Source organism: Ostrea edulis, chromosome 4, assembly GCF_947568905.1.
Source record: "Ostrea edulis chromosome 4, xbOstEdul1.1, whole genome shotgun sequence".
Taxonomy (NCBI): domain Eukaryota; kingdom Metazoa; phylum Mollusca; class Bivalvia; order Ostreida; family Ostreidae; genus Ostrea; species Ostrea edulis.
Genome location: NC_079167.1, coordinates 72,592,799 through 72,664,887, shown reverse-complemented (window position 1 = coordinate 72,664,887; position 72,089 = coordinate 72,592,799). Strand labels below are relative to the sequence as shown.

Below are 72,089 nucleotides of genomic sequence, written 5' to 3'. Positions count from 1 at the left end.
AAGTTACAAAGTCTTGCCTCAAATTATATGATGAAATTTAAAAAGTGGTGGGGATAGTTTAAAAAAAAAGAATTATTTACCAAAATACTAAATATTCACCAGGCGCGGTAGGTATTTAGCGTTCGCGTCGTAACCGGGAGCTCGTGTGTTCAAGCCCGTAAGACATGAAATATAGTTATAGTGATCGCTCCTTTGCTAAACCATGCAAATGTGCGGCATTTATAATGGGGATCACTAGTCCTTCGGATATGACCTTTAAAACAGAGGTCCCTTGTCAGTTGTTGCGGCAGTACTGGCACAATAAAGAATAGGCCGTCGATGCTACGGCCCTGAGCGCTTAGCATAGGTCTAGCCTATATTTGTGGTACTTCACCTACAGCTGGTGACGTTTAAATTTAAATGTGAGTGAAAAATTATCGATATAAATCAACCAACCAAATGAATATTCACACAAAGATACGGGCAATCTAATTAAAATTAGATGTTAGATCCGTTCGCGTACTCGCTATGCGAGTACGCGAGTTGATCTAACATAGTATAGCGAGTACGCGAACGGATCTAACATCTACGGGTAAATTAATAGAGAAAGTTGTTAAGAATCGGCGTTCTGTTTGGAAAATATATTAACCAAATGAATTTACAACACGTGAATTGGTTCCAACTCTCTACTTCTTGAATCATAAATTATAAAATAGAAGTCTAGGAAAATACGTGTTTAGGGTACGTATATTGACGATATAAAATCCTGCAGATTTAAAGCATTTTGATTAAAAAATCCTTCCGCTACAAATTATAGTCCTTTCCAACCCTTTCAAAATTTGAATTGAAATAAAAAATTTCATCTGAATAGATTTCAGCAGTAATTGAATGTATAATATGTTTCAATCAATGGAATAAGTATTGAACCTGTACCTAGTTAGAGCATCCAGCGCGGTTGTGCTGCGGCAAAGCTGAGGAGCTAACTTCCCTCTTTGCTTACAATTGCTCCATTATAATCTAGTGAAAAATTTACAAAGTCCCCAATGTTAGACAGGATGTGAGTCAATTGTAGTGACAAAGATAATCTACCGTATATATCAGGTTTTTTCCGCATCATGTTTTTTCCGCGAATCAGAACCTAAATCTCTACCCAGAGTTATCGTTCCCTACACTCACTTACACCTCTGTCAACGTCTCAAGGGTTTTACAAGATTTTTGTAAAATGGCACGTATGGTCCAATAAAGTATGGTTTTGACTTCAGTTACAAAAATGAGCAGATGTCAAGTCTTTTTGTGACACAAGGAACATTGATTTGGGTTGAAACGTGGATATTGGGTAGTTCTATTGCACCAGGCCTATACATAGGTACATGAAGAATATATAGTAATGGAAAAAAAATCTACAAATTGTTGCTTGTCCTAAACTTTCAAGATATTTTATAAAATAGTTCTTAGTTTTATTAGCCGTAAAAAAAAAGTTGATTTACATGTGGAATAACATTGCTTATTTTGAGACGTTAATAACACAGGATCGGATGAGGTTAATTAACAAAACCTGAGTTGTTGTTTATTTAATAAAATCAAGAATCGGGGAATCAAGGCCGTTGTTTTCATAGTTATGAATTTCGACTGACAGACTTTGAGATGTGCGGGGTAAATCGGCCGTATAACTTTATCATAAAAGTAAACTTTGTATCAATTTCACGCGGATTTATTTTCCTCGATTCGGAAATCGTCGCGAACAAAGCGGAAATTGGATACACGCGGAAAAAAACTGATATACGGTATATAGAAACGGAAGTTAGAGAGTCCCAGATTAGAATTTTATCCTATCATGGCTTTAATTATTACAGGAATTAATAATACATGTAATTAACTCTTACCACCTCTTTTCTTACAATAAAATGTTTACATATATATGTATGTTCAAGATATTGCATCCTTACGTTTCTCTTGCCAAACATTATGTACTGCTATACCAAAAAAAAAAATGAAGATGTTTTGATGAAACTAATACCCCAGCACGGCAGCAAGGTATTCTGGTACTCAAAGAAAGGTCCTGCCACAATGAATACACATGTGAAATATGAAAGCCCTGTCATAAACCAATAAAAAGTTATGGCCTAGTTTCTTCCAAACTAGGTCAAACTCCAAGTTCAAGGTCATGGGGTCAAGAATTTTGATACCAAGATATATTCATATTATTTGTATCAAAAGAAAGGTCTTGTCACAAGCTTTGTACATGTCAAATATGAAAATTCTATCACCATGAAAGGTGAAGATAACGAACAAAGATCAATCTCATAAATCCCATAAGCATTTACAAAATAGATAGTTGAGCAAACACGGACCCCTGGGCACACCAGAGGTGGGATCAGGTGCCTAGGAGGAGTAAGCATCCCCTGTCGACCGGTCATCCATTTAAAAGTTATAAGCAAGGTTAAAGTTTTGCGGACAAACATACAGGCAGACAGACAGACCAAAAACTATATATGCTCCCGAATCTCCAATTATGGGTGCATAAAAAGAGGATTATCCATATCTTGCTTTGCATGTAAAGATTACTAAATAATCATTCCCCTGCACTTTTCATAAAACATAAACTCACAACTTGCAAACCCACCAGAACTTTTATGTGTTGAGGTCAATCATTTATTTTTTTTTGCAGATGACCCAAATCTCCTTTCCATTACAAAGATGTTTTTATTACAGATGTAACATCATTCAATAATTCATCTTCCACATCATGGTGGATGCAGAAAAAATTCAAAGGGGGGTTTGTAACCCAAGTTGATACCTTTTCCGCCCAAGAAAGGGGGGGGGGGTCGAAGACCAAACATTGGCAGAAATGACCCTTTATTGTTAAAAATGTTAAACCAAAGGGATGAGATGTTACAACTCCCCATAACCCCCTTCATCCTCTACAAACGCAACCGTACATGAATATATTTCAAATATCTTGGAATCATTTTTACTTACAATGGTAAACTTAAGGTTTTCAGCTATAAAACATTTGTTACCCTTTAATTTAAGGGGGAAAAAATCATCTTTGAAAATACATGAGGGTATGAATTGCGACGCAACGCGCCTCATGAAAAATATTTCGGCGTGAAGCGTCGCAGTTCAAAATTAAAGATTTATATTCTACATATATGTCGTTTCATTCCTTTCAGATTTTTCAGTCGTTAAAAATGACGTACTATATTTATCTGTATTCATACGCGCACTATTTACAACTGCAATGCATTCAGGAGGATATGGCTATCATTACAGTTTGTAGAGAACATTAGAAATGTAAATGTGATTTATCAGCAAGATCTCTTTTAAAAGTTTATTCTGCACTCATTGAACCTAGCATTTTATAAGAGATCGGTAAATTTAGCTACACTGTACTGTAGTAACTATAGCCACTACACGGGGTACGCATTTTCTTTTGCAATGCTTCCGACTTCTATATATCCCGTTTAACAAACCAAAGAAGGGATTTTATTATCTAAATGCCACCAATCTGCAGACATCACGCTTAAAGAGGTTCGCATGCACTTGAGATTTGGAGTAATGTCATTTTGGGGGGGGGGAAGTGTATTTTTGATTTCTACATTGAAGGAGAATTAGAAAATTAATTAGAAAAACAGGGGTCGCAACGCTTGTTATTGTACTACAGCGTTCTGAACATGACCTTTTTGCACTTAAAATTTATTGAATTAAACTTGATTTGTGTGTCGGTGTCAAAACAACATAGGCAACACAAATCAGTCATGTCTGCTAACACTACAGATAAAAAAAGAAATAAATAGTGACCTTTTGCATAATTTTCAAGGCCTTTAAGATTTAAAATGAAACTTAAAAGAGTGGGGGTTATAGACCATATTTTTAATTATTGGCGAAAATACTGAATTTTTATACAAAATGTCGAGTAAATTAATTTAGACTTTTTTAATAATCGGTGTTCTGTTCGGAAAAATATGCCAACTAGATTAATAAATTACAACATTTGAACTAGTTCCAAGTCTGAACTACTTGTATCATAAATTATGAAACTGAAACACACGTATAGCAATCTGATTAAAATCAGATCCTCGATCCGCTCCTTTTTCTTCATCTTTTTTTTCTTCTTGTCGCTACACCGTGTAGCGACAAGATGAAGAAAGAGGAGCGGATCGAGGATCTGATTTCAATCAGACTGACACGTATAGGAGACAGAAACTGTAATATCACACAGATTTAGATCTCTTTGATTAATCAATCCATCCGCCACAAAATATAGTCCCTGCGAAATCCTTTCAAAATTTTAATTGATACAATTTTTTTTTCAAATGGATAGGATTCGGTAATAGATGTGTAATATGTTTGCACCAATGGGATCAGTATTGAACCCGTAAATTTATACTTAGTTATAGCATCCTGCGCAGTTGTGCTCAAAAGCTCAGGAGCTAACTTCCTTAAGAAAACCAGCTACCTATACATTTTGAGGTAAATTACCTTTATATTTGGAGTTTCCTTTGAAAATCTTAAGTAGCTGATCACATGGGCGGTTTAATTGTAATACATACTTACGTTTATACATCTGAATATGGCATCATATTCCCATCTTCATTAGCCAAGGGTTTACGATCTGCTCCGCTTCTCAAGATACCCCTTCGCGTTTTCGTGAAACTTTTATGATAAATTTGGAGGTGTAAACAAAACAAGGAAGAATTTAGTTATCTGAATTTGTCATCAATACATTTCGACGGAAGGTGTCTTTAAGAGAGTTGAAATCTCATTATCATGTTACGGAAGCCAGTGAGGGATTTATTTGTTATTACTTTTTCATATTTTATTGAAAATAGATATTAATGGCAAACTAAAAACTCAACTCTATAACAAACGGGATGATTTCAGCTTCTCCATTGTCAACTTCCCATATTCATGTAGCAATATTCCACTATATACCACCTGCATATGGTGTATATAGCTCTCAAATGATTCGATACACAAGAGCTTGTTCTGAGTATTATCATTTTTTTAATTGAGGCAGGTTACTGACAAACAAGTTGATGTTACAGAGGTTTCAACAGTCTCGTTTAAAGTAAGCATTTCGCAAATTCTATGGTCGTTACAACGATCTAGTTTACCAATACAACCTATCATTGGGCCAAATGCTGTCTGACGTGCTTCATACCGATTGTTTGGCCGTTCTTGGCACACTGATTTTGACTACGTTTACCTGATCAAGACATAGGGCTCACGGCGGGTGTGACCGGTCGACAGGGGATGCTTACTCCTCCTAGGCACCTGATCCCACCTCTGGTACATTCAGGGGTTCCTGTTTGACTAACTCTTTATTTTGTATTCCTTATAGGAGTTATGAGATTGATCACTGTTCTTTATCTTCACCTTTCCTTTTTGTTAATGTTTACAAATAAATGTGATATTTTAATGGAGGACGTGTTTGATTACAATTCATTGAAGATATTTGATTTAGTGCTAGTTATCCTGTGGTTTTTTGGTAACTGTATGTATAATACTGGTGGGAAGTACAATAAATGAGAGCGACAAATTGACATACACATACTTAGGTGCCATCATCAGTAAAGACAATGGGACATCAAAAGACATAACATCGAGAATTAGCAAGGCAAGATCAGCTTTTTGTCAGTTGAGACCTTTGTGGAGATCAGGAAAAGTTTCCCTTAAAACTAAAATAAAGATCTATAGCAGTAATGTCAAGTCCATATTACTTTATGGAGCAGAGTGCTGGAAACTTGTTCAGAGCAACCTTAAGAAGCTGTCATCCTTCCATAACACCTGCCTTAGGAGAATCTGCAAAATCTATTGGCCGAAAAAGATTTCTAATAAAGACCTATGGAGTAAAACATCTCAAAAGAGCATCCAATTAGAAATTAAACAACGCAGATGGAGGTGGCTAGGGCACGCCATGAGAATGAACAAAGCATGCCCAGCAAATGTCGTTCTCAGATGGACTCCTGAAGGGAAAAGAAAGAGGGAAAGACCAAAAGAAACCTGGCGAAGAATAATAGATGGAAAGTTGAAAGAGATGGGACTAACCTGGAAAGAAGCAGAAAAGAAGGCAAGGGACAGACAAGTGTGGCGGAAGCTGATTTCAGCCTTATGTGCAGACATGCACGAAGAGAATTAAGTAAGTACAAATTGACATAAACTCAAATCCTTAATTATTTGATTGATTGATTGCGGTTTTACGCCGTTTTGGCAATATTTCAGCCATTTTACTAATCATTTGAAGATATCATCAATTTAATCATTGCGCGCAATAATTGAATTGATGCGCGCATCAAATCAATTATTGCTATCATCAACTGAATTAATGCGCGCATCAATTGAATTGATGAGAGCAACATTTGATTTGATACGCGCATTCATTTAATTGAGGATAGCAATAATTGATTTGATGCGCGCATAATTCAATTATTGCTCTCCTCACTTCGATTGATGCGCTCATCAATGTGGTAGAATTATTGCCCGCCAAATTTAATTTGGAGGTCGGTATAAATTATTTAATGATCTCTTTAATTCAATGGAAGATATCTCTATTTATTTACAATGTTCACATCAATTCTTTTAAAGAGAGCAACAATTCAATTATAGAGGTAACTAATTGTGGATATGTTGAATTGAAAATATTTCTAATTATATAGTTGCTCTCTCTAAAAGAATTATTGCAAGAATCAATTGAATTAATGATGTAATTAATTCAATTGAAGAAGCAATAATTTAATTATTGCGTACATTACTTGAATTAATGCACGCTACACTTCTTTTGAAGAGAGTAATGATTCTATTATTGCGAAAATTATTTGAAATGATTCGCACATTAATTGTATTAATGCTCTCTTCAATCAAATTGTAGCGGGCATCGATTCAATTGTTGATATTATCAATTCATATGAATTCAATTGTAGCGCTCATGAATTCAGCAGAATAATTAATGCTATCATCAATTCAATTAATGTGCGCAATGATATAATTAATTATTGGAAAATATTTAATTGAATTGTTGCGCGCATCAAATGAATTAATGATATCTTCAACAAGGACCATAACTCTTACAATATCTACAGAGAGTTATCTGCTCATTATCACAATGTATATATACATTCACTGGAATCTTTTCTCTCATATCTCTTTTGAAATTGACATTGCTTTCATCCTCGACAATGAATACATGTTTGTTGCAAACTAGAGCAATCCCGTTTATAATTTAGCACCTGTTCGCATAATCATTACAAAACATGATTAAGGTTAACGATGAAAGGTGAAGATAACCAACATTGATCAATCCCATAACTCTTATAAGTAATACAAAATAGATAGTTGGGCAAACACGGACCCCCGGACACACCATAGGTGGGATCCGGTGCCTAGGAGAACAAAGCACCCCCTGTTGACCGGTGAATGAGTATTTCCGTTTTCCAATGTTGTTGAAGCAGCAACTGTCCATGATATCAACAATTCTATGATGTCAAAAAGTCGAGTCTAATTCATCGTGAGGAAAGGTCGTGTAAAGTGTTGAAAAGTCATACGTTTTGATGTTGTTGATTTGAGAAAAGTTTTGCGATTTCAAGTTTACTAAAAGTTTTTTAGAATCCATAATTGATCCTTTAGCACTTAAGTCTAGTTTATATTTTTAAAAAGTACATATAAACAATAAATGTCTTTCTTTGTTATTTTATTAACGAATTTTTTTCTGCAATGATTGCTACCATAATCACCCGATAAAACAAGAAAGAAAACATATTATCGTATACTACTCAGCTTGGATCTGTAAAATATGTGTATTTGATTTCAAACCTTAAATTTTCATGTCAAATTTGAATCAGAATCTATACCCTACATTTATGTCTCTACAACTTGTCGATAAAAATTCTTATCCATATACATATGTACACTAATATCTTGTTGGCAATAATCCTTTGCTATTAACCGTTTTCATCTCACTTCGTCGAGGCAGTTACTAAGATATTTTCATAAGGATAATTCTATTCATTTTTCGATTTTGACAGACTGTATAAAACAACAAGATTTCTCCATCAACAACTTCCCATATTTATGTAGCAATATTCTATTATCACCTGTATATAGTGTTTATATCTCTCAACTGATTCGATACGCAAGGGCTTGTTCTGCGTATGGTCAGTTTTTAAATCGAGGCAGCCTACTGACAAACGCGTTGACCCTGAGACATTTATTTCAAGGACGTTTTGGTGGAAAAAAAATAAGATAACAACCAGTGATCAATCCAATAATTCCTTTTATAAAGAATGCAAAATTAAGGGTAGAACAAACACGGAGCCCTGGACACACCAGACCAGAGGTGGGATAAGGTGACTAGGAGGAGTAAACATCCCCTGTTGACCAGTTATACCCGCCGTGAGCCCTCTATCTTGATCAATTAAACAGAGTAATCCGTAGCCAAAAGCAGTGTGAAAAGAAAACGACCTAAGAATTAACTAGTATCAATCTCCTCGATCCGCTCCTCTACACCTTACACGACATTAGAAAAAGAACAGCGGATAGATCGAGGAGGTGATTCTAATCAGATTGCAATTAGTATGAAACACGTCAGACAGCATTTGACACAACGACAGGTTGTATTGGTAAAATAGATCGTTATATAGCGACCATAGAATTTGCAAAATGCTGACTTTTACCGACACTGTTGAAATTTCTGTAACACCACCTTACTTGTCGTAGCCTGCCTCGATTTAAAACTTGATCATATGCAGACCTTACATATTGTATCAGCTGAGAGACATAAACTCCATTTGCAGGTGATAATGGTGTACTGTCACATAAATATGGGTAGATGACAACGGTGAAGCTGAAGCCATCTTGTAATTGTCATAAAGCTGAGTTATTAGTTTGCCCTTAACATGAAAGATGGAGATAACGAACATTGATCAATCTCATAACTCCTATAAGCAAAACAAAATAGTGTTGGGAAAGCACGGATCCCTGGATATACTAGAGGTGGGATCAGGTGCCTACGGGGAGTAAGCATCCCCTGTTGGCCGTCCACACCCGCCGTGAGCCCTATATCTTGATCAGTTAAACGGAGTTATTCGTAGTCAAAATCAGTATGCCAAGAACGGCTTAACAATCCATCTGAAAAACGTCAGACAGCATTTGACATTGATGATGAATAAAATATTCAAGTGTAGATCAGATGGTGAAATGTTTTTACTATTTTAGTACCACATTTTCAAACACTATTAAATGATAAGATCGTTTTAAATACCATTAAGAGAATTTTTATTTGATTAAATTTTTCCTGTGCTTTCTATTGCATAATGATTTAACGGAGGTAACTAAATTGACATGATGTTACGGAAATGGCCAAGTAGGTTCGATTAGTCATTAATCATTGGGATGATTTCCATAAAATCGGCTTGCCGATGAATAAATTACCCAATCGGAACATCGCTGGTCAAAACTGTCGACGAAAGTTTGATAGAAGGTGAACATGTCCAAATAGTTATTGAGAAAGACGCAGCTGAAGAAACTCGAGTGGACTGCGTCGTTGCTGATGGCACTATGTATTCTGGTAAATGGACAACGAAGAATGCAGGTGAATACACTGGGTACATGACCAGTAATGGAATTCCCGAACAATTGCATCAAAGTGAAAGACAATAACAATGAGGGATAGTTAAAATAGGAACGTCGATATTGGTTCATTGACAAAATTGCATATCAAAAGCATATATAACAGTATCTAATAAATAAATATCTGTTTAAATATTGTGTTGAAAATTAAGAAAGAGGGAGAAATAATGACGTAGGAATAAAAAAGTTCAGATAATGTACAGGTCTCGTAAATCATATAAACAATACAATATTGGAGTTTTGCGAAGAGGCTTACTTTTTCGCGACGGCTGACTTTAACAAGGGGGGGGGGGGGTATTAAACTTGTATTCTTTAAGTCAAGCTTTTCAAGGTATTTATGTGTATGTGTAATTCAATCTTCGGGACTCGTGAATTCGTGGGAAAAAATGGGAAACACTAAATCAAGGAAAATTTATTCTATTGTGTATATTGATATGCATGTACAGTGTATACAATTACAAATCACTTTTTGACTTAGACCTAGAGATTCAACACGAAAGAGAGGGGAGCAAGGACGTAGCATTTTTTTCAAAATGGGGGGGGGGTGCTGTGAAAAAAAAATGTATCTCGACAAGCCCCTTCCCTCCAACTGTTTGGTCTAGTATAGAGCTGCCGTCCAAAGGTATGTGTTGGTGGGTGGGATTGCTAGGTTCCTGAGGGAGCCAGTAATATATAAAGAACTTTTAAGTTTTCAGGGCTGATCAATGACACGTTGATTATTTAGAAATGTCAGGATAACATGATTTCGTCTGCTTACATTGAGCGCGCTCTGGTACAGTTATGGTATATATTAATCTTTCTTGTTATGACAATTTTCCGTGTCCCTTTATGCATTCGCATCTTGTCTTTTGCAGTTTACAAATTGCATTTGAAAATCGATGAATTTAATTCAATAAAATATCAAAATGAGTAGTACACTGTAATGTGAAAGTGTAGAAATAATAAGAGTTGATATAGAGTTTACTATATTCTATTAAGGAGGTATGCTACACCAGAGAAATTTTATATGAATGAAAATTGGAGGATATGTACAAGAATATTTTGAAATTGAAAACTTTCAAATCTACTTTACTTAGTCAAAAAATGCAGTCTTAGTTGAAAGCAATCTGAGAAAAATTTAAAACCCCTGTTTGACTTTAACCCGCGATCTACTTTTCAGCAGTCGACGTGCTAACCTACTAAGCTACTCAGCTAGGCGGAAAATGTTTTAATGAATAGACAAATATTGCTGATATTTATATTTTCATCTGTGTTTTAAAAGGAAGTCAGCCATTATGACGATGTAGAGTACCTCCTTGATAAACATAATTGTGGGTTTGGTGTTTTTACTGAAGTAGTCTGTATATTTATTTCGGTCCAATTTCTGTAGTTGGAGATGATCCCTTTAAATTGTAAAAAGTCATCTGTCGATTGTAAAAGTAATCATCTTCGTAAGACTGCAATATTAGTAGCATACCAGTGAAAAAACAATGAATCAATCACACGTCATCATAATTCAACAACTTTAATTTTCAAATGCCAGTCGATTCTCACAACAAAAGTTACAATTGACTCGCAAACCACGTTCTCAGACAGAACTACGATTTAAATCTTTGCCAGCTGGAATGTAAAACAATACAATACACAATATATTAACTTTTTAGCTCACCTGACCTGAATGCTCCAGTGGATGACAAGTTGAAATTATACCAGAAAGCTTCCTGAGACAGAGTATATTCCAGTTTGTTCAAACCATGGTCCCCGGGAGTAGAATAAGACCACAATATGGGATCAAATGTTTAAATTCTGATGTATAGGAAAGGTCTTCTCAAGAACCACTGGGCCAAAAACGTTGAAAGGTACTTTAAATCTTCCTGACATGGAATAGATTCAAGTTTGTTCAAATCATAGTCAAATGATATTTCATAGTGCCACACACAAAAGGGGATCAAAGTTATACATGCTGATGTATGTGAAAAATCTTTTAAAATCTTTTCACTGAGCAAGAAAAGTGAATAATTACATAGAAGCTTCCTGACGTAGAGTAGATTCAAGTTTGTTCAAATAATAGTCCCCGAGGGTAGGTGGTGCCACAAGACCCGCCATAGGGGATGAAAGTTTTACATGTTGATATACAAGAAAAATCTGTTAAAATTCCCAATGGGCCAGAAAAGTTTAAATATACCTGAAAGCTTTTTAACATAGAGTAGATTCAAGTTTGCTCAAATCATAGTCCTCGGAAGTAAGGTGGTGCCACAGTGGGGGATCAAAGTTTTAAATGCTGATATATAGGAAAATTCTTTAAAAATCTGCTTCTCAAGAATTACTAGGTCAGAAAAGGTAAAAAATGACATGAAAGCGTGTTGACATAGAGTAGATTCAAGTTTGTTTAAATAATTGCACCCGGGGGTAGGATGGGGCCATAATAGGGTATAAAGGTTTGAAACATTTCGCAAATTCTTTGGTTGTTATACTGATCTAGTTTGCCAATACAACCTATCTTTGGGTCAAATGCTGTCTGACATTTTTATACCGATTGTTAGGCCGTTCTTAGCACATTGATTTTGACTACGGATTACTCCGTTTACCTGATCATAATATAGGGCTCACAGCGGGTGTGACAGGTCGACAGGAGATGTTTACTCTTCCTAGACACCTCTGGTATGTCCACTCGTCCGTGTTTGCCAAACTCTTTTTGTAAGTTTTGATGTTTAGTTGAAAAACCAATCAACCGAGAATGAATTACAACATTTGATAAGTAGTTAAACTCATACCCCTGGGCGAAGGTTCTACGACGGACACCATTAATTGATCATAATGAAGTCATTTCTATCAGGTCTAAAATACCTTACATATCTAATTACATTATGAATTTCACGAGATACAACTGGAATGAAAATACATGTTATTTTGGTAGAATTTTTCTTCAATCATAGATCTAGGACTAGGAAAGGTGAAGACAACGAACAGTGATCAATCACATAACTCCAATAAACAGTACAAAATAGAGAGTTGGGCAAACACGGACCTGGATTTACCAGGGGTGGGATCAGGTGCCTAGGAGGACAAAGTGTCTCCTCTCGACCGGTCACACCCGCCGTGAACTCTATATCTTGATCAGGTAAACGGAGTTATCCGTAGTCAAAATCAGTGTGCTAAGAACAGCCTAACAATTGGTATGAAACACGTCAGACAAAATTTGACCAAATGATAGGTTGTATTGACAAATTATATCGTTTTAACGACCATAGAATTTGCAAAATGCTGAATTTAAACGAGACTGTTGGAACCCCTGCACCATCAACTTGTTTGTCAGTAGCCTGCTTCGATTTAAAAACTGACCATACGCAGAACAAGCCCTTGCGTATCGAATCAGTTGAGAGATATAAAAACCATATGCAGGTAATAATGGAATATTGCTACATAAATATGGGAAGTTGACGATGGAGAAGCTGAAATAAAGTTGATGTGTTAGTTTTCCGTTAATATCTAATTTCAATAGGGTATCTAAGTATGAAGCAGAAATGCATGACTCTGTGATGTCTTTTATTTTGAGTTCACAGGGATATATCGAATCGACATATGAATGAAAATTATTATCATTAATAGATGAAAGGTGAAGATAACGAACAGTGATCAATCTCGTAACTCCTATAAGCAATACAAAATAGATAGTTGGGCAAACAAGGACCCCTGGATACACCAGAGGCAGGATCAGGCGCCTAGTAGGAGTAAATATTTCCTGTCGACCGGTCACACCCGCCGTGAGCCCTACATCCTGATAATTCGTCAAGATATCTAAATGTTGAATTGAAGGCCACAACCAGATATTTTTTCTTCTCACGTAAAAGTTTGTGAATAAATTCTGCTTCATAGGAATATAGAAACAGATCAGCTAACAAAGGAGCACAATTCGTGTTCATGGGAGTTCCAACAGACTGTTGAAAGACTTGATCACCAAAAACCACGAATATATTGTCAATGAGGAAATTTAGCATAGTTTTTATTTCAACTTCAGAGTACTTGTTCGTGGAATCAGAGTGGCGTTTAAGAAAGTAATTTTTTAGTTGCCTGATCAGTCGATAGGAATATTTGCGTTTTCCATTTTTGTTGAAGAAGCAACTGTCTATGATGTCAAAAAGTGTAGTCTTTGATTTATCGTGAGGAATGGTCGTGTAAAGTGTTGAAAAGTCATACGTTTTGATATTGTTGATTTGAGAAAAGTTTTGCAATTTCAAATTTATTAAAAGTTCTTTAGAATTTTTTAGAATCCATGTTTGATTTACACCAATTTTGACATATGTAGTCGTGCAGTACATTTGAAGTTTCTCCTTCACAGCTGTTAATAGTTTAGTGAGGAGCAAAGATAGGGGCTTGGTAGAACATTTAGTGGATCCAACAATGTATTTTTGTAAGGGTGTTTTATGAAGTTTAGGAATCCAGTATAGTACCTATACTCATCCGATCCATTCACAGGGATATTGGATGTGTCTAAAACTGAAGCATGGTTTTGAAGAAATTCGTCTTTTGAAAGGGCAGCTGGAGTATACGTAAGATTACCAAAAGTGGAATTAATGCCAAGTTCGTTTGAAATAGAGTTGTAATAATGAGCCTTACCAACAAAGATAATGTTATTACAAACTTTGTCAGCTGGAACCCAAACATATTCCTCACGTAACCTATCTAATTCTTTTATGCATTATTTCGTTTCCGATTCCATTGCGGTTTTAATATTTAGTATGCCCAACGAAATCACGTTTTCTACGTTAACTTGGACAACTTTTAGTAGGCAAGCATTTATTTATTTATAATTAGTATCAGATATAGTGAGTTCAGGCACAGTTCAGCATCGTTTTTGAAAGTTGAGGGGCGGGGAGCAAACGGAGGGAAAAGGTGCAGTTTTCTTTGTAGAAAAAATCTTAGCAAGAAAAGCTTCTGCCCAAACCCCAAAATCGTAAACTCAAGGGGGTATCCTTCAGCATATATATAATTTCAATACATCGGCTCAAACTTGCATTTCTGCTTGCTTTAATTTCATCGCCACTCTAACAAGTGACCAGCTAATGAATCGATCTTTGCATGTACGAATAAAAACTTTGTATATAATGCATGTAATTTAACGCGATAAGCACATAACATGTCAAGAAAACATGGGGTGGGGGTGGGGGTACATATCACAATGCTGCATGTACGTTTGTCTGGAGATCAATGCATAAATTGTGATTGTTTTAATGACTCGAGAAAATAAATCTCTGAAGTAGATATCCACATATGTGCATACGGTAGAGGAAATAAACGTTGTTTTTGTTTATCTTCGCTACCAAACATCAGGAATTTAATCCAATAACTTATGTTTTTGGTACATTCTGAAAAATAACCTTTAAACCAAGTAGATATTTTTTTTTATCAGAAATGAGTCGTCTTTCGCCATCACTAATTTGTATACAAGAGTTGCCCAAGTGACGCATAATTTTTATAGGGTTTTTTCCAGAAAAGTTCTAAATTTTTCTAGTTCCTATATCCCGATTTGAAATTATGTATATATTCATTACAATTTATTCTTATGAATTAATACATTTTGCCAATAAACTCCAAAATGCTTGCTCCAGAATTACTGCTTGAACTTTTAATATTGTGCAAGGTGAAGATAACGAACAGTGATCAATCTCATAACTCCTATAAGCAATACAAATAGATAGTTGGGCAGACACGGACCCCTGGACACACCAGAGGTGGGATCAGGTGCCTAGGAGGAGTATGCATCCCCTGTTGACCGGTCACACCCGTCATGAGCCTTAATCAGTGTGCCAAGAACGGCTTAACAATCGGTATGAAACACATCAGACAGCATTTGACCCAGTGATAGGTTGTATTGACGAACTGGATCGTTATAACGACCATATAATTTGCGAAATGCTGACTTCAATCGAGACTGTTGAAACCCCTGTACCATCAACTTGTTTATCAGTGGCTTACCTCGATTTAAAAACTGACTATACGCAGAGCAAGCTCTTCATATAAGAGGTGAAGTCCGTAAGCTATAGTAACAGAATCTTACTTGATTAGTAAATATCGTGAAATTAATTCCAAAACGCTTTCCTTTTCGATAAACTACCCTGAAATAGCAAACATGAGAGTAAAGTGGTCGGATCTTTTCGAGCGTGTTATTAATCTTGCAGCTGTGTTTTGTGCCCTCTGAAGTTTGCTGGTGTATTTGGAATGAACACCATCAAGCAATGCATTTCCATAATCTAATCTGGATGTAACGAGTTTACTAGAGTTTTACATGCTTCTTTGATAAATGGACGGATACAGCCAATTCTGCGAATGTTCACATATGCTGAGCGGGAAATAGAGAGACATTTTTTTTCCATGGTAAGGGATTTGTCAAAGAATACGAATATTTTTTTTTTTTTTTTTTTTTTTACGAAAGATGAATCACTTACAACACAGTCACCAAATTCAAGATCAAAACTGCTCATATCCTTAAGTCTGTGTTTTGGTGCGAAGACTATAAGTTCAGTTTTATCTTCATTAAGTTTGAGGAGGTTGATACTCATCCACATACGTATGTCCGATAAACAACTTGAGAGTCTTTGAGACATATCGGTCCGATTGTCACGAGGTTCAACGATGATATAGATATGGGTATCATCGGCGTATACTGTAGAACCATTTAAATTTGTGGGGGCCGATTTTCGTGTATTGCTGAATTTTTACGGGTTCGTGGGGACGTATTTTCGTGGATTTATATATTTGTAGGATTCTTGTATACTAATTGTCTTTATTCGTTGAGGATGTAAATTCGTGGGTGAGAGGTACCCACAAATTCCACAAAAATTGAGCCACCACGAATTCTCATGATTCCACAGTATATGATACGTCATATCATGACGTCTGCATACTTCCCCTAAGGTTGTGAAAAAAGACAGTAGAGTCTCGGACCCAGGACTGGGCCTTTCAGTACACCACATTCGAGGGGACAAGCATCGGACAACGATGAACCGATGGCAACACGTTGATATCTTTCACTAAGATAGGATTTAATCCATTTCAATGCAGTTCCAGTGATACCAAACATGTTGTCTATACGTTGCAAAAGGATATTGTGATCTATCACATCGAAAGCCGCAGAGAGGCCGAGCAATGCAAGGATAACGCAACTGTTATTGTCAAGTGCACATAAGATGATGTACCTGTATTAGTGCAGTTTCTGTAGAGTGTCCTGTTCTGTACGCGGACTGAAAATTGTCATGTAGTTGATGCATATCCAGATGGGCTTCGATTCGTTTTACAATAACCTTTTTAAGAATCATTCGAAACGCACGAGAGATTTGACACAGGGCGATAGTTTTTGAAAATTTCGTTGTCAAGCCCTGGCTTTTTCACTAATGGTTGAACGATTGCCTCCTTAAAGTCACTAGCAACAATGTATTCCAACAGCGACTTGTTTGCGATTAAAGTGATGGATGGCATGAAACCCTCAATGCATTGTTTCAATAGATGCACAGGAACTGGGTCCAATTCACAAGATTTGGGTTCTGAGTTCATAAGGAGTTTTCGAATTTCTTCTGTAGTTGCAGGTGCAAAATTCGAGAGGTGTTCACCATCAAATGGAATATCAGAGCAAAAAGGATCCTTTGCGCATTGTTTGAGGCAAGAGATTCGCAAACTGTTAAACGGATATTGCTTATTTTTTTCATGAAAATATTTAGCTGAGTTTTCCGATAATTCCTTTCCCTCAGAGGATGAAGGTAAAATGGGTTCGGACGTGTTATCCATGAGCCGATTCGTCAGACAATAGAACTTCTTAGAGTATCTGCCACACTCGGTTATTTTGTGTGAATAATATTCCTTTTTACACCGACTTAAGGATTTGCTGTATGTTCGAACTGACTCCTTATATATTTGATGGTGTACAGTCAAACGTGTTTGTCGCCATGTACGTTCTGTTTTTCGCTTAGTTCGTGTTAGCATATGAAGTTCCTCTGTAAACCACTGTGAATTATGCCTAACGATAGCATTTCTTTCTTTCAATGGTGCGTGGTCATTTATCACATCACGGATACCCTCATTGTAAAGGCCAACCATGTCTTCGATTTGAATATCGCTTTTTATTTTAAATAACTGGGAATCAATGTCCAGGCAAAACTTGTCGTGTTCAATTTCGCGTAGTTTTCGAAAGAAAAAAGACTACCCTCGGGTTTTTTTTTGTTTTGTTTTTTTGTTTTTTTTTTTTTAGGTTTTTGTACTTTGAGGATGGAATGAATGCCTTTATGATCACAGATTGAAACGCCTTTTGAGTCACATACCGTATGGGTTGATCATCAACGGTTGGAGCGGAATTCAGGATTGTACTGTCATCTCTGGTAATAGACACATCCAGTATGTGTCCGCGCACATGAGTAGGATCAGTTATATGCCGTGTTAACCCATGCTCTTTGGGAGAATTAATGAACATTTGGGAATTTGGGTCCTTCACCATGTCAAGATGGAAATTCATGTCACCTGTGATAATGAGTTCGTCCGATGATACTAAATGGCGACTTAAATGTGTGACCATTCATTGAAAAATTCAGAAAGCTGTTGTGATGGTGGCCGATAGACAATACATATTAGAATTTTCAAGTTCTGTGTAAATATCGTGCATTCCATGTGCTCATACGAATCATATAACTGTAATTGAGTGGAACGAAGATTTTTGTTGTAAATGAATGCAACACCGCCACCTTTACGGTTCTTTCTGGGAATGTTGAGTATATCATAACCATCCGGAACGAGTTCTCCTATCATTTTGCTCTCTGCGTCACTGTTATATGAATATGATAAAAAAGGTAAATAAAGATGGTTATCAGTTGTTGAATTTTTGTAAATCAAATAGTTTCTATATAATGAATGGACGAATATCCAGTGATGCAGAAAGCGGTAATTGTACCACTACAAGATCAAGTGTTGTTGATTATTAGGGCTTTCCACTTTTCTGTGGAAAACACTATTGATATTGTTCTGTTTATTATCATTTTCTTCCCTGTAAATCGGAGAAAAGTCAAAGTTAAGAGCTCTAATGTAATGCGTCATAATTAATTGGTACGTGACTACTTGTACATATATCTTATTGGTATCGTATACGCTGAAGACGGTATGAAAAATGCTCACTTTCATAGATTTTGGTTGACCTTTGACCTTGACGTAATTTTCAATGTCAAATTTCTCATTCCAGTTTGTTTCATCTTTCTACGACTAATACTTTAGGAGTTCTAAAAAAAATTACGTAAAAAGTGCAAACTTTCATGGGTATTACTCCCTTTAGGGATCAACGAACCCTCCAAAGGAAAGCTCGGTCTTTTCATCTAAATCAGCTGATGAAATTAGAGAAAATTTCATGCCTTTAGTATTTATGGTTTTCGAGATGAATTGATTACAATGGTTTTTCGCGTCAACTCCCATAAGTTCGTAAGGGGTCAAAGTTCAAGTACGCAGGGTCAAATCTGAGCATGTTTCGAAATGTTGAATATCATGGACTCTATTGTTTTTCGATAAGTCTTGAGGCGTAAAATGTTTTGGCGGAAGAAAATGATAATAAACAGAACAATATCAATAGTGTTTTCCACAGAAAGGCTGAAAGCCCTAATAATCAACAATACTTGATCTTGTAGTGGTACAATTACCGCTTTAAAAAAAAATCTTTTCTGTTCGATACCCGAGCGTTAAAATCACCTTTCAAACATACATGTTCAAATCTACTTATGAGGTTTATATATTCAAATTCAATTTCATTAAATGCATCGATATCTGACATATTGGACAGTTTCCGACTTATCATCAACTTTCAAGATTTGTGTCATTACACAAAATATTCACCAAAATAAAAAAAAATTATCGGCTTAGCCACGTACATATCAGTAACTGTGAAAAAATTATTACAAAAAGTTGTAACAGTTACTTCAATAATTACGGGAAAATTTAGAACATCGAAAATAACAGATGAACATCGTATTTAAAAAATTATCGATGTGTCAGATCGTTGGTCTCGTTAGGAGTGTGTGTTTTGTTGTATGAGATGTACTAAAGTAATTTAATCATAAATCTTTAAAAAATAATAAATATGGGCCTAGTCAAAACTATTATAAGTATAACTAACACTAAACACCTACACAATTTTATGCTGATCATGTTCTAAACCAATTTGCAACTTTTCGGGTTGTTTTTCGGCTTGCCTGAAAGGCTCGAGAATGTGCGATTGGTTGTATACCTAAGCGTCTATGATGTTGGCTCGTTCTGGGTGCTTCGTTTAGGAAATTTCCATAAGCCTTGGGCTGATTCAAGACTAAAATCACGGATTGAAGAAACGAGCAGGTATATTTTATTTATTCAACAATTATCAAAACTTATTTCTTCTTTAAGGTCAAATCAAACATCGATAAACAACGGATTTACTTCATATCGTATTATCTTAAGTTGTCATAAAAAGTGTGTTCACCACTTTATTCTCGTCTTTACTATTTCAGGGTAGTTTATCGAAAAGGAAAGGATTTTGGAATTAATTTCACGATATTTACTAATCTAGTAAGGTTCTGTTGCTATAGCTTACGGTCTTCGCCTCATGGCAAAATGTATTAATTCATAAGAATAGATTGTAATGAATATATGTGAATTTATACGGTACCAATTTTAATGCACCAGATGCGCATTTCGACAAATAATGTCTCTTCAGTGATGCTCAAGCCGAAATTTTGGAAATTCTAAATAATATTAAACTTGTCAGAGCTAATAGGAAAACTAGAGTGGCAAAAACTGAAGCCAAATTCGTCCAAAGAAAAGAGCTATGCATGAGGGAGATAATCCTTAACTTTGAAATGAATTTCAAAATTTTATCACAGCAATTAAATATACATCCGTATTTTCAAGCTAGTAACGAAGTACTTAACTACTGGGCTGTAGAGACCCTTATAATTTCAAATCGGGATATAGGAACTAGAAAATTTTGGAACTCTTCTGAAAAAGAAGTAACGAAAATTATGCGTCACTTGGGCATCTCTTGTATGTAAAACTTATACGGTACCAAATTAGTGATGGCTAAAGACGTCTCATTTCTGATACAAAAATAGCTACCTGGTTTGAAGGTTATTTTTCGGAATGTACCAAAAACATAAGTTATTGGATTAAATTCCTGATGTTTGGTAGCGGAGATAAAAGAAAAAAGGTTATTTTTTTATGCACGTATGTGGATATCTACTTCACGAGATTTATTTTCTCGAGTCATTAAAACAACCGATCGCTATGAAATGATATAAATAATCACAATTTATGCATTGATCTTCACACAAACATACATGCAGCAACAAGAATCCCCACATCTCTCTCTCTCTCTCTCTCTCTCTGTCTGTCTTTCCGTTTTCTGGACATGTGACGTATTTATTGCGTTAAATTACATGTATCACTGAGCATCACTGAAGAGACATTATTTGTCGAAATGAGCATCTGGTGCATCAAAATTGGTACCGTATAAATTTTACATGTATCATATACAACGTTTGTATTCGTATATGCAAAGATCGATTCATTAGCTGATCACTTGTTATATAGTGGCGATGAAAGGAAGCAGAAATGCAAGGTTGAGCCGATGTATTGAAATCATACATATACTGAAGGATACACACCCCCATGAGTTTACGATTTTGGGTTTGGGCAGAGGTGCTTTTCTTGCTAAAAAATTTCCTACAAATATAACGGCACCACTTTCCTCCGTTTCCTCCCCACCCTCAACTTTCAAAAACGATGCTAACAAGTGCCTGAACTCACTATATCTGATACTAATTATAAGTAACTAAGTGCTTGTCTATTAAAAGTTGCCCAAGTTAACGAAGAAAACGTAATCTCGTTGGGCATACTAAATATTAAAACCGCGACGGAATCGGAGACGAAATAATGGTTCCTAGCCCTAGATCTATGATTGAAGACAAATTTTACCAAAATAACGTGTATTTTCATTCCAGTTGGAATTGATAATGTAATTAGGTATGTAAGGTATTTTGGATTTGATAGAAATGACTTCATTATGATTAATTTTTTCGAATTTTAATACGTTAACAATTATTCCGGAAATATATTGTTTATCGGTGACGTTTCACCCAATTACGTATAACCTCGCGAAAATTTATCTGCCCATGTAGCACATTCCACGATACGTGGTTGCTCGCTGTTGGTGTTTATGTAGCGCTGAGATCAATCTCCAGAAACAAAACGAAAGTAGTGTATAGCATGATATGCATTTGAATGTTCTAGAATGGAAAAGGAAGTTCTAACGCTAAAGGATATTAAAGGATTAGCAGATACATATCTGAAATGCCGGTTGTGCAATGACAATTTAAATACGTCTGTTGGATTATCTCGCCTTCTTCCATGTTTACATAGCTTGTGTATTCCTTGTCTCGAGAAAAAGATAATCGACAAAGAAATTATTTGTCCTGATTGTTACGAAAAACATCTCATTCAAGAAAGAGGCTTGGACGAACTTCCAAGTGATCCTAATCTCAAGAACCTCCATACATATGTTGATTTTCATAGGAATGGAGAGAAAGAGATATGCGGAATGTGCGAAAAACACACTGACCTTTCACATCGATGCAAACAATGTGAAGTTGTTATTTGTTATGGGTGTGTTTTGATCCACAAAAAGATACGAAAACTTATACATCATGAATTATTCCCTATCCGCCGAAACTCTGCTGATAACCCAAATGACCCAGTTGAGTTTTCGTCGGATGTATTTTGCACTCAACGTGATCATGAAAAGGAAATGCTGAGAATTTACTGTTCCTCGCCTTGCAGAAAGTCAGTTTGCATATTATGTGCCTTCCGCAATCACCGTGGACATGAACAATCCTTGCTGGGCGATGTTTACTGCAAGGAAAGACTGAAGGCAAACGTTATATACTCTGAAATTGAAAGTCAAGTCAAGGCGATAGAAAATGTCATTCAGTGTGTCCAAAAAGAGATGCAACTTATTAGAGAGCATGCGTTGCATGAAAAACATTCTATGGAAGCAACAATGGGAAATGCAAAAGAAATCATAGACAGAAGAGAAAAAGACCTTTTAGGAGAGGTAGATGTTCTCTCTCTTCAGAAAGATAAGACATTGCAAAATCAAGCAGATTCTTTACAACACAACAAAGATTCACGTAACGAAGCGATTTCGTTTTTCCAGCAATCACTATATTATAATAACAAGCCAGCTTTTCTCCTGATATCAAAGGCGATGTTACAAAGACTTAATGAGCTTGGGAAAAGATCATACCATGTAGACGCGCACACTACTTCTATTTCTTTTCGATGCGTGAAATCTGCAACAATGTTGGACTTTCAAGAGAATATAAATACACTAGTTAAGGTGCTTGTATCAAACGCAAATGTTTTTCGGTGCCAAAATTCTGTTCCAACACATTGTCTGGTACACGAGATATGTCTAATATCCATGACATTGATTTCCTCTAGTGGATCCGTAATAACCAATGAGGACGTTACATTTATTATTACAAATGACAGAGAAACGAAAGTCGAAATAACTTGTACATTTTCGGACATTGACAAAGCCATGAGAGGAAAATGGTGTCCAAATAAGAGTGGAATGTTTCAATGGACAGTATTATCCAATGGAATAGAATTGACCGTTAAAAACCTCGTATGCGTTGAGGACAAATGTAAAATGACTGAAGGTAAAATTTATATCATCATTAACATCTTCAAACAAAATAAAATGTTTAGAATAATCTTTAACATGTTTATAATTAACGAAGTGATAATTATCCGAAGTTGAAAATTAGTATCTTGAACTTTTCAGTTCCCTCCCTCCATACACTGTTATGATATGATAGATAGTTTAAAATTGACGGTCATCATTTTATTTATAGATAGATCTGTGAAGTTTTTGGTACTGTGTATGAGAATTAGTACTTCAAACTGCGAGTTGGCATTTTCATTGCAAGATAATGCTGATAGAGCGATCTCCATAAGGGAATTGGAAATCGTGAAAAAAGTTTTCTCAGAGGGAGAAATTTCCATACTCTTTAGTGAAAATGGTAAAGTAATAGCTATTGGAAATGATGCGGAGAGTATGTACATGGATGCTAGCAAAGAAGACGTTCGACTTTGCAGACTCTCAGAGGATAACTTAAAAGTAAGGTTTTAAGAATTTCTTATGCAGAAGTATAACAGAATGAGAGTTAAGTGTGATATAAAATTTCGACATTTTATCAAGTATTTAAGTTATTTTTCCCACACATTTAGAGACTATTGAAGTTAATATTTCTACTATTGTTGATTGATGTATAAGTTAATCCACTTGTTAAACTACAGATTTAATCATTGATATTTCACCATAAGATATCGGAGCGCTCCTTGGAATATAGTATACATGTTCTTTTCTTCTTCTTTTTTACAATTCAGTATTTTTTGGTCTGCGTTTAATATAACTTGACATTTAGATATATTTACGACGTTGTATCTATTAATAATGATATTTTTTCACTCATCTATCGACTCGAAATATCTCAGTGGAAAAACACCACATCTTCCACATCTGCTTCATACCTGATATTTTATTGAACAAAGACATTAATGGCTAACTAACAACTCAACTTTATGACAAACGAGGTGACTTCAGCTTCTCCATCGTCAACTTCCCATATCTATGTAGCAATATTCCAACAACAATTTGTCCCGTGAGGATCCGGGTTAGAATAGGTCCTCAGTATCCGTTGCTTGTCGTAAGAGGCGACTTAATGGGGCAGTCCTTTGGATGAGATCACAAAAACCGAGGTCCCGTATCACAGCAGGTGTGCCACGATAAGGATCCATCATGCTCAAAGACCGTAAGGGACGGGTCAATATTTATTGGGGAGTTGGGACCGGTGCAAAATGCAATAGGACACACATTTATTTTGACTTGCATACTGATAGGACTCCAACTTTTTTTGATTTTCAACACTGATAGGACAGCTATATTTTTTTTGCAAATGTATCAAAGAACAAAAATTATTATAACGTACTTCAGACCTTTAATTCAACTATCTTACAAACAATAACACTGAATTGTATGCATGGTTTATTTCATGTCCAAGTTGAATACACTAGAGGCAATTTGCAATGAAATACTGAACCTTTCAGGCTTTGTAGATTGTTAACATTAAAACATGGAATTAAAAATCATAAAAGAAAGTATTCAGCTGTGAATAAAATTGAAAATTTACATGCAAGTTTTGCATGCATTATGGATTTCAATCATAGAAAATAAAAATTGTATATCATGTTGGTCATAACTTAAAGGATACAGACCAGAATTTAACTAAAGTCTAAACACATCTTTAATAAATTTATAGTTTGTCAATACAATTTATCATTGAGTCAAATGCTATGAGACTTTTTTCATACCGATTGGTAGGCTGTTCTTGGCACGCTGATTTTGACTACGGATAACTCCGTTTACCTGAACAAGATAGAGGACTCACGGAGGGTGTGACCGGTCGACAGGGGATGCTTACTCCTCCTAGGCACCTGATCCCACCTCTGGTATATCCAGGAGTCCAGGTTTGCCCAACTCTCTATTTTGTATTGCTTATAGGAGTTATAAGATCGATCATTGTTCGTTTTCTTCGCCTTTCATAGAGAATACTGAGATGTGAAAAATACTTGTAAGTACATGAGACAACAAAAAGTAAAACAGTAATTAAAAGGTATGCAAACTGTAGCACTTTAAACAACAATTTAACAAAAATAAAAAACAAAAATGATATGAAAATAATGAGATTTGTAACTTCATTACTCATTAGACAAATTACCAAACAAAAATGACAAAGTAAACAAAAGTTTCCCACGAGCTTGAATCCTTCAGTTGATATAACAATGGAGAGACAAATTTTAAGTGCAGATTATGAAGAACTCCAGAGATTTTTAAAATGAAGTAAATATGTTGTTTAATCAAACATATATATTTAATTATTTATCTATTAGATAGGACACATACTTTTTTTTATTACACATCTGATATAGGACAGCAACTTTTTTTGTACTTTTAGAAGATGGGACATAGGGCTTTTTAAAAATGGAAAAATGGAATGCACCGGTTCTAACCCCCCAATAAATACTGACCGGTCCCTAAGCGCCGTGTATAGACCTAAATTTTGCAGCCCTTCATCGGCAGTTGTGACGTTTCCACATGAGTGAACTCTCGAGAAGGACGTTAATTAGTAAAAAAAAAAAATATATATATATATATTAAAAAAAAACTCATTATCAATTGCATTCGGTGTGAATATTTCTCAAGTGATTCAATACGCACGAGAAATATTCTGCGTATGATCTGGTCTGGATTTCTCGAAAAGAACTTACGTCGAAACTTGGACTTAAGTCTGAGATTTTACTCAAATTTTGACCGAGCAAATAGAGGAACTTAAGTATGAGATTTTTTCGAGGAATCCAAACCAGAACCGAGTTAGGCTACTGACAAATAATTTAATGTTAGAGGGGTTTCAACGGTCTCGTATTAAGTAAGCATTTCGCAAATCCTATGGTCATTATAACGATCTTGTTTCATTAGATCGAATGCCATGTCACGTGTTTCATACCAATTGTTAGGTAAACGGAGTAATCCGTAGTCAAATCGGTATATAAAGAACGGTCTAACATTTGGTATGAAACACGTCAGACTGTATTTTAACTAATAAAATGTTGTATTTGCTAATTATATCATAACGACCATAGAATAAAACTCTGTAATATCCACTTATTTGTTAGCAGCCTTTTTTGTCTATAATTTAGGTAATAACAACAGATGATTCACCAAGTGACGCTGGGACAGATATGACAGTTTCAGAAGTCATTATATCTTGTATACAATATCTCAAAGATACATTTGAGAACTCGTGGCTGAAACTCGGTTTTATAACCCCGTTAGACGTATATTTGATGATAATCCTTCCTACAAACTTTCGAAATATTGCAAAGGATATTTTAACAGAAAAGGTATGAAAGGTGTTCTCTACTATATGTGTTCGTAATTACAAGTTGTTTGCTGTCTACCTGCCAAAATACATCGCTTCCTACTGTTTTGATGTTGTTATGTACATAACAGATAAGAAATATGTTTCAGATTGGAACAAAAGTAAACGAGATCCATCTTGTATCAGAAATTGACGCAATACGTTATTTCTATGATAACATAAAAAGCGACTCCTTGTCCCTGGAAAGCAAGGCTTGGCATCACATCTCCCCTGGTTGCAGATACATGATGTTGTATTGTGGAGGTAACTTGACTTGATCAACCCCTAAATGAACAAGAAGCGGAACTGAGTTTTCCTGATCATTTTTTTACGTCTTTTCCTGCCTTTCTGTCTGCGAGTAATTCTTTGATTTACGTTTTTAAATCAAGTTTTTAACAAGTCATATCTACCTCAATTCCGAACAGGATAAATTGAGTTATTCAATACTATTTGTTAATGAGGTGACAATATTAATGATGTTCGCTCGTGGTTTTTCGCAACAACTTGCACAGGTGTTATGGATCTTTTCATAGATAATTTCTGTTCCGCTTACTTTATAATTGCAAATTAAAAAAAACACTTTGGTAACATTAAAGTGTACTTGGGGTATTTTGAAGAGATATATGTTGCGGGGTATAGGTTTTTAGAAAATTTTATATTTTTATATCACAGACAAAATATAAAATTCTTAATTTATTACCAGTAATTCTTGGATTCAGTAGTATCTGAAAAGTGAAATATTTTTTTAAAACTTTGAAATCTAAAGATGTACATATAGTAATACAAAGTAAATGTTTGAAAAAGTCAAGGTAAGATTCATGTATAATTTTATCTATATAACCGTAGTGTATATGCTGGGACTGAAATAAGTCTAGCTTCTCCCAAAGTACAAGTTCTTCTATCGTCTGTATCAAAAGAACTCATTGTCAATAGAACGTCTTATTATACTACATAAATTAAAGTTCAATTACTTTGTATCTTTAATTTTTTTGTAAATTTACCTGTTGATAGAAACTTGGAGCACAAGTTATGGCATGCTACAAGGTCAGTTGATCCGAGTGTGTATTGAATTTGAAGACCAGAACAGAATGTATATGCTGTAGGCCTAGCAGCGCTTAGCTTCGATAAATATATTTTCTCGCAGTTTATTAGGGTCTCCGTCGAAGTGGTTTTTGAAAAAGTAGATGGACAAAGGTGACTGGGTGTTATTTTTACGCAATATCAAAAAATTGTCTACGTCTCTTTTCTTACACATTCCTTCAAAAAATTGGGGGGGGGGGGTCAGTCTAAATCCTTTCTGCCGACAACTAATACACCCTTAAACGGCACAACTGCAATATTATTCACGTCATAATTGTTTTTTGTATTGTCGATAAAATGTAATCTGTTTATGAAATGGCCAACAGGTGTTTTCAAACTCGAGGGTGTTTATGACGTCACACATAATGTCGCCTAAAATATCGAAATAAATATGCATAGTTAAACACATTTAAAGTAGCTTTAGGCATGAACAGAATCTTGCTGAAAAATGAAAACGTTTAGAAACATGCGTTGTGTCCTTCAATTAAGTGGATCAGTGGAGAGAAAAAAACCCAGAGAACTCCGACAGTCGAGGAAAAATCCGCAAACATATTTCAGTCATTGATGGAATTTAATTTGACCTTTATGTACTATAGATTCGAGAAAAAATTCGTAGGGTATCATTTTATTGAGATAAGCTGTTTTATTGAATACTTACTTTTTATTTAGGCAATACCCAAGCAACGATTGTATGTTTTGATCCAGACGGCAAACAGCATAGACAAACCTGTGAAGAAACAGTAGGGGGATTCTATATCCGTAAGCGTGTACTTGATGTTTTAGGGGAAATCATTGGAGACGATGTTCTGGATTACTTCAAAGGAGAAAACCATCCAGATTATATTGACTTTATGAAAAGACTAGAAATGTCGAAGAAAGTTGCAAAAACTACAGCCGATTTCACAATTCGCTTGACGCGCTATCTTCTTGAAGATTACCAAAAAAAGAAAGGAAAATCTTTGGAAGAAATAATTGAAGCCATATACAATTTAGGTTACGATATGAAGTTGAATGTACAAACGCTCCATATCAATGCTGGATTTATTCTAGAAGAATGCTTTCAAAACATACTTGAGTACACTGAGAAGAATCTGGATAAACACCAAACAAACAATATATTACTGTATGGAGGTCATGCTAACAGCGCATGTTTTCTATCTCTGATGTCAAAACGCTTCCCATGTGTGCGAATTGTGGCCCCAGAGAATGCTGATTTAGCAGTGGTAAAAGGGGGTGTATCATATGGCCACTTTTATCGGCCATACAATGTATAACCAAAAACCCTAATATTTTCAAAGGGTTCTATGTTGAAAACAAAATTTTATTACCATAATTTGGTGATAGAAAATATAAGAAAATTTGAATTACCAGTAGATTGTCAAGTTGATCTTTTTGATAAAGTTATAGTTCCAGTATTACATAATGATATATATATATATGGTTCCGAAGTATGGGGCTTTGAAAACCGCGATCTTGTAGAACGTATACATTAATTTTTTTTAAAACATGTATTCAATTTAAAAAGTTCCACGCCAACGTACATGGTCTATGGTGAAGCAGGTCGCTTCCCTATATATATTTTAGTATACTGTAGAATGATTACATATTGGGCCAAACTGTTTTCATGTTAAGAAAATAAAATTGCATATGTTTTGCATAAACATCTATTTAAATTACACTATGATGGAGTTTTAACAAATGCATGGTTAGATTGTATACAGAAAATTCTTAATATGTGTGGTTTATCTTATATATGGCAAGAACAAGGTCTCACAATTAATGTTAAAGGGATAAATTCTATCATTAAACAAACATTACAAGATCAGTGTATATAAAAATGGTCCAGTCGACTCCAGTGATAATTCTTCAAAAGGGCAATTGTACAGAATCTTTAAACTACATTTGGTTTTGAAAGTTATATCAATAAGCTATCCGAAATTCAGAAATATGTTTTTAAAGTTTCGAACAACAGATCATCGATTACCAATTGAGGTTGGGAGATGGGATACCACTGTGTGAGATACTTTGTTCACTATGTAATAATAACCAAATTGCAGATGAGTTTTATTATATTCTGGAATGTAAAAAACTGTCTGATGTTAGGAAATTATACCTTGGGAAATATTATTCACATAGACATAATGTTATCAAATTCAAAGATCTTATGTCAACCCAAAAAGAAAAAAATATATATTTAAAAAAAAAAACTATATTTAGTTTGAAAAATTATGATACCGTCTGTCCTCCTAGATTACCAAATGTGTATTTTCTTTTTCTTTTTATTCTTCTTAATGTAATGTACCTCTGGCCAGTGTTATTTATGATGTACATATATTTTTACTGTTCCCCATGTACCATTAATGGTTTGAAAGAATAAACTGAACTGAACTTAAGAATTATTCCCAAGTTGTTAGTTATGTTTTGAAATTCTAGCAGGTTTTGCGAGATTGATACTCTGAACGTTTTAGCTTGGATACGTGGTTCCGTTTCAAATGTTCTCGCTTTTAGATCTTTCATTCGAGTTTCAATAGTGGGCCATATCTCTTAAAAATGTTGCCTCGTTATTGAACCTGAGAGAATGTTTTAGAAAACCACAAGCCTTCAGTTTTGTTAATTCCGAACATTGTGTCTCTAGTATTTTAAATTTTTCTAATTCCGTCACTCTGATTTCGCGCCACAAATCTTGCTTTCTACGCTGTAAGATTTCGCATTAGAAAAGATTGCACGAATGATTTCCTTTTGTTCTTCTGTCTTTTCTGGAAGATCATCCGATTCTTTTTGGACAAGTTTCATTACGTGGTCTATTTCTGACACTTTATCTTTTACTTTTGAAGATGCCTCGGACAGTTTAGTACACTCAGCCTCGAAAATCTCGGATATCGTGGATATTGTATGACCAGAATGAGATGTAAACGCATAGACTGAGCACACCGGTTTCTGGCAAGAAGGAGAGGAACAATACATCTCCAAAACTTTATTTTCATGGTTCTTCTCCTTGCAATAACTCTGGTGAGAAAAGTTATCTTACTGTTCTAATGAAATGTCCGAGAGATCTTGCAAATCAATTAATTCGAGTGATTTCATGCCAACAACCTTTCTGTGAATTTGCACACATCCCAAGCAAATGAAACTTTCACACTGCTTGCAGCGATGGGTAGCTGGTTGACTTTCAACACACATACTACATACCAGATATTTCTTATTTGATGAGGCTTTGATAAAGTCCAACAGGTCTCTTCGAGTGTTATCTTTGGGATAAGAGTCCAGTCCCATGTATTTAAGCACATGTTTTGATTTACACTGTGGACATGTTACCTCTTTTCCGGACTGTAACTTTTGCAGGCATTTGTAACAATAGGTATGCAAACACGGAAGTAGCTGAGGGTGATGATCTTCTTCGTTGAATATCTCAAAGAAAACCTGCACTCTAAAAACTTCGTTTGCAATTCTTCTAGATTGTTGGTGCATTGCTTTCCATATCTGAAATTATAAAAGTTTTCTGATATATGTGGTTCAACAGTCCCTCACATACCTCCGTGAATGTCTCAGTGTTGCGTCCTACCCTTTAGGGTCATTATTTAGTACACTGCACGCGAAAAATACCTGTTAATTCTACTTTCGTTTCTTTGAAATGTCGTTTGATTTTTAAAAGCTGTACTAGTTCACCTTCATTAACATCAGACTTGAAAGACAAATGTTATTCCACAATTAACATTGCACGGGTATTTCACAACTGGGACTTAACCTTAAATCGCTTACCTAGTTGTTTATATATAGTGCCTGTGTCTCTATGGGCACGTTTGATTGAACAACTCGAGTTTCGAGAGTTAAAAGAGTACGTTGTAAATAAAACGTGCATTTCTTGAGTCTAGACGATTGATTTATGTTTTCCGCCACACTCAACAATTTTTCAGTTATCTGGCGGCGCCCAGTTTTTTTTTATTGGTGGAAGAGAGAACCCAGATACAATGTACCTGGGAAGAGACCACCGATCATAGGAAAGTAAACTGAGAAAATTTCTCACTTACACTTACCGGCGCGAGGAGAATTCGAACCCGCGCCGACAGAGGTGAGAGGTCGTGTGATTTTGAGCGCGATGCTCTAACCACTCGGCCACGGAGTCCCCCTGACACTAGACGACTAGTGTTGAACACGCGTTGGAAAAGTTTACTCCTGACTTTAGCGGGAGCATCAAGTGTTCAACATGCCGGAGAATGAAGAGAATAATGAGTTTGACATGTGAAATCTTAAGTTTTTGGGAATATAAAGCAAAATTACCATGAAAAAGATACATTTGGCTATAAAAGTTTAATTAACTGATGGGTTTTTAAAAAAAAAAATCATATATTTATTTGTAAGCATTGCTAGAGGTATGTTTTGTTTTCAATATATTGTAGATAAAGTAAATTGGGGGTGGGGGGGGTGGGGTTGAATTATATACCGTCTACGTTTGGTTTAATTTTGACGATATTTACACTATTTTAGTACTGTACGCACATGTACATTCCTCTAACAGGAATTAAATACTACTCGCTATTAAAATGAACTACCACTTATAAATAAATTGTCATTGATACAATTTTCACATCAAACACCATTTTTCAAAACAACACTAGAGCAAGAGTTGATGTTTTATTGAGTCTAGCTTCCGCATATGCACAGGTCTCACTCTAGAGTTACCCAATCAAATGTGCCCTTTGTGACGTTTTAACTCGACTTGACTGAAAAGGCCCCAGTGATGTTCCGATTGGGTAATTTATTCATCGGCAAGCCGAATTTATTGAAATCATCCCATGACTAATCGAACCTATTCGGCCATTTCCGTAACATCATGTCAATTTAGTTATCTCCGTTAAATTATTATGCAATAGAAAGCACAGGGAAACTTTAATCAAATAAAAAATTCTCTTAAAGGCATTTAAACGATCTTATCATTTAATCGTGTTTGAAAATGTGGTACTAAAACAGCAAAAACATTTCACAATCTGATCTACACTTGGATATTTTATTCACCATTAATGCCAAATGCTGTCTGGCGTTTTTCAGATGGATTGTTAGGCCGTTCTTGGCATACTGATTTTGACTTCGGATAACTCCGTTTAAATGATCAAGATATAGGGCTCAGAGCGGGTGTGGACGGTCAACAGGGGATGCTTACTCCCCGTAGGCACCTGATCCCACCTCTGGTATATCCAGGGGTTCGTGTTTGCCCAATTCTCTATTTTGTATAGCTTACAGGAGTTATGAGATTGATCACTATTCGTTATACCCATCTTTCATGTTAAGGGCAAACTAATAACTCAGCTTTATGACAAACAGGGTGGCTTCAGCTTCACCATCATCATCTACCCATATTCATGTAGCAGTACTTCATAATCACTTGCAAATGGAGTTTATGTCTCTCAGCTGATACAATATGTAAGGGCATGATCTGTATATGATCAATTTTAAATCGAAGCAGGCTACGACAACTTTGGTGGTGTTGCGGTAAATTCAACAGTGTCGGTTAAAGTCAGCATTTTGCAAATTCTATGGTCGTTATATAACGATCTATTTTACCAATACAATCTGTCATTGTGTCAAATGCTGTCTGACGTGTTTCATACTAATTACAATCTGATTAAAATCACCTCCTCTATCCGTTCCTCTTTTTAATTGTCGTGTAGCGTGTAGAGGAGTGGATCGAGGAGCTGATTTTAATCAGATTGATACTAATTGTTAGGTCGTTTACGTTTCACATTGATTTTGGCTACGGATTACTGTTTAATTGATCAAGATAGAGGGCTTGCGTCGGGTATTACAGGTCACATTATCCCACCTCTGGTCTGGTGTGTCCAGGGGTCCGTGTTTGTTCTACTCTTAATTTTGTATTCTTTATAAAAGGAATTATTGGATTGATCACTGTTTGTTATCTTACTTTTTCTCTCACTAAAACGTGCTTGAAATAAATGTCTCAGGATCACCATTCTGTGTGATTTATTAACCATACTCGGAATAAGGTAACAAATGAAAGGTGAAGATAACGAACAGTGATTAATCTCATAACTCCTATAAGCAATACAAAATAGATAGTTGGGCAAACACGGATCTCTGGACACATCAGAGGTGGGATCAGGTGCCTAGGGGGGGGGGGGGGGGGGTAAGCATCCCCTGTCGACCGGTCACACCCGCCGTGAGTCCTATATCCTGATCAGGTAAAACGGAGTTATTCGTAGTCAAAATCAGTGTGCCAAGAACGGCCTAACAATGAGTATGACACACGTCAGACAGCATTTGACCCAATGATAGGTTGTATTGACGAACTAGATTGTTATAACGACCATAGAATTTGCGAAATGCTGACTTCAATCGAGACAGTTGAAATCCCTGTATCATCAACTTGTTTGTCAGTAGCTTGCCTCGATTTAAAAACTGCCTATACACAGAACAAGCTGTTGCGTATCGAATCAGTTGAGAGATATAAACACCATATGCAGGTGATAATAGAATATTGCTACATAAATATGGGAAATTCACGATGGAGAAGCTGAAATCATACAGTTAAGTTGTCAGTTTGCCATTAATGTCTACTTTCAATAAAATATCTAAATATGAAGCAGAAGTGGACGACTCTGTGGTGTCCTTTATTTCGAGCTCACAGGAATATATCGAATCGACATATGAATGAAAGTTATTAACGTTAACAGAGAAAACGTCGTCGATATGTCTAAATGTCGAATTGAAGGCCACAGCAAGAGATTTGTCTTCTCACGTAGAAGTTTTTTTTAAATAAATTCTGCTTCAAAGGAATATAAAAACAGGCCAGCTAACAAAGGAGCACAATTCGTGCCCTTGGGAATTCCAACAGACTATTGGAAGACCTGATCACCAAAAACCACGAAGATGTTGTCAATGAGGAACTGCAGCATATTCTTTATTTTAAGGTTTTCATAAAATTCGCACATTGCACCGATCATTTCATCATCATTTGTAAACATTTCAGTTTCTTTTATCATTTCATGAATAGAATTTTGTGACTGGCGTTTCTTTTCTAGACCGAGAAAATAGTTTGTGGTGTTTTTTTTTACCATCGCTAAACCATTTTGCCCGTGATAAAATCTGTGCTCCCCGAGATTTTTCATCATACAAGTTGCTTAATCTATTTTCTAATTTTCTCTTTTTATTCATGTCAATTAATGTATGGGATAAACCTTCAATTTGAGTTATTTCACTCGCAATACATGTATTAGATATCAATTGTTTATATGGTGTTTTTTTTTTTTTTTTTTTTTTTTACGTTTAATAGAAAATGATATGGACAGATCCTTAATCGATAGTTTTATTTTTCCCCATTTATTAGTAGAAGAGCCTTCACTATCACTTATATCTTTTATTAATTTGTTGACTTGACTTTTATATTTTACATTTTAGAAGTGGCGTATTGAATTTCCATTAACCGTTTCCTCGCTCTCTGTTGTGTATTGTAGAACTGAATGTATTCTTCTTAGTCCTTTAAAAATCTTTTTACAGAAATAATGGGAATAAATGTAACAAATGGGGCAGTCAAATGCATAGGTATTACGTTGGTCATGACAAAATAGAAAATGTTATAACAAAAATTGGATGAAAGTCTATCTTGATATAGACACCTTATTTGAATCTTAGAAAAGAAGAAAATTAACATTATTTGCAAAATGTACCGTTACAATCACACACTTAACAAGTATTTTGAAATCGTCAGATAGATATTATATCAAAAAATAGAATAGGCTAATATTTAATTTCATATAGAACAAAACTGATAGGATAAATTGGAAATGTTAAAGATGGAGGACTAGGTATAACAGATGGTATATCGACGATTAAATCCCTAAAGGCTTCTTGGGTCCGCAAATTGAAAGAGACAAAACATTGTATATTGAACTATATAAATAGTTATCTTACTCCTAATAACATAGATGAAAGGTGAAGATAGCGAACAGTGATCAATCTCATAACTCAAAATAGATACTTGGGCAAACACGGACCCCTGGACACACCAGAGGTGGGATCAGGTGCCTAGGAGGAGTAAGCATCCCCTGTCGACCGGTCACACTCGCCGTGAGTCCTATATCCTGATCAGGTAAACGGAGTTATCCGTCGTCAAAATCAGTGTGCCAAGAACGGCCTAACAATCGGTATGAAACACGTCAGACAGCATTTGACCCAATGATAGGCTGTATTGACGAACTAGATCGTTATAACGACCATAGAATTTACGAAATGCTAACTTCAATCGAGACTGTTGAAACCCCTGTACCATCAACTTGTTTGTCAGTAGCTTGCCTCGATTTCAAAACTGACTATACGCAGATCGAGCTCTTGCATATCGAATCAGTTGAGATATATAAACACCATATGCAGGTAATAATGGAATATTGCTACATAAACATGGGAAGTTGACGATGGAGAAGCTGAAACCATCCCGTTTGTAAATTATGAATTATAAATTATCTGACAATGACTACGAAAAAAAAGACAAAACTACGAAATAATACGGACAATGTCTTTGTTCTATAAACAAGTATTTACATCCGTTAATGCGTGTAAACAAACACACGATAATCATAATAACGTACAATAACGTACAATTTCTTACACAATCAATATGGTCAAATCATCAATTTTCATATAAAGGCAAAACAATCTTCTTTCCTTACTGGTCGAAAAGTAAAAAGTAATATACTTTGTGTTAAGGATTTATTTTCAGATAACATGAAATTATTATTAAAAAAAAAAAAAAAAAGACTAATTGCATGGCTTTGTGAATATAAAATAATAAAATCAATTTTCAAGAAATACGAACAAAAGTGCGACTTCACCATATGCAGTCATCTAAAGATTTCAATAAACAATCACTGCCAAAACAAACATACACCAAAAGACTTTTATAACACTTTTATAAAGAACAAATTCAGGTACAAGCAAAGTATAAGAAAGAATTTGCAAAAGCAACTTATGTGATAGCAGTCTGCCTCGATTCAAAAATGACCATACACAGAACAAGCTCTTGCGTTTCGAATCAGTTGAGAGATATTAACACTATATCTAGGTGATAAATGGAATATGCTAAATAGATATGGAAAGTTGACGATGGAAATGTTGAAGCCATTCCGTTTGTCAAAAAGTTGAGTTGTCAGATTTCTATTAACATCTATTTCCAATAAAACATAAGTATGATGCAAATATGTAAGGCTGTGTGGTGTCTTTTATTTCGAGTTCACTGGGATATATCAAATCCACGTATGAATGAAAATGATTGTTCAAATAGTTCTCAATTTGTTCTCATGGGTTCAAATAGTTCTCATATGTTCAAATAGTTTTCAAAGTGTTCTCATATGTTCAATAATTCTTATTTGAAAATAAAAACCAACTCAAAGTTCTTAATTTTCTTCCTACAAAATTCCGCCGATAGGATCCCCGTGTATATAGTTTTATGTACAGAGAAGCGCTGGCATAAGACATTGGCTATATACGTGTTTATTATACCTCAGTATGAGAATTCTATGGAACGCGTGATCTGATTGGTCTAGACGGTCACATGCCAGGGATAACAAAACTTCATATCTCCCTCTCAAACATCATATTTCCCTATCATATTTACCCCTTGGGCAGCCTCGTGCATTTTCCATAAATTTAACGTCAAGGTAGACGAAGTGTATTGTGACGTCACAATAAGTCCGAGTCATTCTACTTTCATAGTTTGTAAGGCACAAAATATGCGGGTCTCTGATACACAGTTGAATGCATGGTTTTAGTTGATACAGAAAACCCAAGGAAGTTAATCTACATTCAAGGAAAATGGAAATACAAAAACTGGTTATCATTTCACTGTATTTCGTTGTTTGTATCTTCTACCGTAATACGTTGACGGCGCGGTTTTACCTTTAGGGCGATCTCAGCCATATAGATGAGCGGACTCCAATTTCAAATACATTTTTGTAGTCTTGCTTTGTTTCGGTATAATAAACAATTTATTGCATGAATGATCGGGAGATATGAAGATTTATTCACCCAAGAAAAATCATATTCCTCTCGGGCGTTGCCCTCGGGGAATATGATTTTTCTTGGGTGAATAAATTTTCATATCTCCCTCACTATCATGCAATAAATGTATATTATTATATAGCTAATAAATAGTTTAATATAAAATCTGCGTAAAATCTAGAGAATGTTAGCGTTCAATATCCTGAGAATTTATTGAAAGCTAACTTTACATTGCGTAAATTGTATGCGCCCGAAACATTCCGAGTATGAGCGTTCAATATTGACGTTACCGTAACGACGTAAACAAGCAAAAATGGCAGACGACGGTCCTCCGAATTTGACAGAGCCGGTATTTGATATTTACTTAAGCATTATGTTTTACTGTACATAAATTATGATGTCCCCATTTACAAAATCAGTTTGCTTCATGCATTAATGACGGGTTAAATATTGAACAGTTAAGAAATGCATGCTGTTATTGCACACTGGCAATATTGATGAATTCTCGTCTATTTTGGAGAAGTTTGAGTGAAAATGGATATAACTTAACAACCAAATACTTTAGCTATATAATAAAAGGGTTATTGAACTTATATAGGTGAATATTGGCACTCGTTGGCTGTCAAAATGCACTCGAAAGCTCGTGCATTTTCACAGCCAACTCGTGCCAATATTCACCGATATAAGTTCAATAACCCTATAATATCCACCGTCTATGAACGCAAAGTAGTCCGTGCGTGAAAATCCATACGCCATAATTAGGCAGAATGAGCAAATATCTTAACTGAAATTGTATCAAATAGTGTCATGTTTATACATTGTATGTTCAGTTCAGTTCAGTTTATTCTCTCAAACCATTAATGGTACATGGGGAACCGTAACGATATACATGTATGTACATAATAAATAACACTGGTCAGAGGTACATTACATAAAGAAGAATAAAAACAAAAAGTAAATACACATTTTGGTAATCTAGGAGGACAGACGGTATCATAAATTTTCAAAATAAACATACAGTTTTTAGCTCAAGTGAGCTTTTCTGATCAAAATTTGTCCGTTGTCTGTCGTCGGCATCGGAAACTTTTCCCATTATCATCTTCTTCTCAAGAACCACTGGGCGAATTTCAACCAAACTTGCCACAAAGTATCCTTGGGTAAAGAGCTTTCATGTTTATACAAACGAAGGGCCATGTCCCTTTCAAAGGGGAGATAATCACAAAACTGCAAAAATAGGGTGGGGTCATTTAAAAATCTTCTTCTAAAGAACCACTAAGCCAGAAAAGCTGAGATTTACATGAAAGCTTCCTGACATATTTTACATACAAATATATAGGATAAATCTTTAAAAATCTTCTTCTCAAGAACCACTGAGCCAGAAAAGCTGAGATTTACCTGAAAGGTTCCTGACATAATGCAGATTCAAGTTTGTTCAATTCATGGCCCCCGGGGGTTGGGTGGGGCCACAATAGGGAATCATAATTTTACATACAAATATATAGGAATAAAAAAAATCTTCTTCTCAAGAACCACTGAGCCAGAAAAGCTGAGATTTACTTGAAATCTTCCTGACATAATGCAGATTCAAGTTTGTTAAAATCATGGCCCCCGGGGGTATGGTGGGGCCACAATAGGGTATCAAAGTTTTACATACAAATATATAGGATTTTTTTTTTTTTTAAATCTTCTTCTAAAGAAACACCGAGCCAGAAAAGCTGAGATTTACATGAAAGCTTCCTGAAATAATGCAGATTCAAGTTTGTTCAAATCATGGCCCCCAGGGGTGGGATGGGGCCACAATAGGGGATCAAAGTTTTACATACAAATATATAGGATAAATCTTTAAAAATCTTCTTCTCAAGAACCACTGAGCCAGAAAAGTTGAGATTTACATGAAAGGTTCCTGACATAATGCAGATTCAAGTTTGTTCAATTCATGGCCCCCGGGAGTTGGGTGGGGCCACAAGAGGGGATCATAATTTTACATACAAATATATAGGAATAAAAAAATCTTCTCAAAAAGAACCACTGAGCCAGAAAAGCTGAGATTTACTTGAAATCTTCCTGACATAATGCAGATTCAAGTTTGTTAAAATCATGGCCCCCGGGGGTATGGTGGGGCCACAATAGGGGATCAAAGTTTTACATACAAATATATAGGATTTTTTTTTTAAAATCTTCTTCTCAAGAAACACTGAGCCAGAAAAGCTGAGATTTACATGAAAGGTTCCTGACATAATGCAGATTCAAGTTTGTAAAAATCATGGCCTCCGGGGGTGGGATGGGGCCACAATAGGGGATCAAAGTTTTACATGCAAATACACAGGAAAAATCTTTAAAAATCTTCTTCTCAAGAACCACTGAGCCAGAAAAGTTGAGATTTACATGAAAGGTTCCTGACATAATGCAGATTCAAGTTTGTTAAAATCATGGCCCCCGGGGTTGGATGGGGTCACAATAGGGGGTCAAAGTTTTACATGCAAATATATAGGTAAAATCTTTAAAAATCTTCTTTTCAAGAACCACTGAGCCAGAAAAGCTGAAATTTACATGAAAGCTTCCTGATATAGTGCAGATTCAAGTTTGTTCAAATCATGACCCCCGGGGTTGGATGGGGCCACAATAAGGGATCAAAGTTTTACATACTAATATATCTAGGATAAATCCTTAAAAATCTTCTCAAGAACCACTGAGCCAGAAAAGCTGATATTTACATGAAAGCTTTCCGACATATTTCAGATTTCAGTTTGTTAAAATCATGGATGGTGTCACAAGGGGGGATCAAACTTTTGCATACAAATATATAGGGAAAATCTTTAAATATGAGTCAAGTGACTCAGGTGAGGGATGTGGCCCTTGGGCCTCTTGTTGTTAATTTTTTCTTTTCTTTTTGGGTTGACATAAGATCTTTGAATTTGATAACATTAGGTCTATGTGAATAATATTTCCCAAGGTATAATTTCCTAACATCAGACAGTTTTTTACATTCCAGAATATAATGAAACTCATCTGTAATTTGGTTATTATTACATAGTGAACAAAGTCTCTCACACAGTGGTATTTCATCCCCCAACCTCAACTGGTAATCGATGATCTGTTGTACGAATCTTTAAAAACATATTTCGGAATTTCGGATAGCTGATTGATATAACTTTCAAAACCAAATGTTTGTTTAAAGATTCTGTACAATTGCCCTTTTGAAGAATTATTTATGTCACTGGACCATTTTTATATACACTGATCTTGTAATGTTTGTTTAATAATAGAATTTATCCCTTTAATAGTGAGACCTTGTTCTTGCCATATATAAGATAAACCACACATATCAAAGGGAAAGGCAACCCTAACCACATAGTTGCTTTTATGAATAAAGTATCACTTAATGATATCGTAATTGACAATCTTTAACTACAAAAATCCTTGCTTATCAATTAAATCAATATTAATCTATCATGTATTTTAAATTACCCGCCGCTAAGAGAGTGGCCATTGGAGTTTAATTTATGACGTTACACCGTTTATTCCGGTTTATTTCATCAGCAGCACTGTAAACATGACAAGTCACGAACAGTTAAGTTTGGTGCTGTATAGATTTGAGCCCGTACTTTCGCAAGAAGAAATTGAGAAAAGAAGACGTTCAGTCGAGTCGCAGACCAGGCAGACGGTACACGTTCTTCATACAAATGTCTCGAACCTCAACTTGTCATTACGCAAATGATGGATCCACAGTTATACGTAGTCTTTTCTTTTCAAATGACTTGGTTGAGTCGGGAATTTCGAGAGAGAAAAAACAAACAACCTTTTTTCACATCTCCCCTTCGCATTAGTGCAATTAACTGCTTGCAAGGAAGGCATCAACTTATTTATTCGTAAGATCTACCACATGTACATCTTTGATGATATCGCAGGTGCTTGGGTTCAGCCCCCCCCCCCCTCCGAATAAGCTACATGAGTTAATTTAAGTAATTTTTGTTGAAATTATTTCTAATGCATGTCAACAATGTCTTGCATACCCATAAAGTCCAAAATAATTCAAAATAAACCCTTCTTTAAAAAAAATACCCTAGACCACTGGTTATTATAAGTTCTGTTATATAATAACCAGTGAGGGTATTTTTTTTAAAAGGACTTATTTTGGACTTTATGAGTATGCAAGACGTTATTGATATGCATTAGAAATATTTTCAAGAAAAAATAATTAAATCAACTCGTAGCTTATTCGGGGGGAGGGGGGGGGATGATCCAAGCACCTGTGTATGATCTTAGAATCTCATCAAAACCAGAACAGACGGTGTGACGTCAAAATTATTGATTTTTGTGTTCTTGAATACAAAAGAGTTACATATCATGGCAGCCTCTATAGATCGCGGGAATTTCAATTTTTGACGTTTTCAAATTAGTACTGAAGCATATCAACAGAATTGTATGACGAATATTTATCATATGATTAATCCTATCATTTATCATGTAAAAATCTTTTGGGCTGCCTTTCCCTTTAAGAATTTTATGTATACAATCTAAGCATGCATTTCTTAAAATTCCATCATAGTGTAATTTAAATAGATGTTTATACAAAACATGCAATTTTTTTTTTTTTTTTTTTTTTACATGAAAACAGTTTGGCCCAATATGTAATCATTCTACAGTATACTAAAATATATATAGGGAAGCGACCTGTTTCTCCATAGACCATGTACGCTGGCGTGGAACTTACTAAATTGAATACAAGTTTTAATTTTTTTTTAATGTATACGTTCTACAACATCGAGGTTTCCAAAGCCCCATATTTCGGAACCATATATATATCATTATGTAATACTGGAAATACAACTTTATCAAAAAGATCAACTTGACAATCTACTGGTAATTCAAATTGTCTTATTTTTTTTATGATTCTTTACATGGCTTTTTGTGCTTGTTCACATAGATGTTTTTTAGTCTTGGAAAAAGAACCTGTGCTAGAAAATATAATGCCTAAATATTTGAATTCTTTAACATTTTCTATCACCAAATCATGGTAATAAAATTTTGCTTTCAACATATAACCCTTTGAAAATACTAGGGTTTTGTTTATACATTGTATGGCCGATAGAAGTGGCCATATAATACACCCCCTTTTACCACTGCTAAATCAGCATTCTTTGGGGCCACAATTCGCACACATGGAAAGCGTTTTGACATCAGAGATAGAAAACATGCGCTGTTAGCATGACCTCCATAGAGCAATATATTGTTTGTTTGGTGTTTTTCCAGATTCTTCTCAGTGTACTCAAGTATGTTTTGAAAGCATTCTTCTAGAATAAATCCAGCATTGATATGAAGTGTTTGTTCATTCAACTTCATATCGTAACCTAAATTGTATATGGCTTCAATTATTTCTTTCAAAGATTTTCCTTTCTTTTTTTGGTAATCTTCAAGAAGATAGCGTGCCATGCGAATTGTGAAATCGGCTGTAGTTTTTGCAACTTTCTTCGACATTTCTAGTCTTTTCATAAAGTCAATATAATCTGGATGGTTTTCTCCTTTGAAGTAATCCAGAACATCGTCTCCAATGATTTCCCCTAAAACATCAAGTACACGCTTACGAATATAGAATCCCCCTACTGTTTCTTCACAAGTTTGTCTATGCTGTTTGCCGTCTGGATCAAAACATACAATCGTTGCTTGGGTATTGCCTAAATAAAAAGTAAGTACTCAATAAAACAGCTTATCTCAATAAAATGATACCCTACGGATTTTTCTCGAAACTATACTACATAAAGGTCAAATTAAATTCCATCAATGACTGAAATATGTTTTGCGGATTTTCCTCGACTGTCGGGGTTCTCTTGGTTTTTTTTTTTTTCCTCCACTGATGCATATTTATTTCGATATTTTGGGTGACATTATGTGTGACGTCATATGCGCCCTCGAGTTTGAAAACACCTGTTGGCCATTTTATAAATAGATTACATTTGATCGACAAAACAAAACAACCCAAAAAAACCCCACCAATTATCACCTGAACAGATTGTAAATAATATTGCATTCAGATGTTCTGTTGTGCCGTTTGTCGGCAGAAAGGATTTAGACTGAGCCCCCCCCCCCACCCACCCCCACCCCCACCCCCCACACACAATTTTTCAAAGGAATGTGTAAGGAAAAAAGACGTAGATAATTTTTTGTTGGAAATAATTTTTTCTTGGAGGTAGGATATTGCGTAAAAATAACACCCAGTCACCTTTGTCCATGTACTTTTTCAAAAACCACTTGGACAGAGACAGTAATAAGCTGCGAGAAAATATATTTATCGAAGCTTAGCGCTGCTAGGCCTACGGCATATACATTCTGTTCTGGTCTTCAAATTCAATACACACTCGTATCAACTGACCTTGTAGCATCACATAACTTGTGCTCCAAGTTTCTATCAACAGGTAAATTTACAAAAAAATTAAAGATACAAAGTAATTGAACTTTAATCATAGATAATAAAATATTGTATTTTCTAACTTTAAATTGAATTATAAAATTATGCCTCATTTTTGTTTTTATTGAACTCGTAAAATCAAGTACGTTACGTGTAATATGACCCCTTTTCTAGTCTACAACCGCCTACACTACTTTGAACATAATCTAGGAATCACAACCAAAGATCGGTACAACATAGAAATATCGTGTTCCATAATTTATGTAATATAACAAGACGTTCTATTGACAATGAGTTCTTTTGATACAGACGATAGAAGAACTTGTACTTTGGGAGAAGCTAGACTTATTTCAGTCCCAGCATATACACTACGGTTTATACATAGATAATCTTACCTTGACTTTTTCAAACATTTACTTTGTATTACTACATGTACATCTTTAGATTTCAAAGTTAAAAAAAAAAATTCACTAATCAGATACTACTGAATCCAAGAATTACTGGTAATAAATTGGGAATTTTATATTTTGTCTGTGATATAAAAATATAAAATTTTCTAAACACCTATACACCGCAACATATATCTCTTCAAAATACCCCCAAGTACACTGTAGTGTTATCAAAGTGGGGTTTGTTTTTTTTTAATTTGCAATCATACAGTAAGCGGAACAGAAAGTATCTATGAAAAGATCCATAATACCTGTGCAAGTTGTTGCGAAAAACCACGAGGGAACATCATTAATATTGTCACCTCATTAACAAATAATATTGAATAACTCAATTTATCTTGTTGGGAACGGAGGTAAATATGACTTTTTAAAAACTTGATTTAAAAATGTAAATCAAAGAATTACTCGCAGACAGAAAGGCAGGAAAAGACGTCAAAAAAATTGACCAAGAAAACTCAGTTCCGCTTGTTCACATAGGGATTGAACAAGTCGAGTTAAAGTAGCCTGTTAACCAAAATGAAAAATTTGCATTTAAATGTAAGTACACAGTTGTCATTGATGCGTATATAGGAAACCTAGCAAATTATGGTTGTGAAGTTTGGGGCTCACATCCAGCAAATGATTTGGAAAATGTTCATTTGAATTTTTGTAAAAAAGTTTTATGTGTCAAGAAGTCTACTATGTCTATGATGGTCTACAATGAATTAGGACGGACACTTCTACATGTGCTAAGAAAGTATAGAATATTGAAATATTGGTTAAAACTAAAGAAGACAAATAATTGTATTTTAAAGAGTATTTATCAGGAAATGTTAGATGTTTGTGACTCAAATTCTTTTACTTGTTAGCTGACATATGTAAGAAATTTATTATACTCTTTAGGATTTGGATATTTATGGAAGTGTACTTATGAAAAACAAATTTTTATCTGAAGAAAAACAAGACTACAGGATGTGTTTATACAAGAAATTTGTAGTGTTTTTGAGACGTCACCAAAATGTAACTTATATAAATATGTCAATGAAGGTTTTAAATTACAATTGTATCTTACAAAATCTGTTCCAAGTACGTATGTTCAAACTATTAGCAAATACTGATTATCCTCACATAGATTAGAAATTGAACAAGGTAGATTTAGCAATATTCCAAGAAACGAAAGAAAATGTAAATTATGTTCAGAGAGTATTGAAGATGAATATCATTTCATATTAGTATGTCCTTTTTATAATGATTGTAGAAAACAGTATTTAAAGAAATATTATTATAAACACCCCTCCACTTTCAAGCTTATCCAACTACTATCAACCGTAAATATTACGAAATTATGTAAATTTGGTAAATACCTATACATGTATAAATGTTCATCTATGAGATCTCAGTTATTATAAGACTATCCTCAGTACCTATCCTGTCCATGTACATCAGTATGATATATTATGTTCTGTTACTATTTCATTGTATAATTTGTTGTTGTATATAATTTCTACCTATGAACTGTATGGTTCTTGGTCAATAAACAATACAATACAATACCTCCACAATACAACATCATGTATCTGCAACCGGTGGAGAAATGATGCCAAGCCTTGCTTTCCAGGGACAGGGAGTATCTCTTTATGTTATCATAGAAATAACGTATTGCGTCAATTTCTGATACAAGATGGATCTCGTTTACTTTTGTTCCAATCTGAAACATATTTCTTATCTGTTATGTACATCTACAATATCAAAACAGTAGGAAGCGATGCATTTTGGCAGGTAGACAGCAAACAACTTGTAATTACGAACACATATAGTAGAGAACACTTTTCATACCTTTTCTGTTAAGTTATCCTTTGCAATATTTCGAAAGTTTGTAGGAAGGATTATCACCAAACATACGTCTAACGGGGTTATAAAATCGGGTTCCAGGCACACGTTCTCAAATTCATCTTGGAGATACTGTATACAAGATATAATGACTTCTGAAACTGTCATGTCTGTCCCAGCGTCACTTGGTGAATCAGCTGCTGTTATTACCTAAATTATAGACAAAAAAGGCTGCTGACAAATAAGATGATATTACAGAGTTTTAACAGTCTCGTTTAAAAATTCTATGGTCGTTATGATATAATTAGCAAATACAACCTTTGATTAGTTAGAATACAGTCTGACGTGTTTCATACCAAATGTTAGACCGTTCTTTATATACCGATTTGACTACGGATTACTCCGTTTACCTAACAATTGGTATAAAACACGTGACACGGCATTCGATCTAATGAAACAAGATCGTTATAACGACCATAGGATTTGCGAAATGCTTACTTAATACGAGACCGTTGAAACTCCTCTAACATTAAATTATTTGGCAGTAGCCTACCTCGGTTCTGGTTTGGATTTTTTAAAAAAAATCGCAATCATAAGTTTCCTCTATTTGCTCGGTCAAAATGCAATTGATAATGGTTGTTTGTTTGTTTTTTGTTTGTTTTTTTGTTTTTTTTTAATACTAATAAACGTCCCTCTTGAGAATTGTTCACTCATGTGGAGGGGGACGTCACCACTGCCGATGACGGGCTGCAAATTTTTAGGTCTATGCTCGGCGCTTACGGCCTTTGAGCAGGGATGGATCTTTATCGTGTCACACCTGCTGTGATACGGGGCCTCGGTTTTTGCGATCTCATCCTAAGGACTGCCCCATTAAGTCGCCTCTTACGACAAGCAAGAGGTACTGAGGACCTATTCTAACCCGGATCCTCACGGGACAAATTGGTGATGGAATATTGCTACATAGATATGGGAAGTTGACGATGGAGAAGCTGAAGTCACCTCGTTTGTCATAAAGTTGAGTTGTTAGTTAGCCATTAATGTCTTTGTTCAATCCAGGTATGAAGCAGATGTGGTGTCTTTTCACTGAGATATTTCGAGTCGATAGATGAGTGAAAAAATATCATTATTAATAGATACAACGTCGTCAATATATTTAAATGTCAAGTTGTATTAAACACATACCGAAAAATACTGAATTGTAAAAAAAAAAAAGAAGAAGAACATGTATACTATATTCCAGGGAACGCTCCGATATCTTCTGGTAAAATATCAATGATTTCATTCGAATCCTGGACATTGCTAGTTATTAAATCTGCAGTTTAACTAGTGGATTAACTTATACATCAATCAACAATAGTAGAAATATTAACTTCAATAGTCTCTAAATGTGTGGGGAAAGTAACTTAGATACTTGATAAAATGTCGAAATTTTATATCACACTTAACTCTCATTCTGTTATACTTCTGCATAAGAAATTCTTAAAACCTTACTTTTAAGTTATCCTCTGAGAGTCTGCAAAGTCGAACGTCTTCTTTGCTAGCATTCATGTACATTCTCTCCGCATCATTTCCAATGGCTATTACTTTACCATTTTCACTAAAGAGTATGGAAATTTCTCCCTCTGAGAAAACTTTTTTCACGATTTCCAATTCCCTTATGGAGATCGCTCTATCAACATTATCTTGCAATGAAAATGCCAACTCGCAGTTTGAAGTACTAAGTCTCATACACAGTACCAAAAACTTCAAAGATCTATCTATAAACAAAATGATGACCGTCAATTTTAAACTATTTATCATATCATAACAGTGTATGGAGGGAGGCAACTAAAAAGTTCAAGATACTAATTTTCAACTCCGGATAATTATCACTTCGTTAATTATAAACATCTTCAAACAAAATAAATGTTTAGAATAATCTTTAACATAGTAATGATGATATAAATTTTACCTTTAGTCATTTTACATTTGTCCTCAACGCATACGAGGTTTTTAACGGTCAATTCTATTCCATTGGATAATACTGTCCATTGAAACATTCCACTCTTATTTGGACACCATTTTCCTCTCATGGCTTTGTCAATGTCCGAAAATGTACAAGTTATTTCGACTTTCGTTTCTCTGTCATTTGTAATAATAAATGTAACGTCCTCATTGGTTATTACGGATCCACTAGAGGAAATCAATGTCATGGATATTAGACATATCTCGTGTACCAGACAATGTGTTGGAACAGAATTTTGGCACCGAAAAACGTTTGCGTTTGATACAAGAACCTTAACTAGTGTATTTATGTTCTCTTGAAAGTCAAACATTGTTGCAGATTTCACGCATCGAAAAGAAATAGAAGTAGTGTGCGCGTCTACATGGTATGATCTTTTCCCAAGCTCATTAAGTCTTTGTAACATCGCCTTTGATATCAGGAGAAAAGCTGGCTTGTTATTATAATATAGTGATTGCTGGAAAAACGAAATCGCTTCGTTACGTGAATCTTTGTTGTGTTGTAAAGAATCTGCTTGATTTTGCAATGTCTTATCTTTCTGAAGAGAGAGAACATCTATCTCTCCCAAAAGGTCTTTTTCTCTTCTGTCTATGATTTCTTTTGCATTTCCCATTGTTGCTTCCATAGAATGTTTTTCATGCAACGCATGCTCTCTAATAAGTTGCATCTCCTTTTGGACACACTGAATGACATTTTCTATCGCCTTGACTTGACTTTCAATTTCAGAGTAGATAACGTTTGCCCTCAGTCTTTCCTTGCAGTAAACATCGCCCAGCAAGGATTGTTCATGCCCACAGTGATTGCGGAAGGCACATAATATGCAAACTGGCTTTCTGCAAGGCGAGGAACAGTAAATTCTCAGCATTTCCTTTTCATGATCACGTTGAGTGCAAAATACATCCGACGAAAACTCTGCTGGGTCATTGACCATGTTATCAGCAAAGTTTCGGCGGATAGGGAATAATTCATGATGTATAAGTTTTCGTATCTTTTTGTGGATCAAAACACACCCATAACAAATGACAACTTCACATTGTTTGCATCGATGTGAAAGGTCAGTGTTTTTTTCGCACATCCCGCATATCTGTTTCTCTCCATTTCTATGAAAATCAACATATGTATGGAGGTCCTTGAGATTAGGATCACTTGGAAGTTCGTCCAAGCCTCTTTCTTGAAGGAGATTTTTTTCGTAACAAACAGGACAAATAATTTCTTTGTCGATTATCTTTTTCTCGAGACAAGGAATACACAGGCTATGTAAACATGGAAGAAGGCGAGATAATCCAACAGACGTATTTAAATTGTCATTGCACAACCGACATTTCAGATATGTATCTGCTAATCCTTTGATATCCTCTAGAGTTAGAGCTTCCTTTTCCATTCTAGAACATTCAAATGCATGTCATATTATATTTACACTACTTTCGTTTTGTTGCTGGAGTTTGATCACAGCGCTACACAAACACGCAATAGCGAGCAGCCACGTATCGTGTAATGTGCTACAATACCCCCTACTAACGTTATTGTTATTTAAATTTACACCACGTGAATACTTTGATCCATTAAAAGGTTAATTAGAGGTGAGGTCAAATTCCGCAGTGAAGGAAACTGGAAATAAATCTACCAAATCTATAGCCATTTTCTAAATAAAGTTCAGGAAGTTAAAGTCATTTAAAGATCTAGATTGTATTAATAAAATGCAGTTTAACTGATATTTAGTCTTACGTTCTGGTTAAGGGGGGGGGGGGGGGGGGGGGGGGTCTGCGCCAAAGTGCGATGGTTTGTTAACGTTACGGACGCCAAAGTGCGATGGTCACGCCAAAGGCCGATGGTGCGGAGTTCAGTAACGTTTGTAACGTCAAGTCATTGTTACATCATTCTTAACGTCTTTCAAAATAAAACCAAAGAAATGCAACACGTACGACAGTAATGGCAAGGTTTACACTGCTATGTATGGTGTGATACGAAAAATTAGACAATTTAATTTATCTGTAGAATGCCAACTTCATCTATTTGATAAAGTGGTTGTACCTGTTTTACTTTATGGATGTGAAATTTGGGGTTATGAAAATCTTGATATAACTGAACGTGTACATTTAAAATTTCTGAAAACTATTTTTAATTTGAAAAGCTCAACTCCTAATTATATGATATATGGAGAATCTGGGCGCTTTCCGATGTATATCAAGGTTTATTCAAGAATGATTACATACTGGGCAAAATTGTTACACTCAGAAAATAAAATTGTTAATATTGTTTATAGATATTTTTGTACCCAATATGAAAAAGTTGGATATAAAAACCTTTGGACTGACTGTGTTAAAAAATATTAAACATATGTGGACTTTCAAATATTTAGAATGAGCAAGGCTATTGCGTAAATGTTAAATGGTTATCTACAACAGTTAACCTGATTTTGAAAGATCAATTTATTCAGAAGTGGTCTTCTGATATTGATGACTCTTATAAGAGCCAGGTTTATAAACTTTTCAAACATTGTTTTGGTTTAGAGAAATATGTACTTACTCTGCCTGTGAAATTAAGAAAATTATTTATGAAATTTCGCACTTCAAATCACCGATTACCCAAAGAGACAGGAAGATGGCATGGTATTCCCCTGAATGAAAGACTACAGTATGTACATTTTGTAATAAAGGAGAAATAGGAGATGAATTCCATTTTATTTTACAGTTTCCAACTTTTTCACAATTAAGGAAAAAATACATAGACAAATTTTGTTATGAAAGACCAAATGTTCTGAAGTTTTCTAATCTATTGTCAACTCAAGATATGAAAATATTAAGAAATCTCTGTGTTTTCATTTCTTATATTTTTGAGATTGTCTGTTGTTCTTCGTAATCTATTGTTCTTCTGCTACCTACTATTATGTTTATTTATACTTACATTGTATTTTATGTTCCCCTCTGGTATCTAAGAAAGTTGTGTTGTTCCATATATGAACCTGTGACGATTTTTCTTGCATGTACATTGTATTATATTTATTGTATCTCATGTACCGTTTAACATGGTTTGAACGAAATAAATTGAAATTTAATTGAACCCCCCCCCCCCCCCGAATTACGAAATCGAAGGCAAGAAAAAAATTTATCTTTGGTAGCAAGTTTTTAACACCCCCCCCTCCCCCGAATTAAGAAATCAAGAACTCAGAAGAAAATTTGCTCTCCCCGATTTAGGATTTTGAAGAGTGGGAAATCACAAGACAAAAGAATTTTTTTTTTCTCATGTCAAGGAATTTTAACAAATTGGTTACAAAAACTGAATATTTTGCATTGAAAATAAAATTAAAGAAAATGTGCGATTCCTCCACTTACAATATAATTGCGACTCATATAAACTGCACAAAATAATATATCACATTATAAGTAAATAGTCAACGTCACAGAAAAAAATGAAATTGATGTTATTGTTAGATACTATTACTACACTTCTATGGCATGTCGTTTTTAGATTTATTCCTCTTTAAAGATATCTCATAAATTTTATAAGATGTCTTATAAAACTTACAAGATATCTTATAAGATATCTTCTAAAGTTTATGAAATACCATAATTGTATACTTTATAATTGGATATCTGATAAAAGATAAGATATAATATATTTTTTTTTCTTAACAATATATGTTATATATTTTATAAAATATCTTATAAAACATATATCTAATGTCTTTTAAGATATCTCAAACTTAATAAGATATCTTATATATTTTATAAGATATCTCAAAAAAGAATTTTTATAAGACATCTTATAAACTTTATAATGTATCATATGAATTTACTTTTATAAGATATCTCATAAAACATATCAGATATCTTGCATTTTTTATAAGATATATCATAAAGTTTATGACATATCTAAAAAAAAAATTATGAGATATCTTATAAGATATGTAAAATAATTTATAAAGCTTATGAGAAATCTTATAAAACATTTAAGATATCTATGTTTTATAAGATATCATTAAAATAAATTTAAGATATCTTCTATTTTATAAGTTATCTCATAAACATTATAAGATATCATGTTTGATATACAAGATATCTAATAAAGCTTAGGAGATATTTTAAATAATTTATAATATATATTTTAAATATTTTATAAACTGTAAATTATATGAGACATCTTATAAGGTTTATTAGATATCTTATGAGAAATAGAAGATATTTCATAAATTATATACGAAATCCTAATAGGAATATATACAAATATGGCGTGCCATACACCTCACTTGGGAAGAAACTAGATTGATTGATTGTATCTTGCTTAACGTCTCGCTCGAGAATTTTTTTACTCGTACGGAGACGTACGGACCCCATTGGAAATAAGCTATCTGGCGTTCATGGGTTATCCTTGGCATAGGCATATACATTAATTTACTCACTGTGCTCTTAAAGTCAAATAGCTGTTAAAATTTACCTTTTTATCTTATGTATTTAACATCAACTTTTGTTTTAACTATTTGTTCCTCTGTGATATTGTCTTGTATTTATATTGTATATATGCCTATTCCCAAATAAATAAACTAAAATACGACGGCGTATTCGTGCCAATTTAACCTTGCCAAAAACAAAAACAAACAAAAAATCAAAATCGTTTCTACGATTTATTAATCGTAGAAACGATTTACAAAGTCGTTTCTACGATTTAGAAAGTCGTTTCTACGATTTAGAAAGTCGTTTGTACGATTTATTAAATCGTAGAAACGATCTGAAACGTCGTTTCTACGATTTAGAAAGTCGTTTCTACGATTTAGAAAATCTTTGTACGATTTATTAAATCGTTTTTACGTTTGTATTATCGTATAAACAATTTAAATCGATTTGACCTTGATGATAATGGAAAGCGAGAGGAACTACATGTAGTTAAACGATATTTTGAGAAGAGACTGTGCTATTCCGAAATAGCTGTTGCTTTAGCTCACAAGTGTCCGCATTATTATTAGTGAAAACAAAACTATTAAAAGGATTTCTGCAACTTTGGGCCTTTTCCAACGGAAATACAAAATCTCATTAACATTTTTGCGATGTTGCCCTTTTCATTGAGGAAACTTTAGAGTATTGTGACCAGCTTCATAGGTACAATAATTGGATTTACTGGAAAGCTGGTAACAGGGTTTTCCAGGAGGATATCAGATGGCTTTTTTCATACACAGGGGTGGATCCAGGAATTGCGGTTGCGAGGCGCAACTTTATGAGGCTGGGGCTGCCTTGAGGTCCCCAGTGGGTTCAGGGTGGGGGCCCAGGGAAACCCCAGGAAGCTCCTGGATTTTATAGATTTCATAGGGCTTGAAATATGTCTCCTGTGTAGTCATTTTTATTAGTTTCTATCATTTTTAATAAGGTGAAATTACGCAAATTTTAAGGGGTTTTGGAAAAAATGTAAGTTCTCAGAATAAAATTAATTCAATAAAAGAAGATTTTGTCATTTATATCTCTGAGAGTGGAAGAAATTAGTGCTTCTTCTATCGTTTACATTTTTCTAAACAAAAGAGGTAATGTAGAGAGTTCTCAAATAAAGGTTAAATATATTGATAACAGTGATATCAATGCAAGAAATACCCCTATATCACTCTACAGTAGACACTCTGAGGAGCAGAGATTAGAAACCAGTATTGCTGCTGTAATTCAGAAATTATCCTTTGTACAGTCTGATCTGCTTTCAAATCAGAAAACTCTTCATGATCGCATAAATAAACTAGAAGAACTTAGCAATAATGAAGTCAAATAGTCCTCATCACTGTCGGCAGTAAAAGAAAGATTTATTCACCTTGCCATATCTCATGATACCAGTGCAACAACTGCGGCAACAGTACCATTACAGATTACAAACCAGTCTGCTTCCTCCGAATTACCAACAGCAACTATAGACCCAGATCCAGAACACCCCCAAAGGCCACCAGGATCTTATGCGGATGCACTGAAGAATAAATTTCAACCCTATAAAAGAAACACTCAACTTCTATGGAGCGCCAAATTAATATAAACTCAAATAATTGAAGATATCTACATAAATTCAATTATTGCTCTCTTTAATTGAATTAATGCGCGCATTAAATCAATTATTGCTCTTATCAAATGAATTAATGCGTGCTTCAATTCCATTATTGCTCTCATCAATAGAATTAATGCGAGCATCAATTGAATTAATGAGAGCAATAATTAATTTAATGCGCGCATTAATTCAATTCTTGCTCTCTTCAATTCAATTGATGTGAGCATCAATTGAATTAATGAGAGTAATGATAGATTTGATGCGCGCATTAATTCAATTATTGCTCTCTTCAATTCAATTGATGAGAGCATCAATTTCGTAGAAATATTGCTCGCAATATTGAATTTAGAGCTTGGTATAAATAATTTGATGATCTCTTTAATTCAATTGAAGATATTTTTAACCATTTACAATGATTTTGTATAAGGAATTAATGCGTGCATCAATTCTTTTAAAGAGAGCAACAATTCAATTAAAGAGATCATTAATTCAATTGTGGATATGTTGAATTGAAGATATCTTTAATTATATAGTTGCTCTCTCTAAAAGAATTATTGCTCTCTTCAAATGAATTAAAGAAATCATTAATTCAATTGAAGAGAGCAATAATTGAATTCTTGCATGCATTAAATCAATTATTGCTCTCATCAAATGAATTAATGCGCGCAGCAATTCCATTATTGCTCTCATCAATTGATTCATTAATGCTATCATCAATTCAATTAATGCGCGCAATAATTCAGAATTGAAGATATCATTAATTATTTGAAGAGATCTTTAATTAAATTATTGCGCGCATCAAATGAATTGATGATATCTTCAAATAATTGAACATATCTTCAATTATTTGAGTGATATCTTAAATATTTTGAGTTTATGTTAATTTGACGCTCTATAAACATCGCATTCGTAACAATCAACCACAATCCACTTACACAGAGGAGGAAATATTACCTCAATATCTAATGGAAGATTGAACAACCAAAACGGAGGATGACGACGGTATCATGATCACCAAGACCTACCACGGGAACGTTCTAATTTACAAAGAGGAAATAAAAACAGAAATACTTCTGATGATTGTGGACAGCCTTATTAGGCAGTTGGTGACAATCGATGACTCCCAGTTTGGCTTCGTCACTGGCAGAGGTACAACTGACGCAATATAAAATATCTCGCAGTAAACAAACGGCTCTATATGGCGTTCGTGGACCTCGAAAAGGCATTTGATCGTGTCCCTCGGAAGGTGATCTGGTGGGCACTGCGAAAACTTGGTGTGGAAGAGTGGATTGTGCGTCTGGTGCAGGGGATGTATGCCAATACCCGTAGCTGTGTTCTCGTTGGTGATGGCTAAAGTGAGGAGTTTGCTGTGAGGGTCGGGGTCCATCAGGGGATCAGTCAGCCCTCTGCTTTTCATCATCGTACTCCAGGCTTTTCACGCGAATTTCGCACCGGTGTTCCCTGGGAGGATCTGTATGCAGATGACCTGGTTATCATTACTGACTCGTTGGATGAATGTGTGAAGAGCCTTCTGACTTGGAAAGAAGCTATGGAAAGGAAAGGACTGAGAGTGAATGTGGGCAAAACCAAGATCATGATCTGCGGTACGGGTCTTGACCTACTTCAGGACTCGGGCAGCTTCCCATCTGCTGTCTGTCGTACAGGTGTAGGCAACAATAGTATTTTCTGCAATGGCTGCAAGCACTAGGTGCACAAGAAATGCAGTGGGCTCTTGCGCCTGTCTGTGGACCCTGACTTCAGATGTTCAAGATGCAGAGGAACGACTCGCCCTCTTGACGGCAAGCCGCAGAGTGATATCCAGGTTGGTCTGGACAAGTTGGAGGTTGTAGGCTCCTTCTGCTACCTCAGAGATATGCTGTCCGCAGCTGGTGGCTGTGACCTTGTAACCACTACGCGTGTGAAGACCGCTTGGAAGAAGTTCAGGGAGCTGCTACCAGTCTTGACATCACGCCACCTGTCGTATAAGACCCGTGGTCGAGTGTATAAAACCTGCGTACGGAGCGCTATGCTCCATGCTAGGGAGACCTGGGCAATGACCAAGCCAAATCTTCATCGCCTACTACGCAATGACAGGGCCATGATAAGACAGATCTGTAACATCAAGCCTGAAGATATGGCCACTGTAAGTTCAACTGAATTGCTGGGGCGGCTTGGTACGTATCGATGACCTCGACCTCATTCATCTTAAGGGAAAGGAGACTCCGCTGGTATGGCCACGTTGTCAGATCCAGCAGTGCAGTCAAGTGCGCTCTAAACATACAAGTTCCTGGGAGACGTAGAGTTGGTCGGCCAGTGCTATCTTGGAGAGAGCTGACGAAGAAAGATCGTAGAGAATGGAAGCTCTCTACTGCCGACCCTCAAGACCGGAAAGAATGGAGATCTGAGGTGAGATCTGCCATGCGTGCAGCTAGCCAGATACCTGGAAGGGGGCCCACTATAGTGTGGACACTACCCGTAATTCTGCACGGAAATAAAAAGGAACCGACAACAACAACAACAACTCATGTCAGGAGGAATTTTTTTTAGGACCGCGCCAAACCCAGAAAACACGGGGGGGGGGGGGGGGGGGGGGGACAAGTAACATTTCGTTTCAACAGCTATTAGAAAATAAATCAACAGGTCCAAAAATTACAAATCTATCCGGCAGGGATCTAACTGACACCGAAATAGAATTATTATCACATGGATTGAAATTTACTCCTACCCCTAATACAGATAGAGTAAATTTAATAGCCGACAGCGACAAATTTTGCAGGAAACTACGCCTGAAAGAGTTCTTTCAAAATTCTCCAGATGGGGATGAATCCCCTGTACGAAACAAAAAAGGATTTAGACCCCCCAATTAACAGAGACTAACACCTAGATGAATACATAAGTTGTCTTAAATCATCTGCCAACTCTAACAAGGGAGAATTGAAGAAGAAAAGTAATAATTCCTTTGCGCAATTTAAATCAGCCATGCATTAACGATTTACGGAGTGATCCAAATATTGTGATTAAAGAAGGTTGTGATCATGGATAAGCTTCGCTATAAGGAAATGGTTTTGAACGAACTCCAAAACACCCGGTCTTATAATAAATTGACCACTAACAAAAATCGCCAAACAATGCTCAAAGTAGAAAAAAATAATTGGGAAAAATTTCGATAATTTCACCAAGAATGAAATAGATTATTTAACAAAATTTTTAAGTTAAATCTAGTAACTTCTACGGATTACCCAAAATTCACAAATCTAAGGAAATTCAAGACGTTGTGAACACTTGTGAAAACGAATATATAAAGTTGCCTCACCCAAACGACCTGAAAATTCGACAAATCATCGCTGGACCAGCATCAAGTACACAGAGACTTAAGTAATTTATTAGATTGTTAGTCATTGCCACTAACTTCTAACTACAGCTGCAGAAGAGGAGCACTGCAAGCATTTTTCTAAGTCATAGAGTGGACTAAAGAATTTATTAATTTGGATCCTTCGAACTGGGGCTTATCACTGCTTTCAGCAATTCTTGTATCCATTAAAACTAAATTACAAGTCGCGCCAGATAAACTTTTGAACGTTATTCGCTGTAAATGCAATGCAAATTGTGACACTAGTCGTTGTACTTGTAAAAACATGGACTGAACTGTACTGCAATTACTCAAATGATCACTTATATAATTATCAGGCACGTAGCAACAATGGCTCTACCCCTTTTTATCATTACATGCAAAGTTGATTAATTTTTACGTACAGAGGTCGATTTTTAGACAGATTGGTTGCCCTCCCTCCTCTTTTTTTTTTTTTTTAATAGCATTGTCGTGAACTGTACACAATGGAAATGTAAAATTGAACTGAGATAACAACCTTAGACCCCCCCCCCCCACACACACACACACCATCAAGGATTTTTATAACTTTGGATTAATATTTACTTGTCAATTTTCAGGCAATATTGTGAAATTATCCTCAACCCCCATTTTTTTTTTTTACGATGCTGCGTGCCTGATTCATTTTGCTTTTAATTCTAGGTGTCCATTGTTTTTAAAACAGAGTACTTCTGAAATTCTCGGTATTAATTGCACAATAATTTGGATAGAACTAAACGTCAAATACGGCTACCCCCCCCCCCCCCCCCCCTTTCCCAAACTCTAGAATTTGACAAAGTGCACGTAATGAAGATTTCTTTATAAAATCGAAGAAACTGAACCCTGTTTGGTCATAGATGTAGTACAAACTGTTAAAACTCTAAAACTCAGCTTAATAAAGAATTTGGAAACGTAAGCTTTACTGTACACCGTTTGTTTTAAAATACTGCATGTATTGGTAAGCGCGCCTCCAACTTCCGATGTAAGGGGGGTAACTGCAAAAATGTAGGTATTCTTTAACAGACCATTTTTGAAGGGGCACTTGTTTTGTGTTAACAATTTATTTTAATGTATAAATCTTCATGTGGTAACCCATATATGCCTAATGGACAGGAAAAAATATTTTCTTCCAAAATCCAGTTTTTAACTATTTTTGTTGGAAAATGAAGATTTCAGCCCAAAATTCGAAAAGGGAAAATAAATTTTGGTGCAGAAAAGTTTAGTTGTGCATTTGGACGTTTTATTCTTAAATTTATAAGATCAATGTCATATCCTCTATAAAACAGTCATTTCCTATCATTTCCAGTTTTTCACTATTTTTGTTTTAGGAAAATGTAGGTTTTCCTACCTAAAATGTTAATTTTTTTCATATATATTGCCAATAATATATATATCTTACTTGTTGAACAGTTTCTAAAGTAAATCCTAACTTCAATTTTTTAATAGTAGTCTCAAATGTATGAAAAAATGTGGGGTTTCTTCTTAAAATTTCAATCTTTAACTATTATATTTAAAAAGCAAGATTTTACCCAAAAATTACAATCAAGGAAAGAATATATTCTGCTGTCAAAAGTTTTAATCGAACATTTCAAGGTTGAAATTTGAAATATGAAACTTATTTTTACTGTATGTTACATGAAATGGACCTTTTCTTCAATTTCCAGTTTTTAGCGATTTTCATTTTCATTTTACCCCAAAATTCCAATTTCCCCATTGAAATACAAAAGCCGATTTTTAATATGTGTTTGCATGTGTTTTCTTGCATGAATAATCAAAATTTAATTTCTGTTGCAATTAGTTTGAGGTTTTGCTCATATATGCCATAATATGGCTTGATTGACTAGACTATTAGCATCGGGATCGATCTGCCTAATCTTCATATCGCTTTGACGCTTTACAAGAAGGGAGGAATTAAGCGTTTTTGTGACTAATAAATTTTTCAAGTGACTGCCACCTTGACACCCAAACAACTACAAATTTGGTAGGTTTTGATTTAATTTACTACAGTTACAACCTCAATATCGTTGTATTTTATTTACAGTGGCGATGATTAGTGGTTACCAATTTCAAAAATGCCTAAATATGATATTCAGGGGCATATCTAGTGGCCGAGGCAAGAGACCCTCACTATACAGGCTTACAGTATAAGTACCAGTCCAAGGCTCCACATTGTTTGAAATCTGTAGCTCTCTGGGATAATGTTGGTCTGTCCTAATATTTACCCAGAGAGTTACAGATCTGCAGCTAGCTTGAGCTCTAGTGCATGAAAGGGGGGGGGGGGGGGGGGGGTGTTCAAGGGGGAGAAGCCTCCCCCGACAGAAAACGGATCTAACATGTCTAAGATTTATTAGGCCTAAATCCGAAAATCTACATTTTCTGCATCAAATTTTGTCAATATTTCCAGTTTTCATTAGTGATTAAATGATAATTATTTTGGCAATTTATGAATTGTTGAAGGCTTAGATGGAAGTTATTCCGAGATTCCTCTGACTCTTACCCCCGCTTTTATATTGTAACATGTGCGGGGGAGAGTCAGAGCGGACTCCATATTGAATAGTGGGAATTCAGCAATACCAGCTGGTGTCGCTGTTTTACCTACTTCTTAAAACTTTATATTGTGGATTTATCTCCCAAGATGCGAGGATTCAGGACTTCTGGAGAACTCGTACCCAAGAGAACTTGTACCCAGAAATTTGGGTACGAGTTCTCCAAGAGAAGTCGTACTCATCAATATCTGGGTATGAGTACTCCTGGAGAAAAACTTTGTTATTTTACCATATAGAAATGTGGGTACGAGTTCTTCTAGAGAAAAACAGTCAATTTTATTATAAAAATATGGGTACGAGTTCTCCAGGAGAAAAAACTTTGTCATTTTATTGGATAAATCTGGGTACAAGTTCTCCTGGAGAAAAACTTTGTCATTTCTGTCCTAAAAATCTGGGTACGAGTTCTCCTGGAGAAAAAAAAAAATCGTTTAGTTTATGAAATGGAAATTTTATCTGTGTTCGAGTTCTCCAGGCGAAAAACATTGTCTTTATCATATAAATCTGGGTACGAGTTCTTGACGTGCACATATCGGAAAATAGAGGTACGCTATATAAAAATACCATGTCAGATGTTTAAAATTAGTGTTTAATTGCAATAATTATACTAATTATCATCTCATGCTAAACAGCAATTCAAAAGAAAGAAGAAAAAACCCACCAAGTTTGTATATTTAGGTCACCAGAGTTTACTCAGGTGACCTATTGCAATTGGTTGCAATTGGTTGTCGTCCTGCGTCGTGCATTAACAATTCAACATTTTAAACTTCTTCTTGATAACTACCACTCCAATGCTTTTCATATTTGGCATGAAGCATCTTTGGGACAAGGGGGACATAAATTGTAAATTTCAGGACTCCAGCACCCCTGCATCGTCGGTTACCCACGGGTGCTTCTATTCGATTATCTCCATCATCATAATTTTTCACTAGTACTCAGGTGACTGATAAGGCCTGTGGGCCTCTTGGTTTTTTTATTCAATTAAAAGGCATGTACATAGTAAATTATGTACATAATATATGAAATCCTCGAATTTTTCAAGGAGAAATCGTACCCAGATCTCAATACCCAAAATTGTACAATTCTTATTGAAATAAACTTGTATCAATATTTCGATTACTTTTTTTGAAAAAGTTTTTCTCCAGGAGAACTCTTACAAAGATTTCCATTTCATAAAATGACAAAGTTTTTTTCTCTCCAGGAGAATTGACAAAGTTTTTCTCCAGGAGACTATTTGATAAAATAACAAGGATTTTTCTCCAGGAGAACCTGTACCCAGATTTCTATATTTTAAAATGACACAGTTTTTTTCTCTTGGAGAACTCCTACCTAGATTTTTATAATGAAATTGACAAAGTTTTTCTCCAGGAGAACTCATACCTAGATATTGATGGGTACGACTTCTCTTGGAGAACTCGTACCCAAATTTCTGGGACAAGTTCTCCTGTTACTGGATTCAGTTATCGGAAGATTATTTTACTAGTAGATCATGATTAATATGATGCTATTGTCATTTAAACTATGGAATTTTATGTGTTGACGTCATGCGCAAAGAAATCAAATGGCGAGGCGGTGACCTAGTAATTCAAGTGATGCTTCATCTGTCGGTGATAGGGCCATTTAAACGGCGATAGCGTCATATTAATTATGATCTATTTGTAGAGTAATCTTCTGATAACTGAATTCTCGCGTCTTAAAAGATAAATCCACGAAATAAAGTTGCAAGAGGTAGGTAAAGCAGTGACACCAGCTGGTATCGCTGAATTCCCACTTTTCAATATGGATTCCGCTCTGAATCTCCCATGCACATGTCATGATAGAAAAGCGGAGGTAAGAATCACGGGAATCTCGGATGAGATGGAAGTCAGCTCCTGGCTTCGAGTCTCTAGTGTTGGGTTCTACTACTCCTGCATCAGTTAGCTGCCATTGTTTGTTTTTAATGTGCTTGTAAATATGCACAACATACTTTTCCTTAAATGTGCACACCCAACATTGACAGAATAGTTAGCAGTAGTCAGAAGTGGAGGTAGTTAGATTAACAGTTTTCAAATGCTAGGCTCATGACCTTATGGCCACACTGTGACACAAGATAATATGATTGACCTGTATGGAACCCCAGCTCTTGCAGTCTGATTAAAATCTTCTCCTGGAACTGCTCCTTTTTTATTGTCGCTACACCTTAGTACTAGTGATGGGACGATGATCGATTATTATCGAAAATCAATTGATTTACTCCTTCTGATTATCGATTTCAAAATTTTATAATTGAAAGTCGCTGTCAAAACCAGAAATAAAAATGGCGGATAACAAGGACCGAGTTGTTTTCGTATTTTAGTTCATTTCAAAATGGTGAGCACGAGTAAAAAAAACAAAGCATACATGTATTTTTTTTCCGTTCAGCACAGTTTTAGTGACATGTGCATTTTTATGCCCCCCCTTAGAAAAAGAGGGGGCATATTGTTTTGCACCTGTCAGTTGGTCTGTCTGTCTGTTGGTCGGTCTGTAGACCATGTGTTGTCCGCTCATTATCTTGAGAACCATTCACTTGATGATAATGATATTTCATATGTGGGTTAGTTATGAGTAGAAGAGGATCCCTATTGTTTTTCAGGTCAAAAGGTCAAGGGTCAATCTACTCTGGACATAGGAATCTAATGTCCGCTCAATATCTTGAGAACACTTTGCTTGAAAGACATCAAACTTGGCACACTGGTACATCCTAAGGAGTAGATGACCCCTATTGATTTTGAGGTCATATGGTCAAAGGTCAAGGGTCATAGGAATATACTGACCATTCAATGTCTAGAGAACCCTTTGCTTGACAGACATCAAACTTGGTACGCCAGTACATCTTCAGAAGAAGATGACCCCCATTGATTTTGAGGTCACATGGTCAAGGGTCAAACTGGACATAGGAATATACTGTCCGTTAAATATCTCGAGAACCCTTCGCTTGACAGACATCAAACTTGATACACTGGTACATCTTCAAGAGAAGATGACTCCTATTGATTTTGAGGTCAAAGGTCAAGGGTCAAACTTGACATGGGAATATACTGTCTGCTCAGTATCTTGAGAACCCTTTTCTTGACAGACATCAAACTTGGTACACTGATACGACTTCAGGAGAAGACGACCCCTATTGATTTTGAGGTCACATGGTCAAGGTCAAGGGTCACACTAGACAGGAATATACTGTCCGTTCAATATTTTGAGAACCCTTCGCTTGACAGACATCAAACTTGGTACACTGGTACATCTTCAGGAGAAAATTACCCCTATTTATTTTGAGGTCACATGTTTAAAGGTCAAGGGTCAAACTGGACATAGAAATATACTATCCATTTAATATCTTGAGAACCCTTTGCTTGACAGACATCAAACATGGTACACTGGTACGTCTTCAGGAGAAGACGATCCCTATTGATTTTCAGATCACATGGTCAAAGGTCAAGGGTCAAACTGGACATTGGAATATACTCTGTCTGCTCCATATCTTGAGAACCCTTTGCTTGACAGACATTAAACTTGGTATACTGGTACATCTTCAGGAGAAGATGACACCTATTGATTTTGAGGTCGCGTGGTCAAAGGTCAAGGGTTAAACTGTACATAGGAATATACTGTCCGCTCAATATCTTGAGAACCCTTTGCTTGACAGACATCAAACTTGGTACACTGGTACATCTTCAGGAGTTGATGACCCCTATTGATTTTTAGGTCACATGGTCAATCCACTCTTGACATAGGAAGATATTGTCTGCTCAATATTTTGAATTGATGATACTACTCTCAATTAAATGATGTGTGTGTGTATAACCCTTTTCTATTTTGCACCATGGGGGGCATATGTGTTTTACAAACATCTCGTTGGTTTTTTTTTAAATATCTGTTTTAGTCCCAAGGTTAGTGCCAGTTTTATTGTAGTTTGCTGTTAAATAAAAAATAAGGCATGAATGACTGGTTTTGTTCATTTATGCAGTATTCATATAGAGAAAGTAACACACTATGATACAAGTACATTGTGGTGCAGAAGGTTGAAACAAACAATATTAAATGAAAAATATATTTTTGAAGTATAGAAAATTAATAATTAATCGTAAATCGATTGATTTCTACTCCCGATTACAAAGCGATTATCAATTAGGATTTTAAACCGATTGCCCATCACTACTTAATACATAAGGTCCTGGAGTGGATCAAGAATAAGCATTTAAAAACCAAACATAAAAAAGTGAATAAGTGAAAACTAACCTGTTTGATACAGTATTAAGGTCTTCTGTTTTAATTTCTTAGTCGTTGGTTCTCCTAAAACATTTACAGTAAATATGACATAAATTCAAATTATTGATTGCAAGTGCAAGATATGCACTTTTTATCTTGGAATGATTTTGACAATTTTCTTTCTTGAAAGAACTTGTCCATTTTCGTCTTTGCATGCTGCCAGTGGGCTGCAGCTTGCCATTAGTAGATTGAATGTGATCTGTCCATCATCATTTTCATTATGACATGATATTGAATAGTTGTATTTTAGTTTTGTTTGTTGTTTTTTTTTACTCACCTCAGCTATAAGATCAAGTGAGTTTTTCTGATCACTTGTTGGCTGTTGTTGGTCTGTCCACCAATCCATCTATAAACTTTAACTACATCTCCAGAACCACAGGGCTAAATTCAACCAAACTTGCTAAAAAATATTCTTGGATAATGGGGATTCAAAATTGTTCAAATGTTTAAAAGGGGAGATAATTAAGTTTTCAATATTTTAAAAATACAAAGGTAATTGATGATTAAAGATAGACACCTACAGATCTTGTGGTCAAAGGTCAAGGTCACAGCAGACCTTCAACCCAAGTTTAATACACTTTAATTGAGACACAATATTTTGAAAAGTTTTAAACATACACCCTTCATATTTTACATAGTTGTTTATAAAGGAAGAAATCTCTAGATTCTGGAAATCTGTCCATCTACCTGTCTGTCAATAACGCAAATTAACTACAATAATTGTGACTCCATATTTAGAGGTTTTCATTACTAGATATTATAAGAGTATTTAAGCCATGTAAAGTAACTGCAGACACACAGAAGATGTACACCTACAGTATTTTATTGCCATTTTAGTTTGTGTAATGTGTAACTGCAACTGGTTTGACTCTAAGATGTTGCTCAATTAATTGAAATTTAGAACAGCGAGTTAACATCAATGATTGAAATAATTCCTTGCCTGTTTTTAATAGCACGCATGGAACGTCATCATTTTTATCATGGCATGCTGTTGTATGTACAAAGTGTCAATTTGTAATGCAATAGATTTCATTCACCATTGATCAGTCAAACTTTACATGTGATTGTACATATATATGAAATAAAATGTGGTCTTTGTTTGATGGTGATGTTGTGCAGCGATGCAGGCTCTCACTAGAGTTCATCTTTGCTAGTGAAGGGTGATGATACACGTGTTTCTATCATCATTCTTGGCTAACAAAGATGACCTAAGTTTGGTCTTGTTTGATTACAATATATACATCAATTCTGAAATTCACATCAATGTCAATCTCACATTTCTTTTACAGGTAAACAGATTTTTGAAAGCTACCAGATGATTCTTCAGACACTTTCACAGACATATGCTAATTTTGCTAAGAGCTTGTCCAGGATTTTGCTGTTGTTTTTCCGTGTTGCATGGCAGTCCAAATTTTGCTTACCGTATCTGCTGACCAGCTCATTCCTAGCGCTGGATGTGAGAGTGAGAGTCGAGATCCAGATTCACATGTAACCATGTGACTCGCTCCAATAATAATTTAACCAAATTCCGTCCAAACATCTGTGATATTTTATGTACATAATCATCATTATATAACGCCATGAGTCGAGGTGTGCGAGACTTGAGGGAATTGATATGTGTCTCCAGACTGACAGTGAGAGACAGTGATGAAGAAATATTTTCTGATGAAGAAGTTGTAATAAAAGACTTAGATGCACTTTCTGTCAGTAGTGCAAGTTCTGTAGATAGTTCAAAACGTGCACAGTCTGTTGAACGCCATGTTTCCCCCGATTCAGGGTGCGTAACAAATAGCAGCACACCACCAGAAACTGCAGTAGAGACAGATGCCATCCCAAAAAGAACAAAACCGAAAAAGAGGAAAAAAAGAGACAAGAAGCAAGCGCACGTGCTGGACATTATTCCCGGGACTTATGATCTGCCAAAAGCAGAAGTGTTACCGCCAGTAGCTTCCACTTCTTATGGTTCCATAATTTCTGAAAGTCAAGATGTTGATGAAGTGTCTTCACCAGTTGTTGACAAGAGAGTAAAAGCTAGCACTACAAACTTTGACGACATGATGTGCTACATCGACGCCACTGTGGTGTCCAGCTGGCTGAGTCGTGCTAATGGAAATGTTCACAATTTAAGTGATTTTTGTCAGAATTCCGAAAAATTTGTACAGTTTGCTCATTTTTGGTTGTCAGACTTTCCAGATCAACAGAAAAATGAAATTTTTGAACTGGAATATGAGATTATTGTGGAAGAGGCCAACTTTGCTTTTACTGTTGGACGAGAGCAGAGGAAGATTACAAATCGGGACATACTCGGTCTAATATCTGCTCTCTTTAGAGAGTATCCTGGAATGCTACTAAGTAGTAAAGGGCCGTATTTGTTTCTGGACTACTTGGATGTATTGTCATCCGACAAACAGACAAGCTACAAGCGTGTGCTGTCTGATGTGAAGTGTTCAACGCGCAACAAACAGTATGCACAATGGATACTGGCCATGAGGTCCTTCACACTGCTAAGCGTGTGGACGGCTGTTGTAAATTTTTATCGCAATTTGAAAAGAGACGTTTCACCAAGTCAAGACCACTCACTTCTCTCCTCATCATCGAAGGAATCTGTGCACCATCAGAGAGTGGTTCAAGCCATCCGACTCGGATTTGTGGATGTCCTACATTACTACATCACAACTGCTCTTGTAAATCCGCATTATAAAGATAGTCATAACAGAACCTACATCTTTACTGCAGTGATGTACAACCAACCCAACATTCTGCACTACTTGATCAACAGGGTATGATCAAATTTCAAACTAATATTTATATTGGAAAGATACACATTAATTTTATTTTACCCAGTAAATTCATTAATATATTCACCTATGCAAGTTTTTTAACCAATAAATTCATTAATCTTCTCACACATGTAAGTTTGCAAATATCATTGTATATATACGCCCAGCACATGAATTTTGGGTGGAGAGGATACAAACACACTATTTGTCAGTCTGTACATCAGTCTGTACATCAGTCTGTATATGTCTGTACATCAGTCTGTGTATGTCTGTACATCAGTCTGTGTATGTCTGTACATCAGTCCATCAGTCTGTACATCAGTCTGTATATGTCTGTACATCAGTCTGTGTATGTCTGTACATCAGTCCATCAGTCTGTACATCAGTCTGTATATGTCTGTACATCAGTCTGTGTATGTCTGTACATCAGTCTGTGTATGTCTGTACATCAGTCTGTGTATGTCTGTACATCAGTCTGTGTATGTCTGTACATCAGTCTGTGTATGTCTGTACATCAGTCTGTATATGTCTGTACATCAGTCTGTATATGTCTGTACATCAGTCTGTGTATGTCTGTACATCAGTCTGGATATGTATGTACATCAGTCTGTATATGTCTGTACATCAGTCTGTGTAATTGTGTAATTAAAGTTGGTCTTCTGTCTGCATTAAAGAAAGATCAAATGCTCACACTTGATATAAAGTTTCCTTATTACTGGAGGAGTATGTAATTTTTAAACAAGGTCATGTGCACTTGGCACAAGCACATGTTGCACAAAGGTTGCTTGGCCCTTTGAGACCTGTCACTTGTGCCATGATTCTACACTAAGGTCATTATGACAGTGTCATGGTCACTGACGCCAAATAAAATAATATGTGTTGTTCCGGTTACACTCCTTTGAAAATTAGGGTAGACCTGTAGGTAGGGATTTTATTTTGTTTTTTTAATGTATTTTTTAGCTCACCTGAGCCGAAGGCTCAAGTGAGCTTTTCTGATCACATTTTGTCCGGCGTCCGTCTGTCTGTAAACTTTTCACATTTTCATCTTCTTCTCATGAACCACCAGGCCAATTTCAACCAAACTCACCAAAAAGCATCCTTAGGTGTAGGGGATTCAAGTTTTTTCAAATGAAGGGCCATGTCCCTTTCAAAGGGGAGATAATCACAAAAATGCAAAAATAGGGTGGGGTCATTTAAAAATCTTCTAAAGAACCACTGGGCCAGAAGAGCTGAAATTTACCTGAAAGCTTCCTGACATATTGCAGATTCAAGTTTGTTCAAATCATGGCCCCCGGTGGTAGGATGGGGCCACAAGGGGGGATCAAAGTTTTACATAGAAATATATAGGGAAAAACTTTAAAAATCTTCTTCTCAAGAACCATTAAGCCAGAAAAACTGAGATTTACATGAAAGCTTCCTGACATAATGCAGATTCAAGTTTGTTCAAATCATGGGCCCCGGGGGTTGGATGGGGCCACAATAGGGGATCAAAGTTTTACATACAAATATACAGTCAACTCTCGATAAACCGCCACCTTTTGTTCTTATGAAATTATGGCATTATAACGAATTTGGCGATGAATTGAATTACCGCCATCTTGAAGAAATAGAGTTACCGTTCTTTTATATGTAAGAGTTATCTTTTGTCCTTACTTGCATAAACCACATAAACAATGATTTGCAATATCCTGATGGGTACATTTTGGATGATGTTCTTGGTACGTAATGATTTGCTTTTTTTCATCGAAATTTAACAGGACCCTCTTTCGTGGCGAAACCATAGCTAAATTGAAATGTGTTTCTATGATGTATAAACCCGACTACAGTTCATCTCCAGTAATTTTCTTGTTTATTCAATACAGCAATTACTGGGATCCTTCTGTCCAGGTGTACGCCGGAGATCGATAATGACCAATTTACTGCTTCACTGACCACGTGCACCTATGGCGGTTTATCGAGATAATTAACACGGTGAAATATACTTTTGTAATGAAAACACTGTGGCAAATGGCGATAGCGAATTTGGCGTTTTAACGAGAGTTTTAAGTAACAGGAAAAATGTTCCTAGAAAAATGCGGCGTTATAACGAAAATGGCGATGAATTGAGTGGCGATAATTCGAGAGTTACCTGTATAGGGAAAATCTTTAAAAATCTTCTTCTCAAGAACCACTGAGCCAGAAAAGCTGATTTTCACATGAAAACTTTCTGACATAGTGTAGATTCAAGTTTGTTCAAATCATGGGCCCTGGGGGTAGGATGGGGCCACAAGGGGGATCAAAGTTTTACATACAAATATATAGTTAAAATCTTTTTCTCAATAACCACTGAGTCAGAAAAGCTGATATTTACAAGAAAACTTTCTGACATAGTGCAGTTTCAAGTTTGTTCAAATCATGGCCCCTGGGGGGTAGGATGGGGCCACAAGTGGGGGGGGGGTCAAAGTTTTACATACAAATATAGGAAAAAGCTTTAAAAATCTTCTTCTCAAGAACCATTGGGCCAAAGAAGTTGACATTTACATGAAAGCTTTCTGACATAGTGTAGATTCAAGTTTGCAAAGGGTAGTTTGGGCCATAATAGGGACCAAGGTTTTACATGCATATATATATGGAAAGTCTTCAGATATGGGCCAAGGTTTACTCAGGTGAGCGATGTGGCCCATGGGCCTCTTGTTTAATGATAGATTTCAGATGGAAACACAATTTTCTTTTACTTTCATATATGGTGTGATATATACCTATCAAAATTGTTAGGGATCACCCTAGTAACTGACCTAGTTTTAACAATTCTTATATGTATATACATGTACTGTATATATATATATTTCAAATAAAAGAATAAATACAGAAAAAAATCAGTGCATTTGCCAAAATCATGTTTTTGAACATGAAATTTGGAAATGGTATTTCAACCACAGAACTGTTTTCAAGCCCTTCCAAGTTTTTAAATCAACTTTTTAAAAAATAAGGAGGGTGATTGTTCATTATATTCAACCAACCTGAGATTTTCACTATTGTTTATGTAGGCACTCTTTAGTTCTAAGTCACTTTCTGTCTAATTATGTTAGATGGCGTGTAGGAAGTATTTACAGCTTAGCATTTTAGCGGTACCTATATATTGGCTATGAATGAACTTACAGTCAAGCTTCACCTAAAGGAAAATGGGTCAAAAACCTCTATATGTATATAGTGGTATGTATTATGCACCCCTTCTCATAAAAAAGAAAATCTTGAAAAAAGTGTGCATTATATTCGGCAAAATACGGTAACTGATTTTGGAAATAGTCAGAAAAAAAGTGTAGGGTCGGGTAACCAGAACCACGCACATTTTTTTATTTGGCCTGAGGGAAAATGGTTAAGACACAGACATGATTTTTCTCCACTTTAAAACAGAATTCTGTTTTCCGAACCAGAAAAATTCTTTCTCTATATAACGGTTCCGTTACTGGAAATTTCTAGGTTCAGTAAATTTTACTGTATAGGAATCTCATTTTTCAGAATATCCAGTTTTGACTTTGAATTTTACATAGCAGTCAGTATTTCCTCATCGTAGTCTTCTCATTGATTGGTTTAATCATTACGATTTAGCCCAATCAGCAGACTGTACACCGATTGTAAACACATGGGCCTTACAAAAATGTCCGTAAAAGTAATTAGTACAAAGAGACAACAGTAATGTTTAGGGCCATTGACAAGGTCCAGCTTTTGAAGAACCTTTTAGTCAAGTGTTAGTAGATTGCTAAGACATTTGCCTAAGACTAGGTTACGGAACCAATACTTACCTACTATTATTAGTATTTTTATAAAGCCTAAAACCTCAAAATTTGTTCACAGAATTCATTTTCTTAAAAGCTTCTTGAAGTCAAAATATCCATTTTTGGCCGGGGCCTCCTAGATACCCCTATGGGGGAGGAGGACTCCCTGACCCCCCTTCCGCTTTTACTATCTCTGTAGAATCATGTCTGAAGACACATGTAGAGAATTAACATCCCTCATAACTTACCCAAAGGTTGCTTTGAGCTAATAATGCCTTGACTCCATTGAAATCATTTATGATAGATCAGGTCACAGATATTAAAATTTAGTCTGTATCTGATGGGTACATTTAGAATATGCCCCAGTTTGAACAAGCCCGGTGGGATATTAATCCAATTACGACAGGTCTAGATTCATAAGTTAGTATGATGCATTCTTTATTATTTCCTGAAGATGGTGGAATGTTGATTAGCAATATTTCAGTGTAGTACCAAGATGCATTGTAGATTCAAACCAATGAAGCAATTGCCCAAAAGATTAATTCCATATTGACTATTTTATTTGCACTAGTAAAACAGCAGCTGTATTGAAAAACATGTCCTTGAAGTTTTTTCTTTTGTGCAAAGGTCATGAAAAATTGCTGCTTAATACATTATAGAGTTGTGGGAATCTTTGACATTCACACCTTCAGCTATACTCAGCGATATATTTTAAGACAATAATGTATTTATGATGATTGCTGATAAAAAATGATCTGCTTCAGGTGAAGCCACCGATTGATGTGAACTGTGCCGCTGATACAGGAAACACCCCACTCCATGCTGCAGCCAACAACGGCAATGTCAACTTAGTGACCATACTGCTACAGAATCCACGGATCGATATCAACAGCAAAAACCACCAGTGTGAGGATGCCACACCCCTCCATCTGGCTATCATGCTAGGTACAAACACACATTACTCTATGCAGGAAGCATT

At 35.5% G+C, this 72,089-nt stretch overlaps 4 protein-coding genes and 1 long non-coding RNA gene across 5 annotated transcripts in view; 2 read left to right on the top strand and 3 right to left on the bottom strand.

The window, feature by feature from the left end:
* LOC125669941 (G protein-activated inward rectifier potassium channel 3-like) overlaps window positions 1–4,665 on the bottom strand; it is a 31,817-nt gene extending 27,152 nt beyond the window's left edge. The window contains exon 1 of the mRNA XM_048904801.2: window positions 4,537–4,665. The gene's annotated coding sequence lies outside the window, so the exon portion shown is untranslated. The remainder of the gene's footprint in view (window positions 1–4,536) is intronic.
* A 17,088-nt stretch (window positions 4,666–21,753) lies between these two features.
* LOC125672240 (uncharacterized) lies at window positions 21,754–30,100 on the top strand. The gene is made up of 5 exons (XM_056163714.1): window positions 21,754–23,300; window positions 23,496–23,761; window positions 26,401–26,604; window positions 26,732–26,885; window positions 28,371–30,100. The coding sequence occupies exons 1-5, from the start codon at window positions 21,872–21,874 to the stop codon at window positions 28,973–28,975; spliced, it is 2,658 nt and encodes an 885-aa protein (XP_056019689.1). The 5' UTR covers window positions 21,754–21,871; the 3' UTR covers window positions 28,976–30,100.
* On the bottom strand, window positions 21,785–28,464 carry LOC125672242 (uncharacterized). The gene is made up of 3 exons (XR_007368900.2): window positions 28,360–28,464; window positions 27,322–27,346; window positions 21,785–26,906 (listed from the first exon to the last, which is right to left on the bottom strand). It is a non-coding gene; the product is annotated as an uncharacterized LOC125672242 (long non-coding RNA).
* Window positions 30,101–42,435: 12,335 nt separating the features above from the next.
* On the bottom strand, window positions 42,436–49,875 carry LOC125672238 (uncharacterized). Its single transcript, XM_056163713.1, has 5 exons — window positions 48,322–49,875; window positions 47,862–48,127; window positions 46,377–46,580; window positions 46,095–46,248; window positions 42,436–43,381 (listed from the first exon to the last, which is right to left on the bottom strand). The coding sequence occupies exons 1-5, from the start codon at window positions 49,751–49,753 to the stop codon at window positions 42,777–42,779; spliced, it is 2,661 nt and encodes an 886-aa protein (XP_056019688.1). The 5' UTR covers window positions 49,754–49,875; the 3' UTR covers window positions 42,436–42,776.
* Window positions 49,876–59,622: 9,747 nt separating this feature from the next.
* Window positions 59,623–72,089, top strand: part of LOC125672241 (uncharacterized) — a 13,132-nt gene continuing 665 nt past the window's right edge. The window contains exons 1-3 of the mRNA XM_048908414.2: window positions 59,623–59,729; window positions 65,865–67,355; window positions 71,875–72,055. Coding sequence (XP_048764371.2) covers window positions 66,156–67,355; window positions 71,875–72,055 — 1,381 coding nt within the window. The 5' untranslated portion in view covers window positions 59,623–59,729; window positions 65,865–66,155. The remainder of the gene's footprint in view (window positions 59,730–65,864; window positions 67,356–71,874; window positions 72,056–72,089) is intronic.

What these genes read in the sequence shown, in the direction of transcription:
- LOC125672240 (XM_056163714.1), top strand. Translation starts at nt 21,872, where the DNA reads ATGGAAAAGGAAGTTCTAACGCTAAAGGATATTAAAGGATTAGCAGAT. An exon ending in CAAATGTAAAATGACTGAAG is followed by an intron (nt 23,301 to 23,495) that starts GTAAAATTTATA and finishes TTTTATTTATAG; the next exon opens with ATAGATCTGTGAAGTTTTTG. An exon ending in CATGATGTTGTATTGTGGAG is followed by an intron (nt 26,886 to 28,370) that starts GTAACTTGACTT and finishes CTTTTTATTTAG; the next exon opens with GCAATACCCAAGCAACGATT.
- LOC125672238 (XM_056163713.1), bottom strand. Translation starts at nt 49,753, where the DNA reads ATGGAAAAGGAAGCTCTAACTCTAGAGGATATCAAAGGATTAGCAGAT. An exon ending in CAAATGTAAAATGACTAAAG is followed by an intron (nt 48,128 to 48,321) that starts GTAAAATTTATA and finishes TTTTGTTTATAG; the next exon opens with ATAGATCTTTGAAGTTTTTG. An exon ending in CATGATGTTGTATTGTGGAG is followed by an intron (nt 43,382 to 46,094) that starts GTATTGTATTGT and finishes CTTTTTATTTAG; the next exon opens with GCAATACCCAAGCAACGATT.